The sequence below is a fragment of the Rhinoderma darwinii genome, chromosome 3 (genome assembly GCF_050947455.1).
Source record: "Rhinoderma darwinii isolate aRhiDar2 chromosome 3, aRhiDar2.hap1, whole genome shotgun sequence".
NCBI lineage: Eukaryota > Metazoa > Chordata > Amphibia > Anura > Rhinodermatidae > Rhinoderma > Rhinoderma darwinii.
Window position 1 is genome coordinate 307,006,903 of NC_134689.1, and position 72,089 is coordinate 307,078,991.

Here is a 72,089-nt window from a genome sequence, read left to right on the forward strand (position 1 = left end):
ATTGAAAATAATTTTTATTCACCCATATGGAAAAGTGCAAGTGCGACGTTTCAGCCCCAGCATGGGCCTTTTTCAAGCAGTGAAAACATTGTGCATCACAGGGTTTAAATATCATATGACATGTAATGACATGATTAGATTAATTAAAGTGAAAAAGTAGCATAAATATAAATTGTAAGATGTGAAACATACTATAAAATATTTCTCCCATACGGGAACAAAAAGTGTAAAGTGCTAAATATTTAAAAAAAACACGAGATGATCCATATAATCCCTTCTACATATATAATTAGTCAATCAAATTTACATATTAACACATGTTTAAAGAAGCATTGTAATTATAAGCTTACTAACAGGAAGTCCATGAAGTCATAAAGCCCCATGTGTTGAAGCCAAGTTACGGCGTCTACTATTCATTCCAGCGCATGTCCACACATTCGTTGCAATTAAGTGTTCACTGCCCATGTCTTGGTAACAAAAAGAAACAGCCATTGAGTCACCTCTGCCCCTACACCCACCGGTGGTGTCTGCTTCATCCCACCCTTAGTTTTATGATTTTATGACTTTTTTTTCTCTATGTACAACATATTGTTATGATACATGTTAATATTTTGTTTTCTTCCTTTTTACAGATCATCCACATCTTCGTACCTGTCACCTATTTTATATTTGAATTATGTTTTGTGTTCTTTTGCATTATTTATTGTCTATTTCTGGGTAATTTGATTAATAGTTGTTTTTATGTACCTCTCATGTAGTGGTCTCTTGATAGGAAGCTGTATCTGATCTCCATTTAATGGTACTGTATCTCTGTTGTTATATGCCATCCTTGGTTTCCTCGATATACACTTATGTGTGGTCACCCCCACACGTTACCCAGGGAGTGATGTGGATGTCCCTATGGCCGATGAGTGTGTCACGCACGCTCATGATGCTGGTACTCCATGTCATGGGATGAGGACCGTGACTGTCTATATGATGGCCATTGTGCCCTTTCCCCTCTCCCACGTCCACTATGTGTATAAGGTTATCCACTGTTGATTCCTACAGAACTGGCTATCTGACTTTTAGGGGAGTTTACAGACACACTCTTGTTGCGTTCTTTATGATTACCTCTGTGACAACAAAACATGGACATATCAGTGCATATGGTTTCCATTTGTTATTTATAAAGTCCTTTTAAGTCCCTTGTTCTTTTCACATTATTTAATCTCTATATCGGATTGACCGAGAGGTATTCTTTGCGCATGGGCTTACTAGGGTGGCATGTATAATTCCAATTTCCACCATGGCTGCTACGGCCTCCCATCTCCTTACAGCGCATGCGCCGCCTATGTCCTGTTACCCCTGATTAGACTTCACTTCCTGACATGCGCAATTGTGCTGCTCGGACGCCGCTTTCTGCTCTACACCTGTGGAATAAAGAGAGGTGATGTGTTGATTTTAATACACTACCACACTTGCGATCACCACCTTGTTAATATATTTAATACTTCTTTACTGTTCTGTATGTATTTATACAATATTTGATGGATTAATTAGGTTACCCTGACTTATATGCACTTATACCTTATACTGTACATTGAACTTCACATACACACATCTATTATTTTGATTTATTTTTGTTGCTATAACCCTTGATTGATACCATGCTATATTCTGTAAAACTACACTGTCATTTGCATTAAAGAACCCATCTTTTTCACGTGATTCTTGGAGTTGCTGCTCATTTTTTCGATTGAGTATTGTGATCATTGTGACAGGTTGTCACGCTGATTGGTCTCTGGGCAGAGCTACGTGATCTCAGCTGTCTAAAGACAGCTGTATCATCGAGTTAAATGCCACTACAGAGTGGCAAACAGTATAACTCTGCAGGACATTCTGGAACGTCCCTGCAGAGTTCATTGTGGACCGCCCAGATGTTTATAGTCTATGGGCAATGCACAAGTGGTTAACGTCTTGCGCCATACAACTGGGGTTATGTCGGGCTTTGAATATGAGTTAAGGGAGGACACATCCGTATGACCACAAGTCTTCAGATCTAGTTCTGGGAATGTTACAAGAAAGTATGACAGTACAGCTAAATAGGAAAGTGTCTGATTCGAATTAGAAATAAACAATGCAATTTGTTTACTCCATAAGTTCTAAAATCACATTTAAAGTACGTGTGTGCCTTGGCATGGATTATAATAAATAGAAAAATACCTTGTTACTTCTTCTTAGAGTTTACATTTTGTGCAAAAAAAGAATAAATGACATGTAATGGGAGTAAGTAACCCCAGGAATCAAGTAAATAATTTAGGCCTCAAGCACATAGCTGTATTACGGATCTATGTAGTGGCACATGATGTGCCTATGGGACCATAATATGGACCTGTAGAGAATCTGGCACGTTACATCTTTGCCCACGGCTCTGATGAATAATGTTCTAACAAATTGATATTGACTACCCAGACACTTTTTGCAGGCAAATGGTATGATGAGAAGGCAGTATAGAATATATAGTCAGCATATATGCAGCATTTTTATGTTAAGCCTATCCAGTTTGTTTGGGCTAGTAACCTACAATATAGAAGCCATACATTGGTTCTGTTTGCTAGCAGTAAAGGAATTATTTAAATATTAAGGACTACCTTTTCATAGACCACCAGCTTGAAAATCATAATCATCTGATTCTATTTAGCAAGAGAATTAGACCCTACTCACCCAACTCCTTCTTGTTTATTTATTCATGTTGCTCATATAGCACCGGCATATTCCGCAGAACTATACAGAGATTGCCATCACTCACATCAGTCCCTCTCCAGTAGGGCTTATAATCTATTTTCTGTAGGGACAATATTAGTAGAAAGCCAATTAACCTGTCAGTATGTTGTTTTTTGTGTGAGAGGAAACTAGAGTACCCAGAAGAATCCCATACAAACAAAGAAAAAACATACAAAGTCAATGCAAATGTTGCCCTTGGTCAGATGTGAACCAAAGACCCTAGTGCTGCAAGGCAAGTGCAAAGCACTGAGCCAACTTCCTTGCCAAATGAAAGATTTACTTGCAATCTAAGGCTATGTTCACACTGAGTATTTTGGGGGAGGAATATCTGCCTCAAAATTCCGTTTGGAACTTTGAGGCAGATATTCCTCTTCCTGCACGCCGATTTTCGCGGCAATTATCGCGCCGTTTTTCGCCCGCGGCCATTGAGCGCCGCGGGCATAATAAAACAGCGAGATATACGCTTTCTCCTGCCTCCCATTGAAGTCAATGGGAGGTCGGAGGCGGAAGCGCCCGAAGATAGGGCATGTCGCTTCTTTTTCCCGCGAGGCAGTTTTACTGCTCGCGGGAAAAAGACGCCGACGCCTCCCATTGAAATCAATGGGAGGCGTTCTCGGGCCGTTTCTGCCGAGTTTTGTGACGCGGTTTCCGCGTCAAAAAACTCGGCAAAATACCCCGTGTGAACATAGCCTAACAAAGATTGCTTCTGTTGCTGCTCTTCTCTCTATACCTGGAATGAACGGTCTTCATAAGCTCTCAGGAATGCTTAAAAGTGGCGCTAAATGACTATAGAAAAAATATAAAAAGAAACACGGCGCACATGGTGCATCATCCCAAGAGAATTGGATGAATTATTAAACACAGGACGGTGCTCACCTGATCTCGTTGTGCTGGGAGCACAACGTCCTTGATAGTATGGAAGTCAAGGGAGTCTGCAGCCTAGGATTTTTACGGTGACCCATAGGGTTCCATTGACAATAGTTGTGGGTATTTTGTAGAAAAAGGAAATCCCACTGAACGGCGCTGATCCACCCAAATTCAAAGAGGCAAATCCAATAGACTCCCTAAGACGAGGAGCTACTGGTGGAAATTTCAATTAGATCCTGGACTGTTAAGGTGAAGATCCTCGGCTGAGTAGACCCAAATGCTGTAAAATGATTTTAAATGATTTTAATCTGTTACTGGTAATCAACCTTTTCTGGGACCTCAGCATTGCTTTACCCGTGACAGATGTTACCAGCAACACTACTACTGTTCAGTATACCGGGGTCAGTTGTTTTTCTTGTTCTCTCAACTTAATAAACAAACCCTCTACCCTCACCCTTATTATTATTTTTTGCATCATTATTTGCAGGGATAATCATTTTCCCTTTTTTAGCCCAATATATTAATTATAGGTTACGTTTTACTGCGTAATTTTTTTGATTAGCTGTTTTTTTTCTGTGATTTACAAATAAGTAAGATATTTTGACAATTCTACCAGGAGCAAAGTAAAGAATTGCTGTGCTCCCAGTTCTTTTTACTGATGCAGAGCTTTTTTCTTTAAAGTGTAAGCATGCCGTGACCTGTAAGTAAAATTGTTGAAGATGCCTTATGTGTGAAATCGCTGTAACTATTGGTGCCACATTATTACCTACCTAGAGGATACAGTTCATTTTTCTCTTTTTCATTGAGGTTGATTTACTAGAAAGCCTACATTGTGTTGATTGAAAGAAAAAGTACAAGGAAGGTGATATTACTGCGAGTTTGAAGGAATTGAAATTTAAATGTCATTGAAAGCAATGGCACTCTCTATGATACCTGATCATTCTTTTTTCAATACATATTTGGTAACATTCCCGGATCTCTTCTAACTTGAAACTCATGTACTCGAAATTGATAAAGAAAATACATGTGATAGCACATAATAAAAAAAGCAGATATAATAATACCAATTCTAAAAATGTTTGTATGTCTGGTATGGGCACAGCTATTGTATTGCATGCATTTCTTCTTCCTAACATTTATTATTGAGGCTGTGGTACTCAAAAACAGCATAGAGATGTAGCCATTTTAATCTTGACTCTCAACGCATTAAATACACAGTGGCAAGAAACTTTAACTTGACTTTTTCAATGGCTTTTCAATGGCTTTTGTTGTGTGATATCACGCTGCAGAAAGTTATCAGAGTCAAGGTAAACTTGGCTACATCTGTAGATTCTACCTTCAAGCAAAATATATCACCTCATGGGATAGTAACTTATGGGAACAAGGTCTGTTTTTTATAGGTTGATTTACAATTAATCGATTAGACCTAATCAATGATATGTTCTGTATGTGCAATGATATTAATTTTTTTGGACAATACAATGAATGTTTCCATGCCCTTGTTCTGTAAAGATGGAGGGTGGGCGCTCAGAATAATTTTCTCTTTTGAGCCCAAGAATCCCCAGTCTGACATTGGTCTCATTGCACTTGTTGCCTATTCACAAACATTAAGGTCCAGTTGACCTATAATCTATTGCTGAAGGGGAGACCAACTTCCTCCATCTGATACAGCACTTCTTAACTAGCAACATGACTGTGGTTCTATTACAAGTGCCTTTGATATTGTGCCATTTGTCTACACATAGCCACATAGCTCCATAAACAAGCCAACCCATGGGCAAATTGTTACCCCATACTGCAGAGCCTTCTGCTGCTGTTTGGGAAGAAAATATCCTATTTTTTGTGTGACAGTTGACAGTAAAGGCTTATGTACATGGCGGTATTATGGATCTGTGTTGTATGGCTATGTAATACAGCGCACATAGACTGCTGTGAGCCTATGCTGTACCTGATTTTCTGTGAAGACACACAAAGGTAATTGGGAATTTACCACAGAGGCAGTCTATGTGGTTTCCTCATATACCACTTTAATGGTTGATGAGAACCTATACGGGGATATAGACTTCATAGGTTTTGCAATGATAGCAAACATGGAAGTAGAAAATAGTCCTGAAAATAGAATGAAGGGTGCTAGGGACTCCACCTATCACGAGTGGATAAGGAGTGGCGGTGTCAAGCAGCACCGGAAAGTGACCTAATATTTTTCTTTGCTTGGTTATGTGCAGTTGATTGACTGGATGCCTCAACATAAGCCAGAGGCGTAGCTAGGTTCTCCTGCACCCGGGGCAAAGATTCAGATTGGCGCCCCCCCAACTTATTTCCCGACATCTCCTTCCCCCTCGCCATGTTTACTTTCTCTACCAATCAATGAGGTGTAATTGTTTTTCACAATTTTTTTTAATGTAACTCGAGTATAAAAGCATTTCTACATTTTACAAGCGATGTAGTTCTATAATGTACTTAACATAAAAATAAATTAAAAGAAAATAAATTAAAGAGGCCACACTCAGCCCCCTGTAGATAGCGCCACACAGCCCCCCTTGTAGATAGTGCCACACACAGCCCGCTGCCCCTTTGTATATAGCGCCACACTCCCCCCCTTGTAAATAGCGCCACACTCCCCCCTTGTAAATAGTGCCACATTCCCCCCTTTTAAATAGCGCCACACCCCCCCTTGTAAATAGCACCACACTCCCCCCCTTGTAAATAGCGCCACACTCCCCCCCCTTGTACTTAGCGCCACACTGTGAACAGACCGGTGAGCGGTAGCCTACCGCTACCACTCTCCGCTCTGCCCGGTGTGACTTACCGGAGGAGCCGAGGAGGTCATGCGGCGCAGGCAGCGGCGGAGTTCCTTCTGACTAGGGTCGGTGACAGCCAGGGCCGGCCTTAGGTTGGATGGTGCCCTGTGCGAGACTCTCTTTGCCGCCCCCTACACAAACCAAAAATTAACCACATATATGGACACGCTGGAACATATATACTGTACATACATAAAGATGGATATTTAGACATACAGACAAATATATATACACACATTCTGGAATACATACATACAGGTAAATATATAGACGTACAAACACATATCTACACACACACACACACACACACACACACACACACACACACACACACACACACACACACCGGCAGATAAATACACAGACAGGAACATATACAAATACATAAGAGGCACATATATACAAGCACAAAGACATTCACAAACAAACCCATATATACCCACACAGGCACATATGTACACAACACAGATAATGTAGTAGATGATGCCTGCAGTCCTATATAACAACACAGATAACACAGTGATAATTCTCTGAGTACAGATAATGTAGTAGATGTTACCTGCAGTCCTATGTAACACCACAGATAACACAGTGATATCTCTCTGAGTACAGATAATGTAGTAGTGTTACCTGCAGTCCTATGTAACACCACAGATAACACAGTGATAACTGTGAGTACAGATAATGTAGTAGATGTTACATGCAGTCCTATGTAAAACCACAGATGACACAGTGATAACTCTCTGAGTACAGATAATCTAGTAGTGTTACCTGCAGTCCTATGTAACACCACAGATGACACAGTGATAACACTCTGAGTACAGATAATGTAGTGGTGTTACCTGCAGTCCTATGTAACATCACTGATAACACAGTGATAACTCTCTGATTACAGATAATGTAGTAGATGTAAGAGACAAACACATGCAGAGACACACACACACACACACACACACACACACACACACACACACACACACACACACACACTGTAACATATACACATACTAAGACAGAGACACACACTATTCACACTACACACACATACACACACACAGACACTCACCATGTCTCCTTGCTGACAGGTCAGGACGGGCTGTGGGCGGAGCTTCCGCTTCTGCTCGTCGGCTGTGTGTATCAGCAGAGCACAGAGTAGAGGCAGATGCAGGGAGGCTGCAGCACGGGAATGGACCTGTCCCCTGACCTGAGTCATCTGACCTCATGTCACTGACGTGAGGTCAGGTGACAGGCCAGGTGACTGGACTGGTCCACTCCCTGGCCGTCACAGACCCCAGTCAGAACGCAGCTGTGTAAACATACGGGACGCCTATCAGCAGCGATCAGCTGCTCTTCGGCGCCCCCCCCTTCCCTTGTGCCCGGGGCACATGCCCCGTCTGCCCCCCCCTAGCTACGCCCCTGCATAGGCTCACATGTTGTGGAGGTCTTCTACAATAATACATCTATTATTACAGGAGTAGGCATCCCACAACTTATTGAACATATCATAAAAATTCATGGGGGAAATGCAGATGTTCTTACTTTTGCAGATTGAGAGAGTTGAGTTTTCACGAGTAGGTGTCAACACCAAAATATACTTTTAAAATAAGAGGTGTGATGGATAATCCTTGATTCAAAGATCGTACTGACCTGTGTGTTGTTTTAAATCACGGTTTATTGATACTTTGTCTTTTTAATTGTTTGTGTCTTGTTGTCATGACAATGACGCCAGATACACTTTAGAAGCAGCGTTTCGACGCAATGATTTTGTTGAAGGCTTGAGAAAGCGTGTATCAACACGAAACAGCTGTTGCCTGTGAATCTTATTGTCCGTACCTGTTACTATGTTTGCTATTTGAAAAATAAAAAGGCCCAAAAGAACTTGACGATGGTGAGTGCCACTCTTTTATTCTACGGTTTTCTGCAATATGACTTTGTATAAACCCAATTAATTAACATATGGATTCACATGCAGATTTCAACCTGGATTTTACTCCCCACAATAAAAAAATGTTGTCTAGTCTTTTCCATATCATGTAAATGAGGTGTTTTGTAAAACCCTATTCACTTGCATTGTACTGTACTATGTTGCAAATTTTCGTGCTGTTTTTAATGGTGTTTATTGGCCTTTTTAACAGCGTTTTTGATGCATTTTTTAGTGCAGCCAAATTATAAGTCAATAGTGAAAAATAAAATGCACTACATACAACTGCGTTTTTGAGGCAATTTTGGGGTCAGCTGCATTTATTCCACACCCATTCTCTGAGTGTGGTGTTTTTTAAGTGTTCTTCCAATAGCCTACTCTACAGGGCTTTTAAAAGATATATAAAATGACACTAAATGAAAAACACCATCAGAAATGTCGCAAAAAAACTCCATTAAAAAACGCATGTTACATTTTAATAACTGGCATTTTTAGAAGCATTTTTTTGATGCAGTTTAAATTGCCAGAAAAATTCTCTGTCGGAAGGATGACTTATTGTTTGAACTCAAAGTTATTTAGTCTGCTGCAGAAATCCCACTGTTCGGGCGGATTTACACGAACGTGTAATACGTCTGGGCAACGCGCGTGAAAAGCACGGACCTATGCTAGTCTATGGGGCAGTGCAGACTGTCAGTGAGTTTTGCGCAGCGTGAGTCTGCTACGTAAAACTCACGACAGGTCCTATGTTTCTGCGTTCTTCGCGCATCACGCACCCATTGAAGTCAATGGGTGCGTGAAAATCACACGCACCACACGGAGGCACCTCCGTGGGACGTGCGTGATTCGCGCAACAGCAGGCAAACTATGATTGCAACAGAAAAGCTCCACGTGCTTTTCTGTTTACAAACATACAAACAGAGTGTCATAATGATGGTGGCTGCGCGAAAAATACGCAGCCGCGCATCATATGATCATGACACACGGAGCTGTTAAGTGCCTTTTGCACACGCAAAACGCTGCTTTTTTTGCGTGTGCAAAACACACACGCTCGTGTAAATCCGCCCTAAGGGTCAGTTCACACGTTGCGTATATACTGCGGTTTTTCTGCAACGGAATTAGTTGCAGAAAATCCACAGCAAATACAGTAGCAGCAAAGTGGATGAGATAAAACAAATCTCATCCACACACTGCATAAATACTGAGCGGAAAAAACGCTCAGGAATTAACCGGCAGGGCGGAATTTTATTCCGCAGCATGGAATGGTGTTTACATACCATACATATGAGATTTAATGAAAGTAAAGCTTCTATATATTGCCATAAATTAAAAATTTTAAAAAAATGCTGCCTTAAAGTTTCACTGCATCCTTACTCTCTTGCCTGATCTTAAATTGGACATGTAGAGAAACTAGTATATACAGGGCAGTATGGTGGCTGAGGCACCATACCACGCCCAAGGAGGTATCTATCTATTAGGGCATGCCCACACGTGGCGGATTTCCTCCGCAACTGTCCGCATCAATGCCGCACAGAATCTGCGTTGCAGATTCTGCAGCGGATCTGCCCAAAATGTGTGGTAAATTGATGCGGACTAGCTGCTGCGGACTGCGGGAAAAGTGCTTCCCTTCTCTCTATCAGTGCAGGATAGAGAGAAGGGACAGCACTTTCCCTAGTGAAAGTAAACAAATTTCATACTTACCGGCCGTTGTCTTGGTGACGCGTCCCTCTTTCGGCATCCAGCCCGACCTCCCTGGATGACGCGGCAGTCCATGTGACCGCTGCAGCCTGTGATTGGCTTTAGCCGTCACTTAGACTGAAACGTCATCCTGGGAAGCCGGACTGGAGACAGAAGCAGGGAGTTCTCGGTAAGTATGAACTTCTATTTTTTTGACAGGTTGCTGTATATTGGGATCGGTAGTCACTGTCTAGGGTGCAGAAACAGTTACTGACGATCGCTTAACTCTTTCAGCACCCTGGACAGTGACTATTTACTGACGTCTCCTAGCAACGCTCCCGTAATTACGGGAGCCCCATTGACTTCCTCAGTCTGGCTGTAGACATAGAAATACATAGGTCCAGCCAGAATGAAGAAATGTCATGTCAAAAAAGCAAGACGCATCCGCAGCACATATAACATTTTCATGACAGCTGCGGACTTTATTGCGGAATTTAGAATCTCCATTGAAGTCAATGGAGAAATTCCACCATGAGTCCGCAACCAGTCCGCCACAACTCTGCAACATCCATTGCATGCAGCGGACACCAAATTCCGCACCGCAGCCTATGCTCCGCAGCGGAATTTTCAGCCTCGTCTAAACGAACCCTACTAAATAGAAGTGGAAGTCAATGGAGAAACGGGTCCGCTGCGGAGTGTCCGCAGCGGAATTCAAGAGCAATTCCGCCACGTGTGGCTTTGCCCTTAGAATAGGATTCATGGTTGAGACTTCTTGGACATGGTTGCTTACAGGGACTGTACCACCCAGTGTGTACTAGCATCTCACAATGCTGATGTTAGATAGAATGGGAGAGCAAAGGGGCAGAGAGACTTGAATTTCTGACCTGTTCACAACACCGCTTTTTTGCACACAATATTCTGGTAACAAAAGCACATAAATGTAACAAAAATGGCCCAAACTTTCACAAAGTATTAGCTTCCGTATATATCTACCACAAGCTGTAATAACTATTAGAAGAATGAAATCTATTAGGATACCACTGATACAATAAAAACATGCACTGAAATGTGCAGTCTGCTTGACTGTTTATCTTGTACTCCTGCATCTGGGTTATTAAATGAAGCATTACTCTGTATTCCCGATGACAGCTACATTATTATAAAGTATGGTTACGATGACAAAATTAGTTCAGACATTAACCGAGCTTAGAAATCTATTTAGCAGTGCAGCAGCACAATAATCTATCAGTGGCCCCCTAAGTTTGTTTACATGGATACGTACGCAGTAGTAATAGTGTCAAACATCAACTATAATGTTAAACAGCATGGTGAAAGCTTAGACATTAGCACATGCTGTTTCATGAATTGAAAATATCTCATTGCTCTTTAAAATATTTCCTTCATATTTCATTGTCAATTTCTAAGATTTCTTGCTAAAACGCTCACTATGTGCCCCAGAAGCAAAAGGGATGGTGTATGATGAGAGTTTGACCTAATTAATGTTCAGTATTTATTTAGACTACTGTATCAAGATTTTTCATAATTTTCTTTTTCATTTCCTAATTTACCTTTTTTAGACATGTAATACACCTAAATTAAATTGTTGTGTTTATTCATTGAATAAAAGTGAAATGGAAAAAAACTCAATGGCTATAAGATCGCATTGCAAAAATAATCATCTATTGCTGAAGGAGAGACCAACTTCCTCCATCTGCTACAGCACTTCTTAACTGGTAACATGACTTTGGTTCTATTACAAGTGCCTTTGAAATTGTGCTAAATGTCTGCACGTAGCCACATAGCTCCATAGAACAACCACGACAGGCTAATAAAGCAATTCATAGAAAGGCACATACAGATGGTAGTTCCATGATTGTTGGTAGTGTTACAGAGAGTTCAGAAGGGGGTTATGGCTTTCCTGCTTCTTTAATGAGGTGACAATTGTTGAAATATAATGGCTGTCTATGGTTATTTTCATCTATGAAAACTTTCTTCTTTCCTGTCATCTTGACAATTAAATCAGTAAGTAGACCATATTTCATGTCAGTCATCAACAGTATCCAAGGCTTGAGTCATTGTAAGGGGGGGGGGGGGAGGCAGAAGTACTTTTGAACTGTATGCTTTATTTAAATAAATATATTAGAAGCAATATACTAACACAGTTGCCCTATCTCAAATATGTGTACATCATGTATAGCCAATAAGAAAATAAAAAATAAAAATATTTTGTCCACACAGTAATGGAAAACGTGTATATCATATAAATAGAAAACACTGAATAATGGTAATGGTGAATAATAATAATTAATTATGATTATTAGCACTACTAGTAGTATTACTGTAAAACATTTACTAAGTATGGTAAATTACCATAATATATGTAATATAAAAAAGACTTTTAGTGTATATGAAAAATATAAATATGTTATCACTGTTATTAGTGCTTGAAGTTACGGGCTTAAGCCGGCTACATCTGTGTTGTCTTGATCTTAAGACATGACATCAATTCATGCTCTATTTCTGTCAGGTTAAGACCTCATGCACCAGACCGTATTATGGTTCAATACAAGCTCCAAATGTAAAGCTCCAAATGTAAAGCTCCAAGCTGTAAATCATGGCTCTACCATACCACTGTATGCTTTCAGTTTCATAAAGAAACATACACATATTTTTTGTCACAGTCCACATAAACCGGACAGAAAAAATATGGGTTGCTATATCTCTATAATATGGTCCCTTATAGAGGCTCCATAGAACATGTGCCTCTGTATAGACTCTGAAGTGTACAAGAGACCTAAGGGCACATTCACACGTGGCAGAATTGCTGTTGAATTCCGCTGTGGACAGTCCGCAGTGGAATTCTCCAGCGGACGTTTTTCACATTTGTTTGTATACATTTTTAGACAAGTTAGTTCAGACGTTGCGGAAAACTCCGCTGCAGACCATAGGCTACGGTGCAGAATTTTCCCCCCGCAGCATGCACTGTCTGTTGCGGAGAAGAAGCGGAATTTCACCGCGGATTTCAGCCTTTGCAATGCAAAAACTGAAATCTGTGGCAAGTCCGCTGTGTTTTCTGCAACGTCTGAATTACCTGTCCAATATGCAAATGTTGGTGCAGATTCGTTGCGTAATTGCCCCAAATCTGCACCAACATTTGCAGCGGAAAAATTCCGCCACGTCTGAACGTGCCCTAAGTGTTATCATAGGGTTATTTCACATCCTAATGCTTAATCCTTAAATAGTGGCCATTATATGAGTGAACATTGATGTGAATTGTGATTTGGATCCACTCAATGTACACTGAATTAGCTGAAGTACAACCTCAAGCCTGTAACTTCAAGTACTGATAACACTGATATAGAAAAACATTTTCATGTATGTTATAGTACCATTTATATAATAATTCTGGTCATTCTCCTTTGAAATATGTTGTTGTCTGTTTTCTTCTACTTTTATCTTTCTTTATTGACATTTATTTCCTTATTACGCATATACACTTTGTGCTGCTCTGTGTGATATTTCTATAAGTTGTTGTATCTATACGGTAAATTGCTACTTTGAATATTTTCATTATAGCGAAGGTGAATGCATTTTATTGACTTTTATTTGTTTCAGAGACGGAAAAGCAGTGAGACGTCAATTCTTCACAATATTATTTTTTTTAAATTGCACATTACATTCAAGAAAGTTCAGCTGCTGGCATCAATATTGTATTGTTCTAAAAGTCAAAAGTAATTGAAGGATTTGCATTAAATTTGATGTCCTTCAATGTCAAGTGCTCTTTTCCTATTTATCTTCTGCAAAACACTGTTATAAAATCTCTATTTAGTCCACAAACAACAAACGAATACCAATACAATTTTTAAGGAGGGTTACACAGTCACCATTCTCATAAAAAGGTCAATTATGTTTTTATAGTGTATTTGTACAATAAAGGAGTTGTCTCACCAAGACAACCTCCTGTCAGATTAAAACCAACATGACTATCACCTGATCTTGGCTTCCCAAAATCCCTGGAAAACAGCTGATTGAGCCTGAAGAAGGTGCTGACAGCTACGCATTCAGTGGATGAAACGTAGTATTAAATGCAGTTGCTCAAATAAATAGCTATTCATGTAATACATGGATGACTTAAGTTTGCCAGGGCGATATAGAGGGGGATCTCCAGGTGTGACCCCCACCCTTTATGACATTCCTATGCCGTAAAATGAATATGGACAGAAGTTGCCTTTATGAGACATCTCCTTTAAATAAAGTAGGACTGCCCTTAGGTAGAATTAAAGTGAAATGCTGCACTGGGGAAATTTCCATAACACTTCATAGGCATCATGGTACAAGTACATTCAATTAAGGGAATGCTACCCATCCACGGAACATTTTCTCTGCTAAGCACTACAAACCACTGCATATTGTCACACAAACTAAGATGATTGCTTGACTAGTTTTTGCTTAGCACAATTACTTAACTTTACTTTTTAGGCATAGAACATGACTGTGATGTTTCAGCTGGGGAACATTCTGTGCTGGATGCGTACCTGACAACATTTAGTGGCAGATGTTCAATATAATCCCTGTTTGTTTAGAGCACTCAAGGGAAGCAAAATAAGATCTGAAAGGTCTTTTTAATTGTCCTTCCGGTTTCTCTAACAGTCCATGAAGATTTATAAATTCTTCATGTGTGGGATTGCATGAAGATAATGCTCCATTGACAAGCCTCCTGGCACCCTTCTTCACATACTTAGTCATCCTTTAAGAACATAATTTGCGAAACGTTATTTATCTACAAGATAACACATAAATGAGCTTATCCAGTATCCATATGGATGGAACTTGTAAGTTAAGACAACAAATGAAAAATATTTTTGTTCTTTATTAAAGGTAAAAAAAAAACACATTATACAGCAAATTATTCATAAAATAAAAATGAAAAAATGAACTAACACTAACTTTGCTAAATATTCTCAGGAGAGAGGGATTTCTATTTTTTATTACTTTTATTTTCTTAAGGGAATGTTCATTGTTGCAGAAATCATATTATTCAACTAAGTAACAAAATGAAAAGTTCTGCCTTCCTCACAAATTTTTTCCCTGTAAAGGGATTTTCTAGGGGGAAAAAATAAATAAAAAAAAATTGCCCAAAATGCTAAAATAATAAAAAGATCTACATACTTAACTTTAGAATTCCTCAATGTTCTCTCACTGCTGCTGTTAGTGTCTCCTGCTGGCTGCCACATCTCTCTTTACACTCCTGCATGATAATGATTGTCTTTAGGGGTGACATGTCAAGTCATCGGCTAGCCAGTCGAGGATCAATGTTGTCCCTGCAGCGGCGTGTGACTGGCTGGCCTTCTCAAGTGATATATCATCACATATTAGTTAAACAGTGTAAACAATTCCAGCAGGGGACTCGAACAGTGGCAGCAAGGGAATGATTACGTTTTCTAAAAGCAAGTATACTGAGAATTTTATTTATTTTGGACAATTGTATTTAATTTTTAATACTGTATGAAAATGACATGATTATTCTACATATAAATATAGGCAGAGCCACACATGTTCTCTGAATCTAAAATGATCTTACAGAGGAGTACACAGGACACAAATGTAAATTACACTTAAACATTTCAATAAAATGGTGAAACTTAAAGTATAATCACAAACCTAATATATTCTACATAGTTTCCCGAATTTTTATATTAATTTATTTTTCAATCTAAAAAATAAAAAAAAACTCAGCCCATTATATGGAAAGAACAATAGTCAAAGGTTGTGATATAATATAGTTAAGGACATCAGTAACTTTTCTAGGATAGCCATAATTGCGTACCAGAAAAAAAATCATACATTTTTAATTCATTTAAAATGCTAACTTCTGATTAAGACCTGTGTGCGGTCCGTGAGATATGGATGCATATCGGATGGATTTCCAGGATCGAACACAGTTCAGTGAGCCGTAAAATATACTGACATGTTAATTAATTGTCTTCCTACAAAATTGGCACTAGTGTATACGTTAGGAGACGTCTGTTCCTTTAAGATTGCCTTGATTACTGGTCTAGCTTCTGGGCGGTTCTGGTTTTACTTTGAGCCTATCTCTCTTCTGTGTTTTTTTCCCTATTAATGAGTGGAGTATTAATACCAGGCTTCCTCCACTTGTTCTTTGCTTGTGATATACTTGTCTTCAGGTGTTTTGATCAAGCTTCTGTCAGTACCCTATACCTCTGACTTCTGGACTTCTTGGAAACTGACCTCGGCTTCTCTATAGATAACCCCTTGTTTACTGATTTTTAATATCTGCTGCTGGCTGGTTTTGACTACTGCTATACCTGATATCCACTTGCTTTCTGGTTTGTATTTTCTGTTTACCATCTGGCTGTCTGGTTATCCTGTTCAGGTTTGCCTGCATTGCACCTCTTATCCAACACTGAACTCTGCTAAAACAAACTGGGTTCTATGCAGCAAAAACCATCCTGCCTTGCGGTCGGCTCTGGCGAAAACCATAGAGTAGCCATAGACTCTGTTGATCAAAGTTTGAGGTTGCGGATTCATTTGCACGCTCACTCCCGGTAGTCTTCTGCAGCCATTGGGGAATCGTTTGCATAGCAATTCCATAACTGTATGTCTGGGACTGAAATTAGATTGTGAATTATGAATTGTAAACTATGACACATTCTGTACAGCACTGCGGAATATGTCGGCCTTCTATAAGTAAACAAAGATAAATAAATAATAAATATATTCCTCCCTATGAGAAGGGCATTGAACTCATACTGTGATACTTTTAAATTAAAATGCCCGCTTATAAATATTCATCCATTTGAAATACATTATTTAGCAGCTTTCTCTACAAACTGATTGGCCCATCATGTGACCATTGATTCAATTCTGTGCAACAGTGAATGTGATTGGTCAAAGCCATCGCTGAAACTCCAGCCTTTAGACTAATTCAGAAACAGGAAAACCTCTTAGGACTTGTTCACACAGAAGAAAATTTACACAGATTGCGATGCATTTTCCATGTTGGAATTCGCATTAATTCTAATTGTAAAATGCCTTCCATAGTTTTCCATGGAAAACCACACATCCGGGAGGGAATTTGCGTCACTGAAAAAAAAGTTGCATGTCACTTCTTGAACTCGTTTCCGCCGAAAACAGCGTTGTGTAGCCACATAAAGAATTACTTTCAGAAATGCATCAGTTTTTATGGCAAAACCACAGCAGACATCTAAGGGTCGTATTTTTGTCAAAATCTACGTCTGATTTTTCCTCAGGAAAAATCCTTTGTGTGAAAAAGGCCTCAAGCACTCCTAAGAAATTTCAGCATTTAATTGAATAAGGATATATTGTGATATAATATTTAATATAATTAAATAAAATTGTGACATATGCTCTATAAACAATTTACTAATGGGAATCTACAGGTAAAATCAACATAAAGGGGAAAATCACCTTAAAAAACATCATCTGACATGCCACAGTTTTATTTCAGATCTGATTGATATGAGTCTGTGAGCTGATTCCTAGAAAGATGCTTTTATGTGATATATAAATCTATGTGATATACAAATTGTGCTGGGCAGCCCACCTTGTCTAATAGTATGGGCGTGACTAATAGGTTTTATGCTAGCATGGGGCACTACATGCACCCATGCGTCTGACACTCTTATAAAAGATATATTTTTGTGCAATGATAATACTAAGCAGCCATCCCCCTCATGAATAGTAGGCGTGTGAGTGGCTGTTCATCAATATATTGCACCTGTGCAACCTCCCTCTATGTAACATTGTGGTTTATCTACGTCCTGCTGGGAAGTGGTGTGTGTACCTACCCTTTTGAGTAGAGATGAGCGAACCGGGACAACCGAACCCGGTTTTGGTCCGAACATCGGGAAAAGTTCTGTTCGCAGCGAATCCGAACTTCACCGGGTTCGGCCGAACCCGTTTTGACCGAACCCGGTCAAAAATATTATACAAATCGGCAGCCACTTGTCTCTATCAATCACTGATAGAGAAAAGAGGCTGCTGATTAAAAATAAAATAAAAAGCATTTCATACGTACCCGGTCGTTGTCTAGGTGACGAGTCCCTCTTCTTCCTCCAGTCCGACCTTCTTCTCTGACGCGGCAGCCTGTGATTGGCTGCAGAGGCCGCGGCAGCCTGTGATTGGCTGCAGCAGTCACATGGGCTGTAACGTCATCCAGGAATGTCGGGCCGAGAGGGACGCGTCACCAAGGCAACGACCAGGAGACCGGACTGGAGGAAGCAGAAAGTTCTCGGTAAGTATGAACGTCTTTTTTTTTTTACAGGTTACTCTATATTCTGATCAGAATTCACTGTCCAGGGTGCTGAAACAGTTACTGCCGATCAGTTAACTCTTTCAGCACCCTGGACAGTGACTATTTACTGACGTCTCCTAGCAACGCTGCCGTGATGACGGGTACACACATGTAGCCACCTGTCATTACGGGGCCTCATGCACACGACCGTAAAAACACTTGTTATTAAGGGTCGTAATTAAGACCCGAAATAGCGGGCCCATAGACTTCTGTTAGCCACGGGTACCTTCCTGTTTTCTCACGGGAAGGAGCCCGTGCCGTTAAAAAGATAGAACATGTTCTATTTTTTTATTTTACGGGCCGTGCTCCTATACTTTATAATGGGAGCACGGCTCGGAAAAACGACCGGCTGTCCGTGGCCAGCCGTGCTCATCTCCTGAAATACTCTGTGCTGCCTTAAACTCTGTGGACAGGTCAGGATCCTGTTTCTTTTAAATGCTGCTGGGGAACCCGCTCGATCCACTATATAAGGCTGCGCTACAGTGCAGCATTTAAAAGAAACAGGATCCTGACCTGTCCACAGAGTTTAAGGCAGCACAGAGTATTTCAGGAGATGAGCGTGCAGATTCAGTGCTGCTGTGAACTCTGCTCTTACCATTACGTAGCTCTCAGTCTGTTACCTCTCCTCCACTCTCTGTCCTCAATAACACCTTCACATGATTGGCAAGTCACCACGTAATGGTAAGAGCAGAGTTCACAGCAGCACAGAGTATTTCAGGAGATGAGCGTGCGGATCTTGTGCGGGGTGGTGACTTGCCAATCATGTGAAGGTGTTATTGAGGACAGGAGTGGAGGAGAGGTAACAGACTGAGAGCTACGTAATGGTAAGAGCAGAGTTCACAGCAGCACAGAATCTGCACGCTCCTCTCCTGAAATACTCTGTGCTGCTGTGAACTCTGCTCTTACCATTACGTAGCTCAGTCTGTTACCCCAGCAGCATTTAAAAGAAACAGGATCCTGACCTGTCCACAGAGTTTAAGGCAGCACAGAGTATTTCAGGAGAGGAGCGTGTGATTGGCTGCAGAGGCCACTGCAGCCTGTGATTGGCTGCAGAGGCGGTCACGTGGGATGAAGCGTCAACCCTGGAGGCCGGCCTTCTGACGTCATCCTGACGTGCGTGACCGCCACTACCACCTGTGATTGGCTGCAGCGGCGACATGGATGAAACATCATCGCTGGAGGCCGGACAGGAGGAATGTAAGTATGAACGTTTTATTTTTTATTACATTAAAATTGTATTTTCCGCACGCCGAGCATGGTACTGTCAAGGTTGCTGAAAGAGTTAGTGCAGCCCATTAACTCTTTCAGCACCCTGGACAGTACCATGCTCGGCACACGGAAATTACAGGTTCGGTCAGAACTGAGAACTACGTAATGGTAAGAGAAGAGTTCACAGCAGCACAGAATCTGCACGCTCCTCTCCTGAAATACTCTGTGCTGCTGTGAACTCTGCTCTTACCATTACGTAGCTCAGTCTGTTACCTCTCCTCCACTCCTGTCCTCAATAACACCTTCACATGGTTGGCAAGTCACCACCCCACACAAGATCCGCACGCTCATCTCCTGAAATACTCTGTGCTGCTGTGAACTCTGTTCTTACCATTACGTGGTGACTTGCCAATCATGTGAAGGTGTTATTGAGGACAGGAGTGGAGGAGAGGTAACAGACTGAGAGCTACGTAATGGTAAGAGCAGAGTTCACAGCAGCACTGAATCTGCACGCTCATCTCCTGAAATACTCTGTGCTGCCTTAAACTCTGTGGACAGATCAGGATCCTGTTTCTTTTAAATGCTGCACTGTAGTGCAGCCTTATATAGTGGATTGAGCGGGTTCCCCAGCAGCATTTAAAGGAAACAGGATCCTGACCTGTCCACAGAGTTTAACGCAGCACAGAGTATTTCAGGAGAGGAGCGTGTGATTGGCTGCAGAGGCCGCTGCTGCCTGTGATTGGCTGCAGAGGCCGCTGCAGCCTGTGATTGGCTGCAGAGGCGGTCACGTGGGATGAAGCGTCATCCCTGGAGGCCGGCCTTCTGACGTCATCCTGATGTGCGTGACCGCCACTACAGCCTGTGATTGGCTGCAGTGGCGACATGGATGAAACGTCATCGCTGGAGGCCGGACAGGAGGAAAGTAAGTATGAACGTTTTTTTTTTTATTACATTAAAATTGTATTTTCCGCACGCCGAGCATGATACTGTCAAGGTTGCTGAAAGAGTTAGTGCAGCCCATTAACTCTTTCAGCACCCTGGACAGTACCATGCTCGGCACACGGAAATTACAGGTTCGGTCAGAACTAGTTCGGTCCGAATCAAACTTTTTCGTGAAATTCGGCGAACTAGCCGAACCAAACTTTTCATAAGTTCGCTCATCTCTACTTTTGAGTAAGTATGGCCCGTTCAGTGCTTTTTTTTTTTTTTGTGATATATAAAGCGTTACTATTACTTTAATTGTTGCAACTTACTTTAACTGTTTTTAACTTTTGCATCAGGGCCCGGGAGCTTCAAGTTGCGTCTCTGTTTGTGACTTTGTGATTTGTGACTTTGTGATTTGGTGTACTCTGGTGCAACAGAAAAATATATTTGATGCCCATTATATTCTCCTGTGGTTTTCAGTGGGGTTATGTAATCTTGAAAACGGGAATGTATGAAGACAGGAAACAGGTTAACAGAAGTTATATTTAATTAGATATACATTTTTCCAAATGTATTTCTGATAAAAAAGTATTTGCAGGGGGCGTGGCCAGCTATGCTTGAGTGAGGACGTGCTTCTCTGAGCTCCTCCAACAGCGTCCACTATATCGGCTGACATCCTGCTTTTCTGATTGGGATGGCGACCAAAAAAGGCAAGGTGGCCTCCTCTACACGGCCTCCATCTCCCCAGCCTGCTATTGAGTCCTTCTTTGGGAGACAGAAACCCATGCAACTTAGGGGCCCAGCCCGGCCTGAGGCCCGAGCACAAGATGGCCGCCTGACCCTGACACCTGGGCCTCCCCAGTGCCCTGAGGGCTCTACCCAGCTACCCCCAGACGGTTCCCTAACTTTTGGACTGCCTCCGCTGGGGTTTCTCGACTCCTCGCTTCAGGATGGGGACGAGGCAGCTGCTGGATCCCGGACTTCGAACCGCACTGCCGCCCAAGATGGCCGCCGCGACCTAGGTGGGGCGGATCCTGACCCTGCAGGTACCGCTGCTCGGTCCCGGCCGACTTCTCCTGATGGCGGGGCCAGGCCTCTGAGGGCCCCTCTGCACTCCACTGATGCCTCTACCGCAGCCGCTTCTGATGCAGGCGGCACGCCGAGCACTGAGACACACACGCGACGCTTCAAGATGGCCGCCGCGACCTTGTTATGGTGCACCCCGCCCATGCCAGCTCCTTTCTGCGCTCCCGGCCGGCCTCACCTGATGGAGGGGTCGTGACTGTGGGGGCCCCTCCGCAATGCGCTGCTGCCTCCGATGCTGCTGCTGAGGGCGGCCTGCTGGTCCGTGACACGCACATGGCCTTCCAAGATGGCCGCCACCATGTGCTATAGGGAGCGACGGGACCGGAAGTGAGTCCTTTGGATGCAGCGGTCCTCCCGACTTCCTCTCTTCGAACGGAGGCTCCTCTGACAGCCCCTGATGGGAGCAGAATGCCTCCAGGCACTCGAGGTGCGGCCGTGCTGGAAGACTCCTGCGGTGATGGCCCTGAGTCCCGAGAGCTGCAGCACCTTCCAGCCTTCCCTCTCCAGGCTGCGCCAGCACCGCTGTGGGGACTAAATCGTGAGTACGGGGGTCATGGACCCCGTGTCCCTGTCTATGCTGATCAGGCCCCTGTACCCCCCCTCCCCGACCTCACCTGGGCCCTAGCCCATTGGGAACTTCCCCTGTTTGGTCCTCTGGCTCCTCTTGGGGTAGCCACCCTTCATGATCCCCTCAACTTCAATGACCCAGGGGCCTACTCCGCCCCATCAACCCTTACCTCCCTCCCGCGCTCACAGTCAGCCTCTCCTCTAGCCACCATGTTCCGGAATCTGCTCGCACCCCGGAGGTTATTCTGGGTGTTTCTGGATTAAGTCAAAAAACTTCTCACCTATAGCTGTCTGTGAAAACAGACCGGCAACTCACATGGACATACTTCAGATGTCCCAACTGCTACCCACTAGGGCGGATATGACTTCCTTTGCTAGACAGATAGTGGACGAACGCAAACTGGAGTTTTCCCAGTTCCGAGGGGAACTTTCCTCACTCTCCACCAGGGTGGATACTCTCACCCAAGACCGGGCCGCTGAAAACGCAACATTGGCCACTGTACAAGCCACCCTCCAGCATCATTCTGCTCAATTATTTACCCTGCATCAACATCTGGACGACATTGAGAATCGTAACCGGAGAAACAATATACGTATCCGGGGTCTACCTGAATCTATCCCAACGTCCGATCTTTTCTCCACATTGTCTACTATCTTCAACAACTTATTGGGTCGCCCGCCAAATACCCATATTGAATTTGACCGAGCTCATAGAGCCCTCAGTCCATTGAGTATTGATGACCAATGGCACCGAGACGTTATTTGCCGGATACATTTCTATGCCATTAAAGAGGCTATTCTGCAAAAAGTCAGACAACAATCCTCCATCTCTCACCACGGGACGCAGATTTGTGTATTGCCGGACCTGTCCAGACACACCCTGGCTCAAAGAGCAGCGCTGAAGCCCCTCTTGGAGGTTCTTCGGAATCGGGGTATCATCTATAGATGGGCCTTCCCCTTTTCCCTAATTGTCCAACGCGATGGTCACACCTATACCTTGAGGTCTCCCAATGACTTACCTGATTTCCTTAGAGAGCTCGACCTTCCTACCGTCTCTATCCAAGAGTGGCCCTCGTTGTTGTCCTCTGTGGGCAGGGGACCCCAGCTAGGACGCCCTCCTATCTTACGCCATTATTCGATGGGTGGCCGGCCTCCGAGGGGCCCCAGAAGGCGATCTGGCCGCGGACATGGCTGGGAGCATGCTCGGTCAGATGAGACGGCCCCTTCAGCATGAGGACCTGGGTTGTTAGGAGCCTCATGCGTATACTCTGGGACTTAGTTTGCTGTCCGAGATTTCTTATGTTCCTGGAAGCCTTCTTCTGTTTTTGTTTACTGTGAGATGCCTAGTTTGTTTTCTGCCTTAAGAAATTGTGTTCATTATTACTGCCATATGCCTTCCCCTCTATTCTCATTGTATCTATAACAATAGCTGTGTATATTTATACTTATTTTATTATATGCTGGGAGAGCGGGTCGCTCTCATAAATAGCTGTCACTTTCCCCCTGTAGGTACTGGACCAATCCAGAGTGCAGATGTTGCTCACTGGTCCCTTATATTTTTGTGTTTAGCTTATGTGGCAGTCTCTCTGTTGCTGCCTTTTTTGATGTTGTTGTTTTTGTTTTTCTCTCATGCAATGTTTTCTTTGCCTAGATTGTTCCCCCCTCTTTTCGTCCTCTTCTTTGTGATGATCCTGGACTCCTTCCTCTCCTGTTCTCTCCGGAACATTTCAGACTGCGGTTCTGCATGCACCCATGGCTGACCTCACTGTGGCCTCCTTAAATGTGAAGGTTGAATACGCCTGGGAAGAGAGCGCAAATCCTGCATCACCTCCATAAACGTATGGTACATATTGCTTGTTTCCAGGAAACACACTTTAAGGAAGGTTACTCCCCACCTATTAGACACAAACTTTATACACACTGGCACTTTAGTAACAACCCACATTCCAGATCCTGTGGGGTAGCCATAGCTCTGCACAAATCCCTCAATATTGTCACCGACACGGACGCTAGATATGTCATCTTAGTCTTGAACATTGGTGGACGTGAGTTCACTGTGATCAATGCCTACGCCCCTAATACTGGCCAGGTCCCTTTCCTCCTCGAGCTCGTAGACACTGCCATACAGGTTGTACGGGGGACTGTGGTGTTATGCGGTTATTTTAACCTCACCTTGGACCCGACCCTAGATAATTCTACTGGTCGCTCCAGTATCGCCTATGGCGCTATCAGACGGGTACGACGCACACTCTCCCAGCTTCAACTATGCAATGCTTGGCGCCTTCAACATCCCTCTGATAAAGACTTTAGCTTCTACTCTAATCCGCATGGAACCTACAGTCACTTAGACTACATCCTCCTCCAACATCATGCCCTCCCCTGGGCAGTTTCCACGTCCACAGGCAATATTTTATGGTCCGATCATGCCCCGGTGTTTTGCACCCTACACCTTCCTTTTCTCACTAAGGGTCCCTGGTCCTGGAAACTTAACGAGCCCCTGCTTCTTGATGGGGTCTGTGGTACTGAGCTGTTACAAACGGTTGAACATTTCATGTCCGAATAGGCCCACAAACGTGCGCTTTCTCTCCCACTCTTGCGGGAGCTACAGAGCGCCCGCCAAGAGGCTAGACGTCTGTTAGACTCGGCCCAGCAGCGTGCCCTCCAAGTTTGTAGGAGTAAGTTCTATGAGTTTGGTAACAAAAGCGGACGCATGTTGGCCAGGGCGTTAAAGGCTCAGTTGGCCCAATCACATATACTAAACATTAAATCCCCTTCTGGCCAGGTAGGCCACGCGAACCCCGAGATTGCAGATTTTTTTCATACCTTTTATTCTAATCTCTATGACCTTCGACCCTCTGCTGACTCTTCCCCCCCCGGATCGAGCATCTCTCCCCTCTCTTTTCACGCCTTTATCTGGTGCGGTGGCTGAGGAGATGGACACTGATTTTACTTTACCGGAGCTCCTTGCAGTTATTAAGGATCTTCCGGGGGGAAAGAGTCCAGGTCCGGATGGATATACTGCCAAATTCTATAAGACATTGACAGACGGTTTGGCGCCACTTCTTCTCCACGCCTTTAATTCTATCTCGCCTGCAGTTTTGTTCCCCACGGGCTCCACCTTGGCACATATTACAGTTATCCCTAAACCCAGTAAGGACCCGCAGCTCTGCTCCAGCTATTGCCCCATCTCTTTGCTCAATGTGGATTTAAAAATACATGCCAAACTGCTCGCTAACAGACTAAATACGCACCTTCCCCATTTAATTCATCCGGATCAGGTGGGCTTTGTGCCTGGCCGGGAGGCACGTGATAATACCCTGAAAACCCTAGATGTTATTCATCATGCCCAGTCCCATCATATCCCCCTCATGATCCTGTCCCTGGTTGCCGAGAAGGCATTCAATAGAATCTCCTGGCCTGCCCTTCTCCAGACTCTCCAACAAATAGGCCCTGGTCCTTCCTTCATAGGTAAAATTATGGCCCTTTATCATTCCCCATCTGCCCAAATAAAAATAAACGGCTCCCTCTCTGCGCCCTTTACTATTCATAACGGTACCAGACAGGGCTGTCCTCTCTCCCCATTGCTGTACGTCCTCGTCATGGAGCATCTCATGGCCTCCATCCGGAGCAGCTCAGATATTAAGGGTATTATCATACGTGGGATGGAGTATAAGTGCTCCGCCTTTGCTGATGACATTTTGGTCTATCTTACGGACCCACTTGTATCTCTCCCATCGTTGATATCCGAGCTGTCCTGTTTTGGCTCATGATCCAACTTTAAGATCAACTTCTCCAAGTCCAAGGCCCTGAATGTATCTCTTCCGCCCATGACACTCTCACTCCTCAAAAGTAATTTCCCCTTTTCCTGGCCTTCTAGGGGTATAACGTATTTGGGAGTGCGTATAAGTTCTGACCTCTCCCAACTGTTCACTAATAACTTTGCCCCTTTATTAGGCAAATTCCGCACTGATCTCGCCTCATGGCATAATAAGGAATTTTCCTGGTTTGGGCGTATTATTATTATTAAAATGTCTCTCCTTCCCAAGTTGCTGTATCTCCTGCAGATGGTCCCCATCTCCATCCCCTCTTCTTATTGGCTGCGTCTCCAACAGTGTTTTGGATCCTTCATCTGGCCAGTGGGTCACCCCCGCCTGAGTAGGGCTATTCTTACTCGCTCCAGGGGTGCGGGTGGGGTCGGTCTGCCGGACTGTCATCTTTATTATCTGGCGTAGACTCATGCTCGTGTTCTCGACTTTTTTCATAATTCTGATTCTAAGCTTTGGGTTCAATTAGCCCAACGGCTTTGTGCCCGTACCCTATCTACCTTGCCATGGACACTGCCTGGGAACAGACTGAGACCCGACTCCTTTGTTGTTTTTCATACTTTCATGGCACTGCACTCTTCGGGGAAAGGGGGTTCGCTCATGAACCCACTGGGGCCATTGACCCCTGTTACCGACAATCCAGCATTTCCTAAAGGGGAGGCGCGTCTCTCCTTCTTAGGCAGGTCTTCCACTAATCCCATGTATTTCACTCAGGTCCTATCCGATTCTTTTTTGCTCCCATTAACGACTATCTGCCCAGCTGAAATGCCCTCACCGCGCCACATATTTCAATACTCCCAATTAAAACATTTCTATAATGCTATTAAACGCCAGGCTCACCTTCATTGCCCTCTTATTGACTTTGAAAGTTTGTGTGTCTCCACCTGGCCCCCTGCACATGCCATTTCCACACTCTATAAGTTACTCTTAGTCCAGCGATCTTCTCACCTCCCATCCTTTTGCAAGGCTTGGGAGGTTGAATTGAACATGACATTTACTGACGCACAGTGGAGGCGATCTTTCCATCTGTCCCAGATAGCCTTGATTGCAATACGGGCTCAGGAAACTAGCTACAAAATTATTTATAGGTGGTACCGGGTCCCTTCTGCGCTACATAAATGGTACCCGTCTATACCTGACACGTGTTGGCGCTGTGGGACGGCGGGGAGATCCATGTCTCATATTTGGTGGTGTTGCCCCTCCCTGCGAAGCTTATGGGACACAATTCTTAAAATCATATTGGAAGTCTCGGGGGTCTCGGTCACTAGCTCCCCCGAGGCGGTCCTTTTATTTATGTTCCCTATGCCACTCCCCATCTATAAGCGCTCCCTAATTAGGCACCGTCTTCAGGCTGCTAAAGCGATCATTCCCCGCAAGTGGAGGGCAGTAGCTCCTCCACTTTTGGATGACTGGTTTCAGGAGATTGCCTTGATACAGCATATGGAACGCCTCCTGGCTCAATCCCCAGCTGCCTCTGCACAATATACAAATATGTGGTCTCCGTGGCTTCAGTTTCTCTCCTCTCCCACCTACCGCACTGTAGTGGCTTGAGGCCCAGCGCCCATCCCTTCCCACGTGATTGAATCTGAGAGGGGACTGTGTGCGAGTGTGTAGGAGATTGCTGGTATGCTCGGCTTGCTCAGATATTTATTGTGTGCATAGCGGCCTTTTCATACTTTTAGGTATAAATGATTATCCGGAGCTGGAGCCCAGGCTCGACACAACCCACCCTGGTCTCTTCCCTGCCTTGTTTTTCTCCTATACTATTCTTTCCCTTTCTTTCTTGTGTCTACTCTGAGTGGTTCTTGCTCCCTGTGATGGTGCTCCCATGCTTGGCCATAGCATTTTAGGTTATACAGGACGTTGACTTATTGCACATTGTTTTGTTCTCCTCACCATTCCCTTTTCAGTCATGCTCCTTCCCATTATGATGCCCAGATAGCTGTGGTGGTGGGGGCTCTTCATGGGTTGTGCTGTTTTACCCCTTTTGTTTGGGCTGCGCCCCATTTGTCATGTTTTTATTATGGGGACACATTTTCTCTGTATGTTTTTGTACGTGTTTGTATTAAAACTAATAAAAAACTTTGAATTGGAAAAAAAAAAGTATTTGCAGAGATTAAAAGTTGTGAAGTTATGTACAATTATTATAGTCATATATATTAAAAAGTTATTTATAAAAAGAAAATAATGAATTAAATTATCTATTGGTATTTTTTTTCAGTTTATTTAACAGTAATAAGAAAATCGAGATTCAAATCGAAAATTGGCCAAAGAGTTGAAAAAAATCTAGATTTAATTTTTTGGAAAAATCTCCCAGCCCTAATTATAAGCAGCTTTTTTTTTTTTTAAATTATGAGGTTGGACAACCCCTATAAACCTGCTCAGAACGGTCACACCTTGTCTGAGAAACCTGTTCATTTGCAAAGGTGTTTGTAGTTTGCTATTTTGTATTTGACCCAGACTGTTTCCTGACTTGAAATCTCTGCCTGCCCAAACCTTTATCTGTCTTATCATGTTGCATGAACTTTGCCAGCCCTGACCTTGGATTTGTACAACCACCATTTTGGTCCCTCATTTAAAAAAACCCATCTGCAAGCCATCAGTAGTTTCTATTGGACACTACTCTTGGAACAAGAACTGGGGATTCCCTGCACAAAGTTGACACCGCCGTTAGGCCAGGTTCCCACGTAGCGCAAAAGCTTTTGGAATTCCCACAACTGAATTGTGTGCGTAAATTCCGCAGCTATTACAAGTAGCAGCAAAGTGAATGATATTTAGAAAATCTCATGCCTACGCTGCGAAAAAACCCCCGAAGCATAAACATTAAAAAAATTTACTCGCGGTGCAGAATTTAATTCTGCAGCATGTCAATTTATGCAGCAATTTTCTAATGCGGGTTTTCCCCATTTAGTTCAATGGGGATGCAAAATCCACAACAGAAAGCAGAGTTTTGCAACTTTTGTGACTTTTTGGTCACGCCCCTGTCTTGCTAAGTCACGCCACTTTTCTGGATGAGTCGCAAATATCTGCTTCTTTTGGCGCATTTTATTAATACATTTATCCAAAATTATTTTTGCCAAAAACAGGTGCAACGTAGGCCAGAATTCAGGCAAACCAGCAATAGTAAATCTGCTCCAATGGGTCCACACTCCTGTCACAAGGTCTGACTGTGACAAGGGTCAAGGGGCATGAAGAACAATTTCTATGTATATATCTTCTTTCCCGAGTCTTAGATTCAGGAAATAATTGCTCACACAAAAGTGTCCCTCAACATCTAAATGGCTTTTTATACTCTTGATACTGCATGAATCATGCTAGAATAGTTGTTTTTTTATCCCAATAAACTTTTTATTGTATTTTTTAGAATAACATATCCAAAAAGGAGGATACTCCACCTGAGGATCCCCCCAAAGACATAAAAACACAAAGTAAAACAAAAATTACAGGGATTCACATAAAATCGAGCAGTTCTTACATTAAATCAGATCAATCATACATACAACACAGATTCATGGCAGAGTACAAGTCGAATATACTCACAACCATTGAATTATAGATCTTACACCCAGAGTCAAGTAAAGCTCAGCTCAAATCCACGGTTTACAAGCTCTCTCAAATTTAGCTAGCGAATGGGTCTTATTAGCCCACAATTCTCCATATGATAGGAAAACTGAACTTAAAGAGGCTCTGTCACCAGATTATCAAATCCCTATCTCCTATTGCATGTGATCGGCGCTGCAATGTAGATAACAGTAACGTGTTTTTTATTTTTAAAACGATCATTTTTGGCCAAGTTATGAGCAATTTTATATTTATGCAAATGAGCCTTTCTAATGGACAGCTGGGAGTGTTTTCTCGTATTTCCAACTGGGCGTGTATTGTGTTTGTAACAGCTAGGTGTGTTTACTTGTTTTACTAGCTGTGCGTTGTGAATAGAATTGTTTGTCAGCATCATACACTTCTATTCACAATGCCCAGCTAGTAAAACAAGTAAACACGCCCAGATGTTACAAACACAATACACGCCCAGTTGGAAATAAGAGAAAACACACTCCCAGTTGTCCATTAGAAAGGCTCATTTGCATAAATATAAAATTGCTCATAACTTGGCCAAAAATGATCGTTTTTTTAAAAAAAACACACGTTACTGTTATCTATATTGCAGCGCCAATCACATGCAATAGGAGATAGGGATTTAATAATCTGGTGACAGAGCCTCTTTAATTCACTATTTCCACTTTTAGTCAGAGGATCTGACAATTTCCATTTATGAGCTATCTTGAGTCTCGCGGCCAGAATGACATGCAACATACCGTATTTTTCGGACTATAAGACGCACCCAGGTTTTAGACAACAGAAAATAGGAAAATAATTCATATTTTACTTCTTTTACAAAGAAAAAACTATTGGTTAAAAAAAATAATTTGTTTGCTTTCACCACATTCTGAGAGCCATAACTTATATTTTTTCATCGTTTGAGCAGTGTGAGGGCTTATTTTTTGCAGGACGAGCTTTAGATTTTATTAGCACTATTTTGCTTCATTAGGACACTAGGGCCACATGTGGGATAGTTCTAAAAACTGGGCAATAAATATTGAGTTGCATTTCTCTGGTAAAACCTTCTGTGTTACAGAAAAAAATGTATTACAAATGAATTTCAGCTAAAAAAAATAAATTTGTACATTTCACCTCTACTTTGCTTTAATTCCTGTGAAACGTGTAAAGGGTTAAAATACCTTCTGAATGCTGTTTTAAATACTTTGAGAAGTGCAGTTTTCAAAATTGGGTGATCTATGGGGACTTTCTAATATATAAGGCTCTCAAAGCCACTTCAGAACTGAACTGGTCCCTGAAAAAATAGCCTTTTGAAACTTTCTTGAAAATATGAGAAATTGCTGCTAAATTTCTAAACCTTGTAACGTCCTAGAAAAATAAAAGGACGAGAAAAAAACAATGCAAACATAAAGTAGACATATGGGAAATGTTAACTAGCAACTATTTTGTGTGGTATTACGATCTTTTTTACAAGAAGATACATTTAAATTGAGAAAAATGCTAATTTTTGCACATTTTCGCTAAAATTTGACCTTTTTCACAAATAAATATTGAATTTATCGACCAAATTTTTTCACTAACATAAAGTACAATATGTCATGAGAAAACAATCTCAGAATCGATTGGATAGGTTAAAGCATTCCAAAGTTATTACCACATAAAGCGACACGTCAGATTTGAAAAAAATCATCTGTGTCCACAAGGCCAAAATAGGCTGTGTCCTAAAGGGGTTAATACCAAAATATTGTATATTATCAGAGTTCCACTTATACGGATACTTGACAGCTAATAACGACTGGGTGGAGTTAGGTATTCCCATATTCAAAACCTGAGATTTAGTTGAGTTAACCTTATAATAAGATACCCGTCCAAACCCCTCCAGAGTGGCCTGTACCGCTTCCAAAGATGACTCAGGGTGTGACAACACTAGAATAATGTCATCAGCGTATAAATCTTTTTTGTGGACAGACCCTCCTATTTTTATACTTTGGGTCTTCTTGTTCTCTCTAATCGCAGCAGCAAGAGTTTCCATCATTAAAGCAAAAATAATAGGAGATTGTGGGCATCCCTGACAAGTGCCATTCGTAATCTGCAAGGACTCGGAGAGGAAGCAAGAAACTAACACGCTAGCCAAGGGTTTTGAGTATAGCGCTAGAATGGAAGATTTAGTAAAACCCGTCATTCCAAATTTATCCAAGGTGTCAGAAAGGTTAGCCCAACTCAGTCGATCAAATGCTTTTTCTGCGTCCAATGCTAATAGTAATGAAGTGGTTTTGTTGTGCTCAACCCATTGAATTAAATAAATAAAACATCTGGTACCATCAGGTGCCTGTCTCCCAGTGACATATCCCACCTGGTCAGAAGAAAGAATGTCTGAAATTATATGGAGCAACCTTTCAAATAACAACTTGGCGAAAACTTTAACGTCTGCGTTCAATAAGGAAATAGGTCTAAAATTGGCGGGGGTGTCAGGATCCCTCCCAGGTTTAGGGAGGGTGATGATAGTTGCCAAAAGCATTTCTGCTGGGAAAAAGCCATCCACCTCTGCTCTATTAAATACCGCTACTAAATGAGGAACTAAGAGGTCGGTAAATCTTTTATAATAGACATTTGTGAACCCATCAGACCCAGGTGCTTTGAATGGTTTGAGTGTAGAAACGGCCTTGGAAACCTCTGCTATAGTAATAGGATCAGATAGTGAAATCCGAGAATCCGCGTTAATCGAGGGTAACTGTACTCCGTCTAAAAAGGAGGAGATCACCTGCTGCGAAGGTTGATAGGTAGAGGGATCCGAGGACAAGTTATATGGTGTTTTTATAGTACGAACGGAATTTATCCACTATTAACTGCGGGTCTACAACCTTCCTACCACCCTCCCCTTTTAAGTGTGCAATTTTTTATTTTCCAGTAGAGAGTTTTACCTTCCTAGCTAAGAGGGCTCCAGCTCTGTTGTTGTGTACATATAAGCTCAATTGAAATTTTCTCAGGGTGTAATCATACCTACATTGTAGAAGTGTTTGTAAATGCATCCGCGAGCTACATAAAATATGCATATGGTATCGAAGGGCATATTTTATTAAGGTTCTCTAATGAGAAATTTTGGTTACTGTGTCCGTCACATCCTTTTCCCTTATACGCTTAGCTTGACCAGAAGCTTGGGTGAAGATACCTCTCATGTAAGCCTTATGTGCACTCCACAAGGAGTGAGGTTTAGTAACGCAAGGGGCATTAATTTCAAAGTAGGTAGTGAGGGTGTCCTTAATTCTAGCCTGATAATCAGGATGAGACAGGATGTAATCGTTAAGCTTCCACTGAGAGGGGGGGGGGCTAAACCTTTCCTCAACGATTAACGAAACCGGAGCATGATCAGACCAAGTGAAGACCCCTATAGAGGATGATTGTGCCAACAATAGCGTTTGTCTATCAGTGAGGAAATAATCTATACGGGAGTAAGAAAGTCTAGGAGAGAAAAATAACGTATACTCTCATTCATTGCCATGTTGACATCTCCATACATCGAATATCCCCTCCTCCAGAACCTTGCGGGAAAGGAATTAATTCCGCCTACCAACCTTAGTGGAGTCTAATTCACCATACAATATAGTATTGAAATCCACGCCATTATGAGACGGCCATGTTTAATTTCATCTACCTTTAGAGCTAATTTAGAAAAAAAATTGCCTTGTCTTTTATTTGAAAAGTACACATTTACAATAGTGTATTTCACATTATTAATAACACAAATAAATATAAAAAATGACCCAAGGGATTCAGCACTACCGTATGAAGAGTAAAAACTACAGAGTTTTTGACAGCGATAAGCACCCCCTTTTCTTAATTTCAGCAGAGGAGGTAAAAACATGAGGAAAGGCTTTGTTAGTACAAGCTGGGGCAGTGGATTTGCGGAACTGAGTGTCCTGAACTAGCAGAACATTGCACTTTAGACTACGGGCTTCTTTCCATAACAGACTGTGTTTAAACTGACTATTTAGTCCATGGGCATTAATAGAGGAGATTGTTAAAGGCATTAAAACTAAGTAGAGAGGAGTACCAGACAAACGTACAGGAACCCCAACCTACAATTGGACAATTGGAAGTAAGTATGACATCCTGTAAATTACATTAGAAGATATATTGACCATAACATAAAATCCCTGTAAAAAAAAACAAGTGAAGTCACTCACAATTAACAACAAACAAGACATGTACATATGAACGTAAAAAAAAAGTACTGGTGCACCATCGCACCGCATCAATGGGGGGGGGGGAGATAACAGAGGGAGCAAGAATAAGAAAAGGATACAAAATGTGATCTTGTGCTTAGTCTAGAAAGACAGATTACCAGCAGACCTGCCAACATGCAGTACATTCAAGTAATATCTCCTGATCGGCCCACAGAGGACCATTCTTCAGTGATTTGAGAGGATGGAGGAGCCGAGGGATGATTATAAGTAGGACCCTGTGGGGAAATGTTCCACTTCTTTAACAAGGAGAAACCTTCTTCTACCGAGGAGATCACCGCCAGACCACCGTTTTTAGGGATCAGCAGTTTAACTGGGAACCCCCACTTATATTTTATGCGAGAGTCCCGCAAGTCTTGTGTTATAGCTGAAAATTTCCTCCTGGTAGCTGCCGATAAATCTAGGTAAAGGGAGATGTTAGTGAAAGGTTCCGGACGTCGATATTGTGTTCTGGCAGCCAACATCAGCCGTTCTTTGATGAGGTAGAAATGAACCCTCACTAAAATGTCTCTAGGTACATTATCTGGAGCCGCCTTGGGTTTGGGTATGCGATCAGCCCTATCTAGGACAAGGTCCATCTCCGATTGCGTGGGGATCAAAGCTTTGAATAACTGTATTAGATGTCCTGAAATGTCAGGTGTTGACACACTTTCTGAGACCCCTCTCACTTTTATATTGTTGCGCCAAACCTCTCCTCCGCAACTGCAGCTTTAGATTTAAACCATTGAACTTCTTCTTCTAACGCGTTGTGGGCATCCTCTAATTCGTTGTGGGCCGAAAATAACTCCGCCATCTTCCTCTCTACATGGTCAGACCTGACGCCAAGAGCATCAATATTGGTTTGGAGATTGCTAACCAAAGCAGAAACCCATTGGGAGATATTGTTCTGCAGGACAATCAATATGGATTTGAGGGAGTCTTCAGTCAGCGGATCAGAGGAGGATGGAAACCCTTCCAGACTACCGGGTCAGCGGGGTATCGTAATCCCCCTCTGGGAGAAGCAGCGACCCCAAATCTTGTGCTAGTTTTCTGTAGAGGAGGACTTTTGCCCAGCAAGCGACTCCCGCTCCCCATTAGGTCAGGAGGGTGACCCCCCGGGGATGAGAGTATGGGTGGAGAGGAAATGTGCCCAGTGAGGCCTTACCGTCGGTTAGGACTCTAGCTGGCAGGTTTTCAGCCCCAGTGTCCATAGCTGTGAAATAGGCCGTTCATTTTCCAGGCCCCACTGATTTGCCCCTTCGTTTCACCATATCCTCGGCCTCAGGAGCAGCAATGCACAACTACGACGACTGTTGCAGCAAACCGAGGCTATCAGGCTGTGACGGAAAACGAATGTGCCAGTGAGGCACTTTATTATAGTCCGGTTATCCGGCAGGGGGTTAGGCCGCTGTATGGAACCCCTCCAATATGAGTCCCCACTGATATCTGGGGGTGAGTATATTCATCAGCCTTACCCCAGTAATACTGCGAGTCCCAGGAGCCGACCGATATCTGTGGATGCCAGCGGGAGTCAGTGCCTCAATGGAGCCGCACCTCATGTGAGCAACCGGAAGTCTGCCGTTTTTTTGCGAGAAGGGAGAATTTGCTGACCAGAACGTCGAAGAACAGTCACATTGTCCACCACTATAACCCAGGCGGCCAGAGAGGAGAAATGTCACAGGTAATCAGCGTTGGGGGCTGCTTAGAGCACAAGACAGTCAGGAGCTCTCAGTTCTTGCGGCCATTCCGGTCCAGGGCCAAGCTCCACCCCCCATACTAGAATATTTTTATGTGTACTTTTCTGAATGAGCCAATTTGATTGGGTGATAACTAAAGGCTTGTATCTTAACTGGTAGATGACTAATGACAAGTATGCTCGTCATTAGTGGCATAATATTGCCGCATCAGGACGAGCATACTCTTCCTGTTGATCGCACGGGCTCAACAAGTATGTCCCTGCGATCAGGAGTGGGACAATGGCTGTAATACACAGCTGCAGCCCAACTCTAAGTGTATGTTCACACAGGACGGATACGCTGCACAAAAGCACACAGCGTATCCGCCCTGGTTGCTACAGGAAATTCTGGCCGAAAAAACGCACCAGTTGAAATGTCCCCTGTGGAAAACTGCACTTAGTCATGGCGACGTGCCCCTCTGTCATCCTGCTGCCTAGCCTCCTGGGATGACGATGACTGCAGCGGTCACATGGGATGAAACGTCATCCCAGGTGGCCGGCCTGGACAAAGAAGCACAGAATTCTGGGTAAGTATAAGATTTATTTTTTTAAGTTGCGATTTTTGCGGCAGAATCACATCTTTTCCCCTGCAAAAATCACAACATCTGCTATTTGTTGCAGGTTTTACCTCCCCATTAAATTCAAAGGGGGAAAAAAGCAACAAAAAGCAGCGGTTAAGCAAATACAATTGAAATATTGAAATGCTGGGGATTAAAAAAATGCACTGCAGGTCAATTTCTGAGCGTTTATTTCAGTTTATCATTTATACAGCGTGAGGATGAGATTTGTTCATCCACACTGCTGCTACTGTATTATGCTGCAGATTTTTCGCAACTAAATACGTGTGAACTTACCCTAACATTGAAGATCAGAGGAACCCCTGTTCTCGTTTGTTAACCCTTTGAATGCCACGAATCATGGCATGATCATGGCATTCAAAGAAAGAAAAAGAGAGGGGATCCCCCTTTGATTGTGTCACAGGGAATCCCTGTGATGCACTAGGGGCCCATGACTTATATGGACACACAGCCCAAGGTTCATTGAAGGACCCCAGGGCTAACTCACCATACTTTTTATTGTCAGAGCATACTTAGGTATGTCCTAACAACCGCATTATAGTTAAAAAATAAGGATCAAAATTCAAAATCCACCTATGGGATTAAATTATTTTTTTAAAATAAAACCAAAGTAATATTAAATATAAAAAAATATGTAACAAAAACACAAACGCGCATTTTTTACAATTGGTAAACTTTATTAAATATAAGTCCCAAAACATAAAATAATATACTCATATTTAGTGTCATCACGACTGTAACAGCCTACATGATTTTTAACATAATTTATGATTTTCGGTGTATGCTGTAGAAAAAAAACCAAAAAAAACAAACAAACTATAGTGGAATTTATTTTTTTTATGCATTTTTGCCAAAATAAAAATTATTATAAATAAAACGCTAATGTATATATATCAAAATGGCACCTACATAAAGTAAATTTTGTCCTGCAAAAAAACAAAGCTGCGTACAGCTACATCGAACAAAAAAATAAAAATGTAATGACAGTCAGGATGCAAAAGGCAAAAACTGGTCTTCAAGGCCAAAATTAGCCTAGTCCTTAAAGGGACACTGGCAAAAACTAAACTTCCCCATGTGTACCATTATGGTATTCCATGAGTCAGTCTCTCACCTGTTATTTTTCTTGCTGCTTCTATCTCTATATATCAGACTGGGATGGTTGCTTAGCAGCAGTGTGAATCAGGCTTCGTGACACGCTTTCTCTTCTTGATTCTATGGAGATCTATGTGTCACCCATCACAGGCTTCAGCAGTTCTTGTACCACACTAGTTTTGTACAGGGGGGGACAGAAACTTCTATCATCAGCTACCACTGATACATAGACAGGTTCCTGTCACACAGGTGTAATGTAGAAGAATATAGTGCAGCCTTCCTTCCATGTTTCTCAGCTTATTTAGGAGAATATAGAGAGAACTAGCTTTTATACCCGGCGTTGCTCGAGAGGTTGACTTAAGGTATAGATAGAGTAAAAGCTCACTCACTATTTAAATACCTCTCAGTATGAATTTAATTGCTACCTCTCTATATGAATTTAATTGCTAGAGAGTGTAAATAATGTTATTGGAAGCATAAAAGAGATGAAATGAAGCAATATATTCATTACAGATTTATATAGTGTTGATTTAGGACTGCATGTTTCTATTCCAACGCTTTCTTGTAAACAATGTTTTTTTGTCTTTTGATCCGGTGCCAAGATATAGAGATTCTTTCCAGCGCCGACTCTGGAGCAAGCAACATATAGTTGCCCATGGGAAAAACAGGGACTTTTAAGGTGTATTCCTGTCACTTTAAGGGATTGACCTTGAGCCTTGTTAATTGTCATTGCGAATGCTAGGCGTACTGGGAACTGTTGCCGCTTGAACTCGAAAGGAACATCATTTAGAGCGAGGGGAATGCGAGGAATAAAGACAGCTTCCCTTTTGGCACATCCTGTTAGTATGGTGGCCTCGATGACGTGATCCATCAACTTCTTGACACACAGTCTCGTCCCGTTGCAATGTTTCGGAGCGCCAATGTTTCTCAGTATGATAGGTGAGCCAACCTTCCACAACAATCGATGGGCAGGTAAGCCAGGCGGCTCGAGAGAGAGAGTTGAGAAATTCTGCCGGATAGTACACCGCCTGATTGGGGTCAATAACTGTGTCTGTGGACTTGTACAGCTTTTCTTGACCTGGCAGAGTCATTTGAATTTGCTGATTGATGGCATTGACAGAATCATTCTTTGGAGCCAGTATTACCCGTTGACATAACCATTCATGATCTCTGTAGTTGAAGGCGATGTTGGGAAAGATACTGTTTGTAAGCTCTTCCACTGACTTGGGAAAAGTTGCGAAATCATCATGGGAGCTGATCATATCCGTCCCATTGTCAACGTGAACATCTCCATTCACCAGATTGAGTAATCTGCTGGCAAACTCACCAGCTGTGGCATCTCCATACAGATAAACTCGCATATTGGTAGTCAGACTCATCTTCTTTACATGCCTCCACAACACCGACTGCTTCAAGCAAGCTTTCAATTCGTCTGCTGGTGTTCCCTTTGGAACAATAGGCAACGTCTGACGGAAATCACCGGTCAACACCAAGACGACACCTCCTATGACTGTATTGTTTCCACGCAAGTCCTGCAGAGTTCGATCCAGAGCTTCAAGCGCCAACTTGTGTGCCATCATGCATTCATCCCAGACAATCATCAAACATTCTTGCAGGACATTTGTCACACCAGTACCTTTGCTGATGTTACAAACAGGAGATGCATCTCGAGTCAAGTTGAGCGGTAATTTGAACGCTGAATGGGCAGTTCTGCCACCATCAAGCAATGTTGCCGCAATGCCTGTGGAAGCAACAGCCAGAGCAATCCTGAATTGTTGTCGGATCTTTGCCAACAACAGGTTTATGACAAATGTCTTTCCTGTTCCACCAGGAGCATCCAAGAAGACAATACCACTGGTGTTTTTTCACAACCATGTCCAAGATCTAATTGTACGCCGTCATTTAGTCAGCAACCAAAAGAGGTTCATTAGTTTCAAGATAAGTCTTCAGAGCGCTCATGTCATAGCTTGTTTCTCGAAACAATTCCCGTCCAAGTCTTTAGTCGTTATTCCTTTCCGTCGCAGGAAGTCCCAGTTGCTCAAGTCTCTTTCCAACCATCATGAGGGTCTTTTCTTCAAGTAGGATCAATGACATGTTGAAGATTTGTGCAGTACAGCTGTCCAATTGGTGTCCCGGGTTTTGCCGCTGTGTTTGCAGAAGAACATCCTCCGAGAGGTGCTTTTTGTACTTTTCCCACAGTTCAAGTGGCTTGGATGTTTCACAATTCGTGAGTATGACAGCAAATAGGTTTCGTAAGCTTCCTGGTAATTGGCAGTTTACTGCTTCCTCTAAAGTCTTGTCCCAATGAGAATCACTCTCAAGTAGTCCCCTTTCTTGACATGCTTGCCGATAGGTTGTACAAACATGGTCGCCAACAGTCTTGAGGCTGACAAACGATGTCGGGCCTGCTACTGTGTGAAGAAGCAACCGGAGGAAGAAGCACTCGTGGTTGTTTGGGTGCTCTCTGTAGACTCTGCCAAGAGCATCACTTGACTTGATTCCAACATGACCTTCAACTGGTGTTCCTTGGACTCTTCGCTTGAAAACTCATGTAGATTTATTCCATGTATAATACTTTGGAACATCGCAGTATAGGAATGTCGTTGCAAAGTCATCTTGTTGGCAAAGCTTGAAGAATGCTGTCAGCGTGGTGTCTTTGGGCTGCAAAACTTGTTGTGCAGCAGTTTCCACGGTGAAGTAGACTCTCTGTCCATTTTCCAAGTGGACGTTGAGATGAACTACCGTCTGATAGCGGTCGTGAATTGGAAAGTCCAAAATTCGCCATACAGCCTCGTTGCTACTGATGTAACGTCCAGTTTGGAAGCGATCAATTTCATCAATTGTTCTTTCTTGTCTTTCTTGGCGATTGATTTCATCAGTTGTTCTTCCTTGTCTTTCCAAGCCAAATGCTGCTTGATCCGATCCTTTGTTGACATATTTGCAGATGTACTTGATCGCCTTAACTGAGTTGCAATATTCAACATTAACGTGAGATTGAAAGGTCCTGGAAAGAAATGGCGAGTAGGGTACAATCCATCTGTTGTCGACCTCGATGTCCTGGTAACTATTGCCAATCTTCATCTTCATCAATGCAGTGAACCGGCCTTCTACCACTTTTTTTCTGCGATAAAGTGGATAACCATCATCTCCAGACTGAGTTTCATGGATCAGCTGTCTTGGGAATCTCTTTGTACAGAAGCCATCTTTCATGCATGGGGAGCTTGGATTCAGTCTTCCACATGGTCCATGGACCATGTTCTTTATGAAGATGTCGAAAAGCTTTTGAACTTCTTGTACATTTGGGATCTCTGCACTAATGACAGAATCAATCTGATTTGGTTGGATCTTCTCCTTCAGCCAGATCATTATATGTGCGTGAGGCAAACCTCGTTTTTGCCATTTGATTGTGCACATGAAGCATTGAGTTTCTCCAAATACCTTGCCCTTCGTGAGGACATTCATGAACTTGATAAACTTTTGTCGAAAGACTCGGGCTACCAGATCGTGTCTATCAGTCGCCAATTGTTCTGGCAAGAGCTCTTGGCGAATTTCTTTCCATGTTGGCTTGCACGTAAAAGTAATAAATGGTCAGGCCTTCGTATTTTCACACATATGTCATGGAGTCTTGAGTGTATTTGTGCTTATGTTGAGGGCTCCCTGTGAAGCTGGAAGGCAAGATAACCATCTGACTAGCATTGCTCGTGTTTCCATCGTTGACAGCATCTTGAAGGTGGATATAGCTTTCAGCGCGAAGTGCCTTCTGATTGAAACAGATGAAGCGAAGTCGCTCCGTTTCTATTTTGGCATACATATCAACCAAAAACTGATGGAAAAGATTTCGGCACATCAAGAGGTGATTTGAATGGCTCGCCAGCATCATAATTCGATAGGCATAGAAGGCCATGCACAAAACTTTTTTCCCTGTGGTAACATTTCCGGCACTTGGATTTGTTTGGAAGATTTGAATATCTTATCCGTCTTTGCCTTGCCAAAAGATCAGTGGGTACTGAATTGCGTCATATGATCAATGGGTTTCAGAAACTCTCTGCAGTTGATTATCACGCTTATGCAGCACAATAACCCGATTTTCAAATTCCCCAACGATGACGACAGCAACTTCATTAACAGTTGGTGCGTTGTATCACCGCTCATGCTCTCCTGTTGGCTTTCGGTCAGCCTTGATGACCACTTTGTAGTCATCCGAAGACATCATTTCCAAAGAGCTCTTCGAATATCTTGACATAACAGTGATGTTCGTGAAGCATCTGCTGCAGTTCCAGCAAAATGTTGGCCCGAGTTCCAGGGACGTTGCTCTGTCGTTGCTGAACTTGAAGCTTTCCATCGCCCATGAAATAAGTCTGCAGAAACTTGGGTGATTCATTGGGCAATGACAGGAGCAATCCAAGTTGATGGCAAACTTGTCCCTGAATTTTTAAGGTGGGCATGAAGCCTCTCTCTCGAATTTCGTTCACACCAAACGAAGTCATCTGAAAGCAAGAGTTGTAAGCGCCTCAAATTTCCCAGAAAGTGCTTGTTTTGGGGAGTGTTCGCAGTCATCAGTGACTTGAGTGGTTCTGGTGGTGCAGTAAGTGGGGGTAGTTGAACCTTGCCAGCAGAGCAGCACATGCCAAGTGGCTCTGACTTCCACTTCTGGGCTTCACAATGTTCACAGGTTGTGTCCATGTTTCCAATATTGACCAAGTCGTGCAGATCATATTCAATTGTTGGGTCGTATTGCATAGCAGTTCATGCAATCCCAAGATGTTCGTCGAGAAACAATATTTCTTGCACCTTGTGCTCGAACCCGACGATCAGTCGCTTGAGGTGTTTCTACCGCTATTGCGGTCGTTTGTCACAATCTTTGATCTTCAAGCTGAGCATTGGTCATTTCGACGTATTCTTCGACCTTCTCTTTGTTCAGGAGTTTTTCTTTTGGGAGCCATGGTCAGTGAAAATTTAATTTCAGTAAAAGTGACTTTTAAACCAATCAAAAGTGGCAAAAGGAGGCAAACTTTGTTCTATGTCCAAAGCAATCACAAATCGCTATTGGTTTGTTTTTCAACCAATCAAAGCAACTTTTAAACCAATCAAAATCTGCAAAAGGAGGCAAACTTTGTGAAATGTCCAATTCAATCAAAAATCGCTACTCGTTTGTTTTACAACCAATCAAAAATCGTGTTGGTTTGTTTTTCAACCAATCAAAAATCGCTATTGGTTAGCTTTTTAACCAATGAAAAATCACGATCAGGCAAGTGTGTACTTCGATGCAAATTGAAAAGTGAATGGCAGTGAAAAGTAAATTTCAGTAAAACTGACTTTCAGTAAAAGCAGTTTTCAATCCAATCAAAAATCGCAAAAGGAGGCAAACTTTGATCAATGTCAAATCAAAAATAGCTATTCCCTGATCAGGCTTCAAACAAACAAACTTTATATAGTTCTATCCAGTATCAAGCTGCTCACACCAACTGCCTTTGACTGTAACAAGATGGCTGCCGTCACCATAGTAACCAGCACAGCAAATTGAGCCACATTTATCAAAACTGTTTAACATATCTTGTGGCCCATAGCAACCAATCAAAGCTCAGCTTTCATTTTTTTTCCACTGCGCTGGAAATATGAAAGCTGCACTGTGATTGGTTATATGGTCAACAAATCCAGTTTTTCTATTAGACAGTTGTGTTATATGAGGTTCAATCTTCTCCCATAAGTTCCAAGATGTCTGCCATTGCAACCAGCACAACACATTGTTCTCATATAAGGCACAAGACGGCTGGTATCACCATAGCAACCAGCACAATGCATTCTTCTGACATAAACCCCAAGATGGCTGCTATCACCATAGTAACCAGCACAACACATTCTTCTCATATAAACTACAGTGGCTCTCATTATGGGACATATATAACTTTCAGAGACATATATAATTTTCAGTAAACACTAACATTGAAAGTCTAATTTATATCAATAACCAAAAGAATTGTCTGTAACATGGATATAAAAATGAACGTTATAATGGATTGTGTTCATAATAAATCTGGAGACATTTCCATTACAGAGAAGTCCCGTTACTGCACAGAACGTTAGTGTGTGGATCAACAAGCAGGCTATAATCTCACTCATACCCCTCCCCCGGACTATTTATCATTACCAATCAACCCAAATCCATAGTAGCAAAGCATTGATGACTCGCTCCCTTTCTGCCTGAAAACACAAATTTGCATAAACACCACCTTTCCTAACCCGGCTTGCTAGACTGTCTCCCACAAAACGGGGTTGTTGGCAAATATACCAAAATACACAACCTGCCTATATATACTAACCTTTATCCAGTATAGTGGAAGGACTGTGATGTCTCCCATGTTACATGTAGGAAGTTGTTCTGATCATGTCCCAGGAAAACACAGCAGAGATGGCTTCTCTTTGTAGCAGGAGATGGAGTCTTGTGAGGAATATTGTGCGTCCTCTCCTGGATGTGGAGTCTGGTGGCAGCAGGCGGTGTATTAGATGTGTGTCTGGTCTCTGAATAATGTACCGGGAGGCAGATTATGATGTCAGCAGCAGCAGCAGTGTGACATCACTCTGGTTGTTACATCCCTACCAGCAGCCAATCAGGTAAGCTTTTATAATTTCCAAAGCAGGCATTAAAAATCCAAGCAGTGATCTGATTGGTAGTTATGGCTTACACATGATGTGATCAATTTTAAACCAATGAAAAATCGGGCTTCAAACAAACTTTCGAAACTATATAATAGATGATAATCACAGTGTCATCCAGCATGCAGAAATGGTATATGAGGCATCATGGGATTGTAAAGCAGTGAGGAAGAGAAATCTGGGGAAATCTAAGAATCAAGATGGAGGCTTTTTTAAGGCACAGGCAAGGAAGCAGTTCAAAATGTAGGTACAGTTTACAGAAAAGAAGTGTAGAGTGTGGTATACAGTCTGGTGGGGAATGCAGACCTGGAAAGTTGTGTTTCCACTCGAGGTCTTCTTCAAGGAGTTAAAGGGGTTTTCCCATTCTGGACATTTATGGCATATCCACAGGATATGCCATAAAAGTCCGATAGATGCGGGTCCCACCGCTGGGACCCACACCTATCTCTAGAACAGGGACCTCTAAACTCTGTTCTACTTGCTCGGCTCTGCTACCTCCCATCCACTTCCTGGTTGGGTGGTCGGGAGTTACGAAAACAGCTGAGTGCTCGCCGAGATATGCTGTTTCCGTAACGCCCATAGAAGTGAATGGGAGTTACTGAAACAGCGTAGCACAGTGAGCTACTCTGTTTCTGGAACTCTGTAGCTATGGAAACAGCGTAGCTCGCCATGCTACGCTGTTTCCATAACTCTCATTCACTTCTATGGGAGTTACAGAAACAGCATAGCTCAGTGAGCTCAGCTGTTTTCGTAACTCCCGACCACCTAACCAGGATGTGGCCGGGAGGGAGTGGGAGCCGAGTAAATTAGAACAGGGTTTAGGGGGCTCCGTTCTAGAGATAGGTGCAGGTCCCAGAGGTGGAACCCGCATCTATCGGACTTTTATGGCATATCCTGTTGATATTCCATAAATGTCCAAGATGGGAAAACCCCTTTAATTTATAATTGTACACCAACAATGTTTTAATCATGCGGCTTTCTATATCTGTCCCCAGGGAAATTTTTATTTAAATATAGTTTGGAAAAAAAAAATCAAAAATCAAAAAGAAAACATACAGGAACCACCATCCCTCTAGTGTTGAGAACATGTTTCTACAACTATCATAGAGCAGAGTGCTGCTGTTGAGACTTTCTGTATGAGTTACAAATATGTACATGGCATATATAATCAGAATATTTTTCACGATGTTTTATATATTTGTACCGGTGAATTTGTGCGTCTCTGGACTCCATGTGTTACTTAACTGGAGATTGATTACATAACATGATAACATTAACCCACCTCATATTAAGATATTTTATAGTATCATCTAAATGAAACCTGCCCGACCCTCACATATACATAGAAAATACATTTGGATAGTGAGAGTAAACAGCAGTAAATTTTATCATAGGGTTGGCGGTGCATGTGAAATTGCATTGAAGGCTTGAGATGATTAATCTGAAGAGTAGTTAGCATTGTAAAAAATCTTCGGTAGCGTGCGAGGAATTGAAAGAGAAGCTCACTTATGAGAAGCAAATCTTAGCTGTATAAGAGGTATGTACAAGTGCTCTGGACCTCTCACAAGCTTTTCTTCAATGTACTTTAATCAAAATCAAATTTCTTTGTTTTGTGTCCACTGGATTCTGAAAATCAGAAGAATGTGTAATTTCTGTATTTCTTGTGAGTGGCAGTATGTGACAAGGTTAATTAGATAGCACAAGGAAATGGACAACGAAGCACCTTTTCTTTTTTTGTAAAAGATTTTCTTCTGTTACATTTCCATAGCACTTTATATATATATATATATATATATATATATATATATATATATATATATATATATATATAAAACCATTAAAGGGAACACGCTACTGTAATTGATCAAAAATTAGATATCTTTTTCCATCCACTGATGTAGAAAGGCCAAAACGGAATAGCCATCGCTAAGGGATTTTCTTTGAAAAAAGAGCACATGTAAGCAGTTTTCAGATTCCTCTCTTGGTCAATGTGATAGGAGCTAGATTTTGGAAATTAGTGATGGTTTGGTTCTCCCATTGGATGGATCCCTTGTCTCTCGCCTTTCTTAGAAAATCTTCTTTGGTTTTATAGTTTAACATACGGCAAACGACATCCCAAGATGGTTCAGAAAGTTTTTGTTTAGCTTTTAGTGACCTATGTGCTTTCCCAAAAATAATCGAGTCCGGATAATTATCACCCAGAATGTCCATTGCTATTTGCTTGACAGTGGAGGGTAGTGATTTCGGTGCAATATCCTCTGAAATGGCTCTTAGACGAACATTGTTGCGACTACCTCTATTATCCTGATATTCCAGGTAGTGGAATAGCGAGTTGAAGTGCTTTTGGCAAGAACTGAAGTTTTCTGCATTCGCCACAGTGTGTTCACTTAAAGAAGCCTGGGCCGTTTCCAGTGCCTCCACTCTAGAGCCAATGTGTTTTACGTCTTGCTTTATGTCTTGAAGATCTCTTGCTATAGGGTCTAGTGCTTTATGGAGAGCTTGCTGTAAGAATGAGCGAGAAATGGGTAGGATATTGCTATCCTGTGTCTCCATGGTATCGCTGTGTTCTCCGTCAGATTCTCAGACTGAGATTTGCTTACGGCTCTTTGAGCAGCAGAGTGTTTTTGCACAAATTTGTCAATGTCGCCTTTAAGAGTTTGAACATTAGGATGCAAACTGTGTTCCCTGGGGGCGCTTCCACTGTATTTAACCATTAAGAACTATCCACATATATCGCTAAGGTGTAGGAGTCACGGAAGTTTCTTTTACATCATGTTATATATAGTTGCAAATATAGGCTGAGTGATCAGCAGTGTGACACCCAGCGTTAGGTACAGTATGTTTTCTGGTGTTATGCTTGACCGCTCTTGTTATGAGTGTTCGCCAATGTGACAAGGTAAACCCTCTCACAACAGAAATGGTGGGTCAATTAGGGCCAGCAGCAGTAATGTAATTACATCATAGTCCCGTGTTGAAGGAGGAGGATGGTGAGAGAAAATAGCTGCTGCACCCGTGTCAAATTGAGGCCGGGGATCCGGCACTCTTTGGAGGCCTCTCTCAATAGGCCTCACTTCCGATTTAGTCCTTTACTATGTAGTAGTGTTCCAGCTCGTTCCCTTATCGTTCCTGAGTCCAGGTGGATGAGGAGGTTGGCATCAAGGAGCTGCAGGCCGGTGTTAGTATAAAAAATGGCGGTCAGTACTGATGGCGTGTCATTTGCATCTTATTTCAGGAGCCGCCTTTAGGATAGTGGGCTGCTAGAGGCTCTGACAGGGCAGTCTGGGGCTATGACAGTTCAGGCCACAATCTTGGTGCTTCCGGGAGCGATATGTGCGGGTGGTGGTGACCGGCCGTTGGACTGGAGCAGCTGCAGGCCTAGAATGCTGGCCAAAAGGACTGTCGTCTCCGGAGCTACGGAGTATGTGCTGGGCAGGCCACCGCTAATCGTGGCCGCGCCTTCTGGTCGGAAGGTAGGCCCAAATCCAAAATTAATTGAAAAACAGCCGATATCAGTCTCTACCTCTGCGGCGGGGATTGCTGGATAAGAGACTCTCCACCAAAGTTTCCAGTTATCAAGATTTAGGGCAGGATAGTGATGGATTTAGCTGAGCGGTGAGGATCTCCTGCTAAGTACGTCTGTCCAGACCCGCAGCTAGCCATGCCCCTCGAAATTTATTGATTTTTATGCAGCCTTGTGATGGCCATTTGAGTAAATAAGGCCTCAGAATGCAATAGGCTTGAATTCCCAAATACCAATAGAACTCTAGCCCGCTATCCATAGAAAACTAAAAGGACTAGGGAGGCATTATGTCATGTTTTGCAAAACAAAAAAATTATACAGGTACACTAAGACATGACTGGTAATGTAAATACTATCTAAAAAGGTTATTTTATAGGGATATAATCAGCAACCATGTATAAATACAGATTTTTTCATAGGTCCAGTTCATGCTCATTGTGTAATATGAGGAAGCTTTAGGCCTGGGCTTCACTAAAGGCCCTTTTACACCGGCCAATTATCGGGCAAACGAGCGTTCACAGAACGCTCGTTCACGATAATTGCCCTGTGTAAACAAGGCAACGATCAGCCGATGAATGAGCAAACGTCCCCATACATAACTCCTTGTCAAAGGAGAAAACGAGCGCCGATCAACTAGCTGTCTCATTGACCGGCACTCATTTACACAGCCCACATCGGGCCGTATAATATCAACTTAAAGGGAACCTGTCAGCAGCATTTCACCTATTGAACTTTACTTATCCCTCACTGGCCGCTGCTATCAAAAGTTCATTGCTGTTATCCCCTCTCCTAAACTCCTCCTCCGACTGTAAATAACGGTCTGTAAACATTTTGCGCCTTTTATCGTAATAATCCGGTGTCCCTTTGTGCGCACACCCGAGAAGAGGACATTAATGCACAAGCGCAGGATTTTGTGTGCTGGGGGAAGGCGAGGAGCTGTCAATCAAAAGTAAGGAGGCGGGGTAAACTCGGAAAGACTTAAGGAATGAGGATATGACTCTTTTCAAATGAAGATTCGACTCTTTTCTGCTCATTAGCATACGGTGTGGGAAGACTAAAAAACTGAATACTAAAGGTACAGAGCCGACTTAGAAGACAATTATAGGTTATATAGAAATGATTTTTCACCCACTACCTCCAGGTATTGCCGGTTTAATAGGTGAAATGCTGGTGACAGGTTCCCTTTAAGACTGTTGGTGGCTCAACTGATTGATTTTAACAACCTATAGCAGAAGTTCAAAGGAATCCATTGAGTTGGAAGCAATCTTGTGGACTGCAACAGTCACTCAATAGTTAAAATCCATTAGCAGTGGGGAAAAAAATTATTCAAGGGTAGAATTTCAGTTGAAAATATAGGAAGGTGGGGTTTCAAATATCTAGGATGGAGCCTTAAAACTACCATCTTAAGAAAAAACCCAAAACTTTGTATGCAAAAAAATAAATAAAGTCTATTTACCATGTTTGGTGCTGCTTTTTCATTTCAGTCATATAGTAAAGGCTGCCAATATAGAGACATGTAGGTTCATATAAACTGGCGATTATACATTGACACCATAATAACAGAAGACCTTAACACAGGGATGCGTATGCAATGCAATAGTGGCCTAGAGACATACAAGAATTATCCACTACTGTTAAATAGTTACATAGGTTGAAAAAAGACACAGGTCCATCAGGTTCAACCTTTCTCAATAAATTACCCATCATTCTTTGCTTGATTAACTATAACCCTCAATGCCATTTGTAAATAAATAAGCATCTAGCATTTTTTTTTTAATGCTGACATAGCATATGCCTTAATCCTCTCCTGGGGAAGGGCATTCCATAGCTTGACCACTCTAACTGTAAAGAACCCTTTTCTATATTGATGTCTGAAACGTCTTTCTTCCACACGCAATGAGTGTCCCCTTGTCCTCTGTAGAGTCCTTGGAAGAAACAGATCATGTGCTATTTCTCTGTATTGACCACACATATACATATTAATAAGAAACCCTCTAAGATATATTTTTTTACAAGCTGAGCAAGCCCAATTTTTCTGTGGCCAGAAACAAGTAGTGCTGGATACTGTATATATATATATATATATATATATATATATATATATATATATATATATATATATATATATATATATTTATAGAGTGAGAGAGAAAATGTAACTAGTGTGATAATGATCTGACATTACAAAATTATTTCTGATGTCGTAGCACATTCCGAGAACGTTTGCATTATGTGCTGTTATACACAATGGGAAATACATTTAATGCATCTTTTGTGTTTTCCAAACTGCACTCGGTGCCATTCTTTACACAGCATACAAACATTTTTATTCTGTTACTGTGTGTTATCTATTAAAGTCTACCAAGAAATCATCTTTCACAGATATCTGCTCTATCCTGTAGTTTTCTTTTCAATTCATTTGTGCTACTTTTGCTACATTCTGGCTAATTTTAAAGGCTATGGATACTTTTGAACCAATTTTTTATATAGAATTTGAAATAGAATTTCGGCTTCCATAGGAATAATATGCCAAAATAAAACACTCCGCCAAATTTTAATGTTTATGTGGTAGAGAAGATAACTGTCGACTGATAGATTGTGCGGCGGACAACTATCCCACTTTTATGACTTTTTTTTCTCAACATAAGGTTTCTCTTGATTTCTCCTCAATAAAGACTTTCCCAAGCTATACAATCTTGAATAATCTGACTACTGAGTCTACAACATTACCACCATGCCCCCACTTCCTATCCCATTAATATGAATTGCATCTTCTTTCTTTAGACATTTAACTGCTTATGATAGATATAGCTATATGCACAATGAAAGATTTTGCTTTACAGCATTTTAATTTTGTGGAGATCTTGATCAAGCTCCTCTTGTGTATGCACTGCCATCCCCCTCACCTTAGACCATTTTCAAACCATGCCATCCTAATTTACACATACCGAGCCAACCACAATGGGGCTTATTTATCAAAACTGTCTAACAGTAAAACTGGCTTTGATACCCATAGCAACCAATCAGAGCTCAGCTTTAATTTCTTAACCCTTTAATGACCAGCCTATTTTAAACCTTAATGACCAAGCTATTTTATTTTACGTTTTTGCATCGTTGCATTCCAAGAGCTATAAGGGTATGTGCACACGTAAACTGCATTTACGTCTGAAAATACGGAGCTGTTTTCAGGAGATAAAACAGCTCTGTAATTTCAGACGTAATTGCTCGTCCTCGCATTTTGCGAGGCGTCATTGACAGACGTAATTTAGAGCTGTTCTTCATTGAATTCAATGAAAAACGGCTCAAATTACGTCCAAAGAAGTGTCCTGCACTTCTTTGACGAGGCAGTCATTTTATAGCTGTCAAATGACGACGCGTAAATTACAGGTCGTCGGCACAGTACGTCGGCCAACCCATCCAAATGAATGGGCAGATGTTTGCAGACGTATTGGAGCCGTATTTTCAGGCGTAAATCGAGGCATAATATGCCACGTTTACGCCTAAAAATAAGTTGTGTGAACCCAGCCTAATTTTTTTATTTTTGCGTCAACATAGCTATACAAGGTCTTGTTTTTTATGGGACAAGTTGTGTGTTTTAATAACACCATTTTGGGGTACATATAATTTATTGATGAACTTTTATTAACTTTTTTGGGGGGGTAATAGAAAAAAAACAGCAATTTCGCTATACTTTTTTGCATCCTAAAGTTACACCGTTTACTGTTTGGTATAAATAACATAATACATTTATTTAGCGGGTTGTTTTGATTGCAACGATACCAAATTTATATAGATTTTTGTATGTTTTACTACTTTTACACAGTAAAATCTTTTTTTTTCCAAAATTATTTGGTTTTGTGTCTCCATATTTTAAAAGCTATAACTTTTTTATTTTTCAGCCGTTGCAGCTTTATGTGGGCTTTTTTTTGCGGGATGACTTTTAGTTTTTATTGGTACCATTTTGGAGTAGTTGCGGCTTTTTGATCACTTTTTATCAAAACATTTTTAAGGCAGGATTCACAGCAATTTTTGCAGTTTTTTATTTTATTTTTTTTACGGCGTTTGCCAAACTGGTTAAATAATGTAATAACTTTATAGCTGGAGTCATTACGGATGCGGAGATACCGAATATGTGTATTTATTTTTTTTTTCAATAATAATAATAAAGCAGTTTGTAAGGGGAAAAAGTGGGTTTTTCATTTTTTTTTCACTTTTTTATTTATTAACTTTATTAAACTCTTATTTAAACTTTTTTTTTACCAGTCCCACTAGGGGACTTCACTATGCGATCATCCAATCGCTATTATAATACACCTCAATACTTCTGTATTGCAGTGTATTACTGCCTGTCCGTGTAAAACGGACCGACATCTGCTAGGCCATGCCTCTGGCACCGTCAATTCAGACACACAAGGTTGAATAGAGACTTCCAAACCGGCACTATTAATTACTGTGGATTCTCGTCAGCATACATACCCATGGGGTGCGCATCGACCAGCACAGCACAACAAAACTTGGATTCAAGTTGTGAATGCTTGTTATATAAATACTGCGAGATGGATATAAAATGAGCAGAGAAGGAAGTGGCGTCAGGGCCGTGAAAAAGTGTGTGTGTTCGTTTTTCGTCGGTTTACTTCACATCGAATAGACCATAAGATAGAATAAAAGAAAAATATTGCCGAGACGGTTAGTGCCTCAGTTTCTTCTATACTTGAATCCACATTAGATGTATGTCGTCCGAACCGCCAATTTCAATGGGACCACCCGACCATCTAATGTGTATGGTGGCGTCCTGACACTGCCACGATGGCAGATGTCTAGGTAAGCCACTGTCAGACTAGAATATATTAATACTCGGCTGACAGCTATCTAAAATGTATGGCAAGCATATGCTTACAATCTCTTATCTGATTTAGGAAAATATTGAGGAAAGGATAATCACACTGTCCTTTCAGCTGGCAGAGATGATACTGGCTCTAGCTGCCCATGTGGTGCTATGTTACGGTATAATAGTATTGGTAGCATAGCATGGGGCAAAACCTATGCAAATATGCTCTAAAATGATAGCTTCTGAAAGGTTTTGTGGGTGTTTCTAGGTGGATTAGGGTGGGGCTTAAAAATGTCTCCCGAATGGTGATTTCTATGTTAGGAGGTATGTATATTTATGTCTCTGTTATAATAGAGTTGTGTACCCCATACCTCAGTTTTTTACTTGATAAAAGAAATAACACACTCCAATACAGTGTAGATATTTATATCTCTCTTATCACTTTTGCTCATGGAAACACTGTTCAGTAGCTCCCGCTCATTTCAGGCATTCTAGCAGCTCAGTGCTAAGTCATGGACATAACTAAGAACAACTAGGATGTACAATTCCTTAGGATGCAGATACTATTGAACACTAGTTCCCTATTATTGAACATCAGCTCCCTACTCTGCCATTTACTAGGATACAGGCGTGTTCGACCTGCAGGCTACCGTGCAGGGACAGGATCCCTGCAAGGCTGGCGTGATGACGTCACTGGATCATGCCGGCCCACGCAAGGATACCATCAGCGTTGATTCGCTCCGTTCGTCTACGGTGGAGATGTATAGCGCTGTCTACAGGGGGGGTGTAAAGCACTGTCTACAGGGGGCTGTATGGCACTGTCTACAGGGGGGGCTGTATGGCACAATCAACAGGGAGGCACTATCTACAAGGGGCACAATCTACAAGGGGGTGGTGTGGCACCGAGGGGAGGGGGGGCAAGTCAAAAGTTTGCTATGGGGCCTAGTCTTTCCTAGTTCCTGAACAGGGCCTTGCCATAACTTAATCAGAATATATTGAGCTTAATCCAGCAGTAAAGGAATGGAAATGCTCCTAGCATCTCAATACCTGTAGGTGCTTAAGAAAGCACAAGCAAGGCAAAAGACCACTGACAAAGTGGAAACATTAAGTAATAATTATTCTCTAAAAGCATATAATGGAGCAAAGTTCCAGAGCATTTGCGTGGGTTTCAGAAATAGAATATGGAAATGTTCCTATAAAATTAATATGAAAGCGCTCAAAGCTGTCATTGATTTAAAGTTATTTAATTTAGGTAACACTTTTAAAGCGATTACTTTTGCGGTTATAGTGAATGCTAACAAAAGAGCATGACTAGTTTCTACTCATTCACAATAGGTAAAAGAAAATTCATCTATTTAGTCTCACTGTAAGATGTGCGGTCTACTCGCTCAGTGATGTTACATTTGCTATAGCATATGTTTAAAATCTCCCAGTAGAGCTTCTCTGAGGGTTATTAGCATAACATCCGTAGTGTTCTCCATCATTGCAGAATCTTTAACCTGCAATTCCACTAGATTTTAACAACCGGATAGGACGCCCTGTAGTAACACTACTCTAATTTTTTTTCCTGTTCAGCAATACGCCTGCCAAAATCCACTGCTATTGTTTGTTTCGAACTACAGGGGTGCATTGCCAAATAATCAAGCAGGACAGGAGGGAAATGGGGAACGGGGTGATGAAGCACTAGACTTCTAAGAAGCAGACATCAGTCTTTAGTGACAAGTCACAACCTGGTTATTATTTATTAAAGAGCGTTCTGATGACCCGGATGTAAACTATAACTGAAATGGATGAAGCCAGGGTAGCTCATGAAGGTATTATAAATAATAAGGTACCCTATAGGAATATTGAAATAGTCGTTTTTTTTAAAGTTGTAACAGCAAACATATGCCAGACTATCAGTTCAGCTGACACTTTAATGACTAAACCTGTTAGTTCATTTATACATTGTATCTTCTAATCTAAAATAGCTGTTCTTCTCATGACTTATATAATAACTATATTACAATGAAGGTAGAAACAATATTTAATCTACTCCAGTCATACAGGTTTTACACATTTTATATAACCAAATGAGCAAAATATAAGAACGTTCAAATGACTTCCATGTTATTGCCAATGCTACCATCCAAAGGTCTGGGCCCCTTGGGCTCCTTTTTACATCTCCCATCTTCCACCTTTAACCCCATCGTGTACTTTTGGTGGACAACTTGGGTAATTATATAATCCTTTTCCAACATTAGGATTACCTCCCTTTTCACACATACTGGCACTTGGATGTTGTAATCTATAGGCTCATGCAACATATTTGGTGGGTCACTACGGAAAGAGAAAACATTTCATTATTTAAAAAAATATGCCCTATATTTGTACATTATTGCCTTTGAGGTTGGGCCTGTTTGTTTAAATTGAGGGAAATTGTGCAGGTCCCGTAGAATGAGTACTTGGTAGCAGGTGAGAGCAGAAGTGAGGGTGGGCCCTTTTTTGGACTGGGCCCCTGGCAGCTGTACCACTTTACCCAATGAAAACAGGGTAAGTAATAACTGAGCTGGTAACGTTAAAATTAAAAGCTAAGGGCGCATTCACATGGATCCTATTAACCGGGTTTCTTACTTTTCTATTAAAGGGTCCACTTGTGTTTTTGACAAGAAATCTAAGCCTAAAATGTAACATAAATAGGTCCATGTAAATGTGCCCTAACTCTTAGTTGGAATATGAATAACCAGGTAAAATTGCCCTTTAATAAATTGAAAAGAACCAAATTAGACCAATTAATCCATTTACTTATTAGCTCCATATTCATGTCTAGTAGTGAGAGGGTCCGTATAAAGTACATTAAACAAGTGGGCTGCTGTACTCTTGCAAAGTGATTTTTAAATCTGTGTCATTTTCAGTTCCTGAAGCATTTCATCCAGTGTATTATTTATTTATATTCTATTAAATGCTGATATGTTTATTTGCTGCTGAATGCATTTTTTTTCTTCTTTTCATGCACTTTCCCTCTTCTCTCTCATTTGCAATCCATTTTAAAGCTTTGTAATAGCAGGGAATTTGTGTTTCTGCTTAGCTCTCCTGTGGATTAAGGCACACCACATTGAAAACCACTGCACTCAGAGCGGTTTGTAATGGTTTAAAGAGCAGTGAAAAACACTGCTAAGCTTCTAATATGGGCTTCAGCAGACAGTCAGAGCTTTCAGAAAACCCCACAATAGGTTCTATAATGACCCTGCTTGCCAAACTTCCATCTTGGCTTTTAACGAAAGATAGATGCCTTTTGAAAACTGAAGTTCCTTACCAAGGTGACCTTCCTAATTTGGGATGTGCTGTTAACGGAAACTATAAATGGATTCTCTTGTCTGTTAAGAGCATTTTAAAGCATAATGGTATTTTCTCAGTATATTACGCTGCTTTATTTTTTATTTTGTGGGTGTTGTGCAGTTTATGCTATGTCAATGACTCACATTTTGTACAAATGAGATCAGAGTTCTTATTTGTCATTGTAGTTTAAGGTATGTCTTATAATAGGCAAAATTGAGTGGATTTACGGGAAGATTAGGCAGTCGTTTTGTGATTATGGACACTGAGCTTATCAATCTACAGATGAAGCAGAGGCGGACTTGTAATTTTAAACTTTTTGGAACGACAATGTTCATTGTGATAACCCTGAGTAATGCTAGAGTGTCATTTCCACTCTATAGGAATACATTGAGTTAGGGTATGTGCACACGGTAGCAGGCTTTTACGTCTGAAATGACAGACTGTTTTCAGGAGAAAACAGCTGCCTCGTCTCAGACGTAATTCCTCCTCCTCGCATTTTGCGAGGCTTCTCTGACAGCCGTAAATTTTGAGCTGTGCTTCATTGAGTTCAATGAAGAATGCATCAAATTACGTCTGAAAGAAGTGTCCTGCACTTCTTTTGACGAGGCTGTATTTTTACGCGTCGTCGTTTGACAGCTGTCAAACGACGATGCGTAAATGACAGGTTGTCTGCACAGTACGTCGGCAAACCCATTCAAATGAATGGGCAGATGTTTGCCGACGTATTGTAGCCCTATTTTCAGACGTAAAACGAGGCATAATACGCCTCGTTTACGTCTGAAAATATGTCGTGTGAACCCAGCCTTATGTGAACTACTGTACATGAGATTGAAACATAAATTTAATAAAACCCTATAGAGTACCATGAATGTTCACTTTCAGGGCATGTTCACATGGCATATTTTGGAAACGCTCTGAAATACACTTGAAATACTTTGATAAACAGTTTCATCATTGATTTTAATTGGAAATAAACTGTGTAGTTCATACAATGCATTTTCATTCTGCTGAATAAAAAAAACCTCATAAAAACACTTCATAAAAAAGAAGTGACATGAGCATTTTACATCTTGTTTTGTTCCATTTCCCATTGACGCTCCAAAAAATGCTTTAAAAATATGCCTCAAAATATACTTCAAAGAAGCTTGTAGAAATCAAAATTGTTTCTAAAATCAACTCCATAAACACCTGGGTTTCACAGGCTGTTTTCACTTACAATCAGCCACTTATTTGCCATGTGAACATAGTCTTATGCTACTGGAATAAAGAAGAAAGACATGAGGTGGAAACAGGGGCGTAGCTAAAGGCCCATGGGACCGGGTGCAAGAACTCATCTTGGCCCCCCTACCCCTCCCCAACAACACTAAACCCCTACACGTGCCTATGCCTAGCTGCCTTGCCCAACAGCCCCCATGGATGCCCCCACCGTATAATGCTCCACATAGCTGCCCCACACAGTATAGTGCCTCTCATATCTGCCCCCACACAGTATAGTGCCCCATTAGCTGCCCCCACACAATAAAATGCACAATAGCTGCCCCACACAGTGTAATGACCCCTATAGCTGCCCCCACACAGTATAATGACCCCTATAGCTGCTCACACACAGTATAATGACCCCTATAGCTGCCCCCACACAGTATAATGCCCCTATAGTATTATGCCCCCATTGCTGCCCCCACAAAGTATAATGCCCCCCATAGCTGCCACAATCTATAATGCCCCCCACACAGTATAATGCACCCCATAGCTGCCCCACACATAATAAAATGCCCTCCATAGCTGCCCCCACAGTATAATGCCCCCATAGCTGCCCCATGCAGTATAATGCTCCCCATAGCTGCCCCATACCGTATAATGCCCCCCATAGCTGCCCTCCACACAATATAGTGCCCTCCATAGCTGCCCCCACAGTATTATGCCCCCATACAGTATAATGCCCCATGCAGTATAATGATGCCACCATATCAGCCCCCTCCTATACCCAGTATAATGCCCCCATATGCGCCTCATAGAAAAACAATAAAATAATTTCTTATCTAGCTCCGTTCCCACGACGAGTGGAGAAGGTCCTTCTCCTCTTTCGGCCTGTGCTATAAGTAACTCGGCGCAGACAGCGCTATGACGTCACTACATCGTGTCTGTCTACGCGGAGCTGCTCATGGCTCACGGCACAGTAAATGCTGGAGCCAGCATTGAAATCAACTGTATCTGCATCCTGATTACGCAGATACAGTTGGAACCGGGACCTCAATGAGTGGCTCGCGACCCCCCGGATGTCTTCGCAAGACCCCCCATGGGGTTGCAACCCATAGTTTGTAATGTACTGCATTGTGCTGTTTGTGTTTGCAGTGGAGAGAGGATAGGGGGGCCTGTAATTGAAAGATCCTTCCTCTCCTCTTCACCGCAAACACAGACAGCACAATACAACACACATTGTGTTCTCTTCCTGACTGGCTGTAATGCTCCTCACATCACGGTCACAAGGTACACTGAGTGTACCATGTGACCATGATGTCTAAGCAGCCCTCAGGCCTGCCGAACCATAACTAGTGCCAGGGTCACGGCAAATAAAGAATTAAAACATTTTATTACACAATTAGCACTGTGTGGGAACCGGGGTACTGCGGGCCCCCCAAGCTTACGGGCCCAGTCGCAATTGCAACCGCTGTGACCCTTATAGCTATGCCACTGGGTGGAAGGAATTTTGCATGACTAAAATTGTACATAAGTAGCATGTCCTGAGGCTCTGTTCACACTAGCAGTATTACTTTTGTTTATAACAGCCATGACAGCTATGTTGTATCCATTTACACACTGCTACCAGTGCATGTAGAAAACCTCCATTGATTTTTATGGTGGTCCATCAGGGTTACAGTATTTTTGATGGCAAGAATATCGCAGCAGATAGTGCTATTTTTGCTACCAAAAATACCTGAAAGACAAATGAAAACCCTGATGGCACCCCGTTACACAAGTATGAAATAAGCCTTGGCTAGTTAAGATCTGTGTCCCATGACTACTACAAAGGGTCTTCCAGTAAGAGTTATGCCAAAAGCGTGTCCGTCGTTTTTTTTTCTTTTTTATTCAATACAGCAAACAAATATATCCTTTGTTTTTACAATAATTACATTTTTTTCAATATAGTTGGCTAGATAAATGCTCAACCTGGATTTTAAATAATGTTGTGTGAACAGAGCCTTATCATTTGTGGCGTTAGTACTGCTAATTCCTTGATTTATTCCTGTTTCTTTGATTTTGGTGTAGTACACAAATGGTAGCCATGGCTGTTTGCAAGTGACAGGTGAAATTTACTGATAAGCCGTGTGGGACAGTGTTTTCGAATGTGATATAAAATATCCATCTCTAGCTCTAGTTGCTATGTTTTATTCATAATATACTTACATCTGAACATGAGTAAACTGCAAACGTTTTGATTTAATACCTTGAAAAATAAATTATATATGAACTGATATGTTTTATGTTTTCATTATCTAAATATAAACTGTGAAGCTCACAGCTCCGGGAGACACTTTACTTCAATTGTTGTCCTACCTGTTCCCGGTCCATAACGAGAATTGCCATGTTTATTTACTTTTAAATCCCACACTATAAATTATTTTTTATAGTAAGCTTCTGCTTTTCTTTGGTTGCCTGCATTTTAATCCTTTTTGTCAAGTAGAAGGTAAGGAGAATCTAAACCTACTTTTGGACAGATGTAGCAGAGCTAAGTTTTACAGCGTAGCAAATCTGTGAGCCATTTGGCACAGCTCATTGCACATATCCAGAAAGGATAGTTACATTACTGATTCAGCTCTGCTATCTGTACCAAGCCTCAATGTGGTGTTAAATTTTAAAGGCCTAACAACACTTAAAAAGTACCTGTCAGGTGATCCCTTACTGTATTTTGTTTTACCTGTGTACTGGGTATTATGCTCTTCATATTAAAAAAAACCCCAAAGACTATAAAAGAATAGCGGACTCCTTTAACTCTTTAAGGACCGCTATAAAAAGGCTAATTATATTTTCACTCCCGTCACTCAAAAGGTTATACGTTTTTTCTTCTTGTTTCCATGCCTCTGTATAATTTCCTTTTTTTTTAAAACATTTTGAAACATATTTTATTTTTGGTAAATTGTAAATATGTGTAAAAATATGTTTTTTGTTTTTCTTTTAAATCTATTTGCTCTGGTTAAAATGATACTAAACATACACACACACACACACACACACACACATACACACACACACACATACACACACACACACACACACACACACTGTCCGATGGCATATTGAGTCCCTAAGGGTTAAGTGAAATAGAGCCGTATGGTATCTAATGGAACATCCCACAATTCTTCTTCAGTTGGATTCCTTACGAATCCTTATGAAAACCTCTGTGTGATATCGGAGACATACAGTATTAACTTCATTAAATTCTATGGAGGCTGTATTTTAATAATATGTTATTTTATTATATCATGTCATATTATACTATGATCCAGGATTGTCAATGTCTTTGATTTCACAGATTAATGTGGCAGTCAATATTGACCATGACAAGTTAAATGTAAAATATCAGAGTTTTGCATTGTAGATACAGCTGTTTCAAAAGTATATAATGTCAAAAAGTTTATTTAACACATAATAAAATAAAAAATAGTAATGAAAAAATAATAAATAATAAGTAACCTCCCCCTTGTAGATAGTGCCATACAGCCCACTATTTTAGATAGCGTCCCCCACCTCCCCCTTGTAGATAGTGCCATACAGCAGCCTGTAGATAGTTATTGAGGAAAACAGCAGCACAGCCACAAAAAATTCTTCAGTGGGAAAGGACAATTCCACAAACATGGGTGGTGCACGCAGCAAAAAGTCCCTGGTCCAAGGGAGATAATCAATATGCAATCGAAGAAAGGAACTGCAGCACTCAAGATAATCCAAAGAAGTGTATTTGATTTATTCACCAAGCATAAAAACACTTGCAACGTTTCAACCCATAAATGGGTCTATATCAAGCAAGACTCATTTATGGGTTGAAACGTTGCAAGTGTTTTTATGCTTGGTGAATAAATCAAATACACTTCTTTGGATTATCTTGAGTGCTGCAGTTCCTTTCTCCGATTGCCCCTGCAGATAGTGCCATACAGCCACCCCTGTAAATAGTGCCCCCACCTCCCCCTTGTAGATAGTGTCACACTGCCCCCCTGTAGATAGTGCCCCACCTCCTCCTTGTAGACAGTGCCATACAGCCCTCCCTTGTAGATATCGCCCCCACCTTACCATTGTAGATAGTGCCATACAGCCCCCCCATGTAAATAGTGCCATACAGCCCCCCCCTGTAGATAGTGCTCCCACCTCCCCTTTGTTTCTAGTAAACCCCCCACTTCCCCCTTGTAGATAGTGCCCTACAGCCCTCTGTAGATAGTATCCCCCACCTTCCCCTTGTAGATAGTGCCATACAGTCGCCCCTGTAGATAGTGCCATACAGCCCCTATAGCGTTCCCCACCTCTCCCTTGTAGATAGTGCCATACAGCCCGCCTGTAGATAGTGCCATACAGCCACCCTTGTAAATAGTGCCCCCACCTCCACCTTGTAGATAGTGCCATACAGCCCGTTGTAGATAGTGCCCACACCTCCCCTTGTAGATAGTGCCATACATCCCCCCCTTGTAGATAGTGCCCCACCTCCTCCTTGTAGACAGTGCCATATAGCCCTCCCTTGAAGATATCACCCTACCTCGCCTTTGTGATAATGCCATACAGTCCCCCTTGTAGATAGCACCCCCACCTCCCCCTTGTTGACAGTGCCATATAGCCCCCCCTCTAGATTGCGCCCCCCCAAAAAAAAATAAAACAAAAAAAATTATACTCACCTGGGTCTCGTTCCCACAACAAACGGAACTACTTCACACCATCCTCAACACCGACGGGATCCTTGCGTAGGCCAGTGTGATGAAAGGCTAGATTAAATCATTCTCATTACTTTTGGTTCGCACCTCGTATGTTCACACATTTGGGCAGCACGTTCACCATATACTGTATGTCTAAAAATTATCTTGTCCTTTATGTCTAACATGCCCATAGACTTATACAAACCAAGGGTATGTGAAAAGAGTGTCCTTTTGCATACTTTTTTCCCATATACATCAGTATAACTTTGTCTCAACTGTATTGAGAAGCGCAGTCAATACAAAAAGCTTAAAAGGAGTTAATGGCATATCAATGCAATGGTATAGGCATATCATTTCATATGTCTGGGGCATGTATTTTGCGGCAGGCCTCAAACTGTCTTGCCTAGCATATTGCCTGAATGCAGTGTAAACCTATCTTCAATTGGATTGACCTCGGGAGGACTATTGGTCACATTGTTAAAAGTGTTTACTTTTTGTCAGCAAACTGATACATTAGTTTGAAAATCTGCGTTATTAGAATCTCACACACATTTAAGAAACTGTTACAAATTAACTACAGCTGTATAAAAAGTGAGGATAAACCTCATCACTTTTTTTATCTTTAAAGCGAATGTCTACCCTTTGACACCATTTTTTTTTGTAGGTGTAAAATTCTGTGCAGATTAATTTCTTAACACATCTTTATAGTTGTTTTTCTGATACATAGCTATATATATATATATATATATATATATATATATATATATATATATATATATATATATGACATTCTGGCATTCTGCAGCCACCACTAGAGGGAGCTTAGGAGCTAATTGAATACTGTTCCTGTATGTACATTAAAGTCAATGATAAAACCTTATGCAGTAAGCTCTTAAGTTCCCTCTATTGGTGCCTGGTAAGAAACACGTAGTTGTCCAGGTGTATAGATCCTCAAGCTGGTTTACGCATCTTGTTGCAATAAGTGGTCTGGAAAGAGATAAGTACAAATTTTATTATCTCACAAGTACTTTTGCAGTAACCTTGATCTCGTCTGCAATACACACACGTATGCCACAGCTTATTGGTCAACTGTTAGAAAGACCCAAAACATGACAGCATCAGACGGCCCCCAAACACAAACTCCGAAACAAATTACTAACTCAGCTCCTACTACAACAGCCTACAGCAACCACTCTCAGTACCAATCTTGGCATTAGAACTCATGGATTCTGTCGCATTACGGATCGCTGTATGCATAAGCCCTAAGGAAAAGGCTAAGGGTATTTGCACATGCAAACTCAAAAACATCTGAAAATACGGAGCTGTTTTCAAGGGAAAACAGCTCCTGATTTTCAGACATTTTTTATTCAAACTCGCGTTTTTCGCTGCATTTTTTACGGCCGTTTTCGGAGCTGTTTTTCTATAGAGTCAATAAAAAACAGCTCCAAAAACGTCCCAAGAAGTGACATGCACTTTTTTTTTGCGGGAGTCTTTTTACGTGCTGTTTTTTTAAAACGAGGCGTAAAAAAACGCCCATCGGAAAAGAACGCTGTATTTCCCATTGAAATCAAAGCGCAGATGTTTGGAGGCGTTCTGTTTCCAATTTTTCAACCGTTTTTCGCCCGTTTACAGCCCAAAAATTGCAGAAAATAAGCCGTGTGCACACACCCTTATGCTTCTCTTCTTTTTGGATCAAATAAAAAAACTTCATCAAAACTACACATGTGAACAAACCTCATTCTTTTATGCTTTTCCTCTCTTTACCTTATACTCCTGTTTTAAAAGACACATAAAAAATATAGAAAACGACGCTGTAAGAACCAGGCCAAATACCTGTAATTCTTGCAGACCTTATTTTCAGCATATTTTCTATATTATATATCTTGTACAGCAACAGTCATTTTATACTGTACATAAAATCCATGTTTTACACATCTGGATCTACGCTTCATTTTTTATTTTCCGATATATCATATAAGCTGTGCTATAAAATGCATTGTGTGTTTTGAAAATACCAAACAAGGGTTAATCTTGAGCTGGCCTGTCATGGCATGGGAGACTCAGTTGCGTCAGAGTTTATAGAATGAACGATAAGCTGGTCCTCATACAATCAGAACTCGACAGTGGCTAGTGAGTCTTGTTCTATTTTCAGAACCTTCAGGATGGCTCCTGCTGTTGCCTGTAACTACTGTGCTTTTCTCCAAGCGTTTCCTAATTTCTTGGGTAAAAACACTACAATAAATTGAGCTTTTAGAAGAATTTTGGATGTAAGGTTTGAATTAACAATAGACCTTCATTCTTTATTTTTCTAGACGGACTGTGCAATGAGCTACCTCTATTATAATGTGAACTTCAGCTGAGGCCAGCTAACCACGAACAACATGTGCTGCAGCAGACGTTTGCCCATTAAATAGGAGGGTATGTTGTTATGTGCTGCTAGAAAGTGGAAAGACTTTGCAATGGTACTGCAATAAAATTCATCGTTTACTGGTGCTGTGCCAACTTATTTACGGACTCTGTCACTGGGTAGGGGAGTATGATTCTTTCACATGGACTTACTCTCCCTATATCACAAGCTGTCGGTGCAAGGAAAATTCAGTATTGCCTCAGTGATATTCCAAGGAGTAACAGTGAAAAGGTATACGTTTAAATTACTAAGATGTAGAATTTCTGCCTGTATAAACGTTTAAAATGATTCTTTATTTATCAAATTATATTAAAATTGGTAGGGCACAACGTGCCAAAAGATCCAGGTACAGGCGTTGGCAACCAGATCAAAAAACGCAGACTGAATTGTATGTGAGACAAAAGAGACAGTCAGCACGCACCCATTCATGGATGCCTGACTGAGTCAAGGTGAATTGTCACAAAAACCAGTTCAGAATGCTTAGCAAATAATGATAAGATCTGATTGCCACAGATTAGTTAGCAGGCACACTCCCAACGCGTTTCTGCACCATGTAGGGGAGCGTCCTCAGGGGTACGAGTTGCCTGAATTATTAACGTAGAGTTAAGAAAGAGCCTGTCAGCTGATATTCAGCTGTTCGTTAGGTGTAACGACGCATATGAGACATCTGATAGTGGTCTACTGCGCGCCGGGGAAACTCGGAAGTTTTATCAACACAAGCCCCACCCATAGAGGCGTTGCGTAGTATCGGGCTGTCCAATGAGGGAGTAAGGCGTGTTGAAACCCACGCCCCCACACGGGGCAGCTCCATGGTAACCACGCAGCCAATAAGAAAGATGCATTAAGCATCGCTGGTAACAAGGGGGAACACAGGGTGGCCAAAACATACAAAGCCGATACCACGGCTGGAATAGGCGCCATGTATGCGACATAGGAAATCCAATGAGCACATCACTGCACACAAATCAGCCCAATTGCGTATCAACGGCAAATGCCAGACAACAATAGGATCATCAGATCCATAATTAAACGAAACATACAAAGATGACATCGGGAAACAAGTCTAATGGCACAAAGAAGTCAGAGAGAGGTCAGCGCCAGTATATACTAAATTGGCAGAGCATGTTACAGGAAAGGAAGATAGGATATAGACTCATTGAGGCCCAGTGGTTTGATGGTTTGCATCCTGAAGATCCACTGTGCTTCCTTCTGTAAAATACGTCTATCCCAATTGCCTCCTCTGGCAGGAGCATTGACATGTTCCATACCTTGGAACCTGATAGAAGATGGGTCTCCCTTGTGGTTGTCCCATATATGTCGAGAAACAGGGGTGTCAGCTTTCTTCTGAATGTCACAGATATGATCCCGAATTCTGCGTCTGAACTCCCTTATTGTTTTGCCAACATATTGCATACCACATTGGCACGTAATCAGGTACACCACCCCCTTGGTAAGGCAGTTGATAAATGACCTGTTGGAAAAGATGACTCCTGTTACAGTACTCTTGAATGTTTTACTTTTCCAAACAGAGCTACATGCTTTACATCTACCGCACTGGAAGGACCCAGTAACTGTGGCAGCAGCAGGTATCTCACAAGTACTTTTGCAGTAACCTTGATCTCGTCTGCAATACACACACGTATGCCACAGCTTATTGGTCAACTGTTAGAAAGACCCAAAACATGACAGCATCAGACGGCCCCCAAACACAAACTCCGAAACAAATTACTAACTCAGCTCCTACTACAACAGCCTACAGCAACCACTCTCAGTACCAATCTTGGCATTAGAACTCATGGATTCTGTCGCATTACGGATCGCTGTATGCATAAGCCCTAAGGAAAAGGCTAAGGGTATTTGCACATGCAAACTCAAAAACATCTGAAAATACGGAGCTGTTTTCAAGGGAAAACAGCTCCTGATTTTCAGACATTTTTTATTCAAACTCGCGTTTTTCGCTGCATTTTTTACGGCCGTTTTCGGAGCTGTTTTTCTATAGAGTCAATAAAAAACAGCTCCAAAAACGTCCCAAGAAGTGACATGCACTTTTTTTTTGCGGGAGTCTTTTTACGTGCTGTTTTTTTAAAACGAGGCGTAAAAAAACGCCCATCGGAAAAGAACGCTGTATTTCCCATTGAAATCAAAGCGCAGATGTTTGGAGGCGTTCTGTTTCCAATTTTTCAACCGTTTTTCGCCCGTTTACAGCCCAAAAATTGCAGAAAATAAGCCGTGTGCACACACCCTTATGCTTCTCTTCTTTTTGGATCAAATAAAAAAACTTCATCAAAACTACACATGTGAACAAACCTCATTCTTTTATGCTTTTCCTCTCTTTACCTTATACTCCTGTTTTAAAAGACACATAAAAAATATAGAAAACGACGCTGTAAGAACCAGGCCAAATACCTGTAATTCTTGCAGACCTTATTTTCAGCATATTTTCTATATTATATATCTTGTACAGCAACAGTCATTTTATACTGTACATAAAATCCATGTTTTACACATCTGGATCTACGCTTCATTTTTTATTTTCCGATATATCATATAAGCTGTGCTATAAAATGCATTGTGTGTTTTGAAAATACCAAACAAGGGTTAATCTTGAGCTGGCCTGTCATGGCATGGGAGACTCAGTTGCGTCAGAGTTTATAGAATGAACGATAAGCTGGTCCTCATACAATCAGAACTCGACAGTGGCTAGTGAGTCTTGTTCTATTTTCAGAACCTTCAGGATGGCTCCTGCTGTTGCCTGTAACTACTGTGCTTTTCTCCAAGCGTTTCCTAATTTCTTGGGTAAAAACACTACAATAAATTGAGCTTTTAGAAGAATTTTGGATGTAAGGTTTGAATTAACAATAGACCTTCATTCTTTATTTTTCTAGACGGACTGTGCAATGAGCTACCTCTATTATAATGTGAACTTCAGCTGAGGCCAGCTAACCACGAACAACATGTGCTGCAGCAGACGTTTGCCCATTAAATAGGAGGGTATGTTGTTATGTGCTGCTAGAAAGTGGAAAGACTTTGCAATGGTACTGCAATAAAATTCATCGTTTACTGGTGCTGTGCCAACTTATTTACGGACTCTGTCACTGGGTAGGGGAGTATGATTCTTTCACATGGACTTACTCTCCCTATATCACAAGCTGTCGGTGCAAGGAAAATTCAGTATTGCCTCAGTGAAGCTAAAAAGTATCAAGCAAAAAGAGCCCACGCCATTGTGTAATATATAGGTGGTATAGGTGCAATATAGAAATGCTGTACTCACATTAGGCAAAATGTGATCCTCAGTTGTTGGATCTGGGGTCGTCCTCCCGGTCTGTAGATAGTCCTCTGTTAGTCCTGTTGTATCATAGATTGTGTTGGTAAAGCATCTCCTGAAGACAGAAAGTCTATAAACCCGACTTATCTATATGACCGCTTTACCAGCACGACCTGTGATACAACAGGCACACGGGGAGGACGACCACAGGTCCAACAACTGAGGATCACATTTTGCCTAATGTTAATACAGCATTTCGATACTGCACCTATACCACCTATATATTACACAATGGTGCAGGATCTTTTTTGCTTGATACTGCAAAAAAACAAAACAAATGTTAACCCCTTCCAAGAAACGGGAATACATGGCCTACTTATCTGCAAAGGAATCTGGCTACAGGGAACGCATGAACTCACCATTTGTGCCCAAACTTAACGGAACTGGAAGTTCGGCTGTCATATACACCTCGGCATCCTGGCCATTGATAGAGGACGCTAAACTCTGCCATTTAACCCACAGTCTTCTGCTTTTGATATAATAAAGGCGTACTGCACAAAAGAAACAGTTAAATTATAAAATTCTACTAAAATATATCTGTTGATTTTGGTATTACTTCCTCTAGAGAAAACTTAATGGCGCACACTTACCAGTATTGCCACACTGCCGACTAGTATTCCAGTATTTGATTACAGTGTTGTGCCATTTGATAAACACAGTGCGGTTACTGAACTATTTATGCCCTGTTATACTAGAAAATGTTTGTAAAAATGTCACACACAATGTAATAGGAAAGCCATGTCTGTCTTAGGAGTCAGAAAAGGTGGTGGGGGCTTGATAAATACGGTATTCAGCATGATTTTCAATACAATTTTGCCAGAAAACTGTTGTAATTGCACTGACAAATGTGCCCCAATGTTCTTAATACCACTGAATTACAGTACAACCTTTTAAAAACAGAATTTCGTTTGTAAGTAGAGATGAGCAAATTTCCCAAAATTTGTGTTTTGTTCTTTTCGATCGAATGAGCAGTCCCAAACGATTCGGTCTGAATAAATTTGCCACAAATTGCATGTGCTCTGAATGCCCTGAAATATTGCGTATGACTCTCGGATGTCTTCTAGAGCTGAAGAGGTTGGCCACTTTATTTTTTTTTCACTAATATTTGGGAAACAGCTTTATGTGGCACTTACTAATGCATAGTTATTCGAAGACCAGTGCAGATGTCTTCCTCTGTCCCCATTCTGAAGATGGCCGCTGATGAAATCACAAAAATCAGATCAAGTGGTGCGGGTGGATCAAAGGCAGCTGTTAACAGCCAATTTTGATGATTTGCGTGCCCAAGTGCATTCAGCGTCAAGATGTTTGGAATATTTTGATTTAATTCTTTTAACTTGTCTAACGATCCTGTGATTCGCACAATTCCAAAACTTTTTTTCTTGGTGCTGCAATTTCAATGTCGTGGAGTGTATATATATATATATATATATATATATATATATATATGATAGATTACTGTAGATGGGTTGTTGATCCGTGGATTTATTCTGATTGCCATATTGGAGTCAGCAGGGAAATTTTCCCTAAGATCAGGAAAATTTGCTTTGGCCTCATGGGGGTTTTGCCTTCCTTTGGTTCAACACTGAAAAATAATATAACCAAAAGACACAGCATGGATCTGAATGGCTCAAAAGAAGTAAAATGCAGCCGTCAGCAAACATATGTTCAGGTGTGAGCTAGATCCTGGGGGCGTGTACCCACAAAGCATCCAAAGCATAAATATATAACCTAAAGAAGAAGATGCCAATGAACTAGAAATATGAGAAAATAGGAAAATACTTTATTTGAAAATAACACATGAATATACAATGATTAAAAAGAATCCATAAACCAACAGGTTAAAAAGAGACATACAAGCCATGCAACTTACAGGGTAAATAAACCATGTAGATGTAAATGATAAATGCCTGGTGGCATAACCTGGCACTGAGTACGTCAGCAAGCTATATGCTGCCTTGATGGGTACAGGTAATGAAAGTGTATGCCATATAAAATGGTCTGAGAACAAGTACTCAAGTACATATAAATAACACAGCAGGAAAATAGACAATGCTGATGTATAGAAAAATGTTCACAACAGGTGATGACAATTAAACATACCCATTTAAAGTGCTAAAGTGCACAGCGAGGTGTCTGCCCCAACGCGCGTTTCGGCGCAACTGCCTTCGTCTGGGGGTGGCATTGGACAGTGCATGTACCACTTTTAAAGGAGGAGCCGACCAATCATAGAGTATCCAAATCAGGGATCCCAGATGTAAAGGTATAATAATATATCGCCACATAATTACCGGTCGCTACCTCGAGGTGAAAACAAGATGGCCGCACCTATCGGAAACGTCGATCACGAGGGGCCAGAGCCGGATACACGTCACCGCATCAGCTGACGCGGTCACGTGAGTCCGAAGTCCGGCGCGTCATGGGCGGCGGAACGGAGGCCGGCCATTCGTCCACCAATCAGGGGAGCGACGCAGCGAGAAGGCAGGTAACCCTGGATATGCAATGTTTGTAAACAGCGGCCATGGTCCCTAATGAGACTTTAAAAACCAGTGAGAAAAATTGTGACATAAGTGTGAATAAGTTGTCGAAAAGCATACACGAATAAGACATCATTTAAAATATCGCAAAAACATAACAAACAACATAAGTACAACAGTCATAAGTTATCAGACCTATAGTTGTAAAAATAAATGAAATGAATAAATAAGTGCAATGTGCATGGAAGTAAACGGATTGGTGTGTGTAGGAATGAAAGTATGGATGGCAGTAAGTAAAGTGAGAAAATAGGAAATGTGAAAACAAGAGTGATGTGAAGGAACAACATGAATGTTGAAGATATGATAAGAAGAATTCTTATTTGGACAATAAATCCACTATGTGATAAAAGGAAACGTGGGACCATATGAAAAGTGCATGGTAATGTATCAAAAAGTGCATAGTGAATAAAATAGTATGTTTATTCATATACAGATATCATTATAGAACATTTTACATAGATGAACAATAATAAAACACTGGTTATTATATTAAGAACAAGATGACCATGACAGCAAACACAAAAACGATCTCCATACCGATTGGTCAATACGCATCACAAAAAGACAAAATCAATAGTAATGTACAAGAACATCCCAAAAAGTGGAAAGCAGAGAATCCAGATGTAATGAAAAAGGCTCATGTTAAAGGTCCAATCTGTAAAAGACAAATATAAAATGTTAAAATCACAAAGACACAAAAGATCCTTTATATACAACAATAACAAAATCCAACACCACTAAAAGCTGCTGACAGTCAGAGAAATGATGAAAACCCTGCGGTCTCATTGAGGCCTGTGGGGTGCAAGGTTTGGAGCCTCCAAATCCACTTACATTCCTTCTGTAGTAGACGTTTTTTAAGGTCACCTCCACGCATATCAAGGTTGATGTGGTCAATGCCCCTAATCTTCAACATCTTAGAACTGCAGGCATGATGTAGTCGGAAAAGTCTAGGGATTGTCTTAAGATGTTCAACATTGTCTGCGGTTTTTGCGTTTTCAATGTCCCTGACATGCTCCCTAACCCTCAAACGCAACTCACGAGTAGTCATTCCTACCTATATCTTTGGACATGGCAGGGTAGTGTGGAAGCACCTTCAGTAGGATGGGATCAGTCAACAAAATGGGCCAAAATTTGTGCAGAACATTACGCATTTCTGTCCACCGTGAATTAAAGGTGGTGACAAATCTCACCTTGGGTTGTGTGCCAACTTTTGGAGTGACTTGAAGTAGTTGTTGTCGATTCACTTTTGACGTTCGATAACGAGCTTTGCGTATACTGCGTTGACTATAACCCCTTTGAGTGAACCTGTCTCCTAATTCATCAAAACGAGATTTGAGATCTTCTTCGGTGGAGCAAATCTTCTTGATGTGTAAAAATTGGCCCACTGGAATCGCATCAATGGTGTGTCGAGGGTGTGAGGAGGTAGCATGCAGTAGCAAATTCGTAGAAGTCTCCTTCCGATGAAGATCTGTCTGTAAAAGACCATTACCATCTTTCTTAATTAAGATATCCAGAAAGTCAATGCTGAGATAACTTCATTTGTATGTAAGTTTGATATTAAGCGAATTGCAGTTAAAAAAATTGATAAATGAAAGAAGATCATCAGGAGTACCCTGCCAGATCATGAAGATGTCATCAATGAACCGTACCCAAAGGAGGACACGGCTCATTGACGGCCCATGATCTGACAGAAAAAGGTCCCTCTCTCACAGCCCCAGGAAGAGATTGGCATAAGAGGGTGTGCAGGCTGCCCCCATAGCCGTCCCCTGGAGCTGTAGGAAGAACGAACCATTGAAGGTGAAAAAGTTGTGTTTGAGTGTAAAATCTAAGAGTGACAAAATAAGCTGAGAAGTCTCCTTCTCAATGTCACTCATCAGTAAGAAATTCGCCACTGCATGCAAACCATCACTATGCTGAATGCTGGTATAAAGAGACTCAACATCACACGTGACCAATAAATGGTCTGGATCCAAATGGATCCCCTTGATCTTCAACAGTAGATCAGCCGAGTCACGCAAGTAAGATGGAAGGCACTCAACCAAAGGTTCTAGATGGAAATCAATCCATTTGCATGCTTTTTCGGTCAAACCCCCGGTACCTGAAATGATAGGCCTACCTGGCGGGTTCTTTGCATCTTTATGGATTTTAGGCAATAGATACATTGTTGGTATGGTAGGTTCCGGTACATATAGAGAATCACTCAGGAGTTTCGTAATTGTGCCATTCTCCACAGCATCTTGCAGAATCTTGTGAAATTTCAATCTGAAAGATGACAGGGGGTTAAAAGTAAGCTTTTGGTAGCAGACAGCATTCCGAAATTGACGGTTTGCTTCATAAACATATGATTGGCGTGGCCAAAGTACTACGTTACCCCCCTTGTCTGCCGGTTTTACTATCACATCATCCCAACACTGCAAAATAATAGGTTGAACCAAATGGACTTCTGTCTTTTTTT

At 41.6% G+C, this 72,089-nt stretch overlaps 1 long non-coding RNA gene across 1 annotated transcript; it reads right to left on the reverse strand.

Moving 5' to 3' along the window:
• Positions 1-781: 781 nt before the first annotated feature.
• On the reverse strand, positions 782-43,674 carry LOC142748148 (uncharacterized). The gene is made up of 3 exons (XR_012882152.1): positions 43,475-43,674; positions 2,707-2,827; positions 782-1,412 (listed from the first exon to the last, which is right to left on the reverse strand). It is a non-coding gene; the product is annotated as an uncharacterized LOC142748148 (long non-coding RNA).
• Between the last annotated feature and the right edge of the window lie 28,415 nt (positions 43,675-72,089).